This window comes from Ips typographus, linkage group LG5 (genome assembly GCF_016097725.1).
Source record: "Ips typographus isolate SLU linkage group LG5, UJ_Ityp_2.0, whole genome shotgun sequence".
NCBI classification, from domain to species: domain Eukaryota; kingdom Metazoa; phylum Arthropoda; class Insecta; order Coleoptera; family Curculionidae; genus Ips; species Ips typographus.
Window position 1 is genome coordinate 5,369,568 of NC_138426.1, and position 72,089 is coordinate 5,441,656.

The window sequence follows — 72,089 nt, forward strand, 5'->3', positions numbered from 1 at the left end:
ATTGATTTTCTTTTCTAATACAGAAGCTAAATTGTATGAATTAAAAAATTTTGTAAATTGATGATTTGTTTAATGTTTTTAATATATTTGCTAAGTTGTCTTGCAAAGAATAAAATTCATTAATGATTGGAGTGATATCGTTAATTTGGATGAATGACCATGTATCTATTATATTTTGTGCGTTTCCAAGTTTTTGTGGAAGGATTCCAGGGTTGGAGTTAAGGTTATGGTAAATTACTTCTGTCCTAGTCTGGACGATGATCCTACAACAATAGGAGTTTTTAATTCCTTAACATGTACTATTTCTTCACTACTCTTATTTTTATTTTTTAATCTAACCTTATTATTATCTAGAAGTTCAATTATTTCAAAGGGTCCTGTATATTTCTTATGCTTTTATTACGTTGGGAATTAGATTTATATACAGTTTGACCTGATTTGAAATTATGTTCAGGTCCTAGAGTATTGCGTTTTTCAATAACTCTTTGTTTCTGGCTTTCTAACTTGTCTTTAATTTCATCATAAAGATGTTTAACTTTATTATGATGAGTGTATACATAATCAGTATAAAAACCTGTGTTGATTAGTTCACAAGGGTCTCTTGAGCTTGTGTGTCCAAAGGTTAATTCATATGGAGCAAAATGGGTAGAGGAATGAATAGAACTATTATATGCTATTAAAGCATAACTCATTAAAGTGTTAACGTCCTCATCTTTAAAACGATCACTTAAAATTCTAAGGTGTTCAATCAGGGTAGAGTGAAATCGTTCCACTGGTGAATTCGATTCGTGATGGAAAGGGGTGGTAAAATGAACGTTAATTTTATGACTTTTAAGAAGTTCTTGTACAGTTGTATTTTTAAATTCCGTGCCACTGTCCATTATAACTTTTTCGGGTACTCCATAGAACGAGAAGTAATGTATTAAAGCGTTACATATTTCTATGGCGGTTTTACCTTGAACTGGCAATGATTGACCTAGTTTCGAAAATGTGTCAATTATAGTAAGAAAATTTTGATTATCAAACTTGAAAATATCAATATGAAGTATTTGGAATGGTTTACTCGTTGTTTCGGTAAGAACTAGAGGAGCATATGGCGGTTTTCTGCCATATTTGTTAGTTTGACAAATAGTACATTCAGAGATGTATTTTGTTACGTCTGTTTTCATGGATGGCCAATAATAATTTAGTTTTAATTTGGTTTTAGTTTGGTGATTGCATTTACCTTCATGTAAACCTTGTTGAAATCTAAATACATACTATCATCATGAAAATATAGGTAAAATGTTTTATTATTTGTTGTATAAGTTTTAAGAAATTCCAATATAAGGTTATAATTTGATTTAGGTATTTTTAAGTGCCAAATTTGAAGTTTTTCGAAACTGTCCCATGTTACGTCAATTTTGTCGTAGGGATTTTTTGATATTATTATTTGGTAAGGTTTATTATTTATGATATCATCGAGAATCGTAATACCGTCATTAGTTGAATTGCCATTACTACAAGAATGAGAAGTTTGTAAGGTCTGTTCTTGATTTTGATCTAATGAAGATTTAATTTTTATGTCCTGGAGAATATTAACTCTATTTGGAGTTGATTTAGGTTCTAGTAAATTTTCATCAAATAAAGAAATTGCGTCCTGCATTTCTCTAGTATTTAAATTACTGGGGTTATTGTTTTCGTTAATAAATCGATTAAGAAATTGATCAATATCAACGTCAATATCGCCAGGATTATTGAAAATACTTTCACTCTCTAGAGCTCGAGATCTGTATACGGGATAAAGCATCTGCATTTTGATTTTGTTTACCCTTTTTGTATACGATCTCATAGTCATATTCCTCGAGTTTATATATTTCGTTCTGTAATAATCTTAAGATGTTGTCCATTACTCTCTGAAATGTTGATGGTGCATTTTTTTAATCCAAAGGGCATTCTTTTGAACTCGTAGTGTCCATTTTCAGTAGAGAAGGCCGTTTTTTGTACATCTTCTGGTTCCATTTCAATTTGATGGAAGCCACTGGCAAGATCAAGTGTAGAGAAGTAATTACTTCTTCCAAGCTTATCTAATATGTCTGCTATATTGGGTAGCGGATATTTATCGTCAATTGTCTTTTCATTTAATTTTTTGTAATCCACGACCATTCGCCATTTACGTTTACCTGATGCATCGAGTTTTTTAGGGACAATCCAGATGGGACTGGACCATGGAGATGTTGAATTTTGAATAATTCCCTGTTTTAACATTTTTGAGATTTGTTCTTTCACTTCTGCTTTATGTATTTCAGGATATCTATAGCTTTTTGTAAAAATTGGATTTTCATTTGTTAAATTAATCTTATGACGAATTTGGTTAGTGAAAGTAAGTGGTATATTTTCGCAGTAGAAAATATCTCTGAATTCTAAACATAAATTTTGGATTGCATCACGTTCTTCTTGGTTACAATGATTTAGTCTAAGATTTTTTAAGTTGGCTTTTAAGATATTGTCGTAATTTGGTGAAATGTCGTCATCTATTTCCATTTTTTCGCAAAAATTTACTTCACAAATATCGATTGGTTCTACTTCAAAATTATTTTCAAAATTTATTTGAACTGGATTTTCTCGAGAATTTATTATAGTAGTAATTGCGTAATTATTAACAATGTTTACTAAGGCTTTAGGCATTTCGACATTTTCGTTAAATTTCTGATAATCAAGAATTCCTATACCGTTATTTATAGTGACGGGTATTTTAACTACTTGTTGTGTTCGTGCAGGAATAGTTACTGAATGGTAATTATATAGATTTTGAGAAGTAATCGTATTTTTTTCGGTTCCGTAAAATATAGGTATTGTTGCATGAGGGGTAGTTAGAATTTTTTGTTTCAGTTTAATTTCTGCGTCTAATTGTTGTATCATGTCGGCTCCGATTAGACCATCAAATTTATTTGAAAATTTAAATAAGTAAAATTTGTGAAAACCTAATATATTGAAAATTTTGAAAATAGGTATATTAATAATTTCGTTATGACAAGTCATCCCATGAGCAGTTTCAATATTGAAGTCTTCTGATTCTATGAAATTTCTGTAAAATTTATATGCAATATTAGGATTGATTAAACTCTTTGAACTACCTGTATCAATTAAGAAATAAGCTTTAATTTCTGGGATGTAAATATAAGGTAAATCGGAATTTATGTTACATAATACTATGTTAGTTCGTTGCCTTGCTGAGCTTGTATAAAATTTTCCTGTAATTCGCTCAGATCGTTTTCAGTGTTAAGGTCGTTTGTTGAGTCTTGATTCTGTGAAAAGGGGTCAGTATAATCTTGACCGGATAATGCACTCTGTTCAAAGTCAGGATTATAGTAATTTTGCAAATAATCATAATTTTCATATTCATTAGAATTATAGGAATAGCCATAACATTGTTCACTTGACGCCGTTTCAGGAATTTGAGTGTTGGGAATCGGATTTCCTAATGAACTGGTTGGACATATTTCTTGGGCATAAAGTTCTTGAAATGTGTATTTAGGTTTAGGCCTATTAGATATCACCGTATTTTTGGAATTTTGATTTTGGAAATGAGTGTTAGGTTGTGGCTGATTGTATGTTTGAGGTCTATTAAAAATAGGCGGCCTAAGAATATTACGTTGTTGGTTATTAGATTGGAAGTTTGGCTGTGAAGGCCTGAATTGAAAATTGTTTTGTTGTGGCGGTCTGAATGAAGGGTTATTGAACGACATTGGTTGGAAAGGCCTGTTAGGGAAAGAGGGTTTTGAAAAATTGTTAAATGGTAATCTTGCAGTATTAAATGGATTATATGAATGCATTGGGGAATTTGAAAGATGCATTTGAGGAGGTCTTTGAAAATTTGGAAAAGAATTACTTGTTACTGGTCTTTGTTGTTTGAAATTTGGAAGAGTACTTGAAACATTATTTCTTCCTAAACTAAACTGCAGAAAGTTTTCTTCTTCAGATGTATGTGCTAATGCTTCCTCTAAATTTTCAGGGTCTTTTAACCTTACAACTAATTGTAAATGATACGGTAATCCTGCTAGATAAGTCTTTAAAGCAAAATCATCGTAGTGTGCAATTTTAATAATTTTTTCATTTTCATCATGCACTTCTGTGCTTAATTTTGCAAAAAGGAGACTGCGAGCATCTTGTATACGCATACCAAACTGAAGAGGATGTTCGTTCTTTTGTGGTTTTAGTGAAATAAGATCTTGAATTAGACAGTCAATTCCACGTTGATCAGAAAAAGTTAAATTTAAACCTCTTTTTAAAGCATTCCATGAATTAATTTCGGACCTAGTACCAATTAAATCAGCGGCCCTGCCACGTAATTTACCTAAGATGGTATCAAACAAAATAACATTTATTGGATCTGCTGGGTTTTCAGCATTTTGAAAATTACGTAACAAATTTTCGCAAGAACTGATAAATCTTTGCAAAGTCCTAGTATTACCGTCAAAAGGTGGTATGTTGTCTGCTTGATATCTAAGTAAACTAATGTCTCTATTCATTTTGTTAGATTCACTTACTTCTTGAATGTTTGAAAGTGTTTTACTTAAAATAGTTAAATATTCAGATTGTTCTTGTTCAATACGAGTGGAAGATAAAACGTTTCTACTTGTTAAACTTAGTTGTGATAATTCAGAAGCAATATCTTCAACATCAGACATAAACTATAAAGATTAATTAAATTCGAGCTGTATCATAGGGAGAAAAAAGAAAATGGAAAAAAGGAAGTCACTTACAATAAGATTTCGGCGATGATGAGCTTTATCATTCTCGAATGGATGCTGGATACTTAGTCTTCTATATGTAGTTGCTTACTGCTATCCTAAAGGAACCTTATTGGAGGAATCCCAGGCACTTAACTTCTAATCCTAAAGGAACCTTGTTGGAGGAATCCCAGGCACTTAACTTCTAATCCTAAAGGAACCTTGTTGGAGGAATCCCAGGCACTTAACTTCTAATCCTAAAGGAACCTTGTTGGAGGAATCCCAGGCACTTAACATCTAATCCTAAAGGAACCTTGTTGGAGGAATCCCAGGCACTTAACTTCTAATCCTAAAGGAACCTTGTTGGAGGAATCCCAGGTACTTAATCCTACAGTTCCCGGAGTTGAGTCGAAGTTGGACTTTCTCCACTCACTCGTTCACTCTCCAAAACGTGTTTTTAAGGTTTTAGGTTCCGATTGACAAACCGTTAAAACCGACCGGATTTCGCGATTTTTGTCGAACCCGTTCAATCAGAATCCTACCGACTGCGCCAGTTAAATTTGAAAACCAAAAATAATGATTTTTAAAAAACACAAATTTATTTCGGACGAGTTACAAAGTGAACTTAATAATATGGAACTTAACCCGAGCACTACAATTCTAGTTATTTTATATAAAATTAGTTGCTGACTACACATTACATAGTTGCTGACTATACATTAACATAGTTTAAGTATTTCTAATAAAAGGGGGTATGTAACATATAACTCGTGCAAGCGGCTGTTTCTCGGAAACTAGACAGAGTAGCGCTTTGGGAAAAAAATCTGTCTAGTCAATGTAGCCACGAGAATATGCAGGAAATAATTTTCAGCTTTCTAAATTCACCGTGAGGGGCCGTTTCTATACCACTAAAATGAAAAATGTCCAAAATCTCTAAAAATTTAAATGGAATGGTATAGCAGAAATACGATGAACGTAATTGTCTGTTCTCAACGAACAATTTTTCCAAGAAAAATTATTATTTTTTCTTAAGTGGTATTGGTTGGATTAGGCCAGAAAAAAGCAGACGTTTATTGTCTACCACGAGTCGACGTTTCGACCACTGTTGGTGGTCATCCTCAGGACTCTAAAATTTATTATCCCTGTTTACATAGTGGTTACACTGAGGGTGTAGAATACATATCACAATTTAGCTCACAAAAAATTAGCTTATTACATGAACCGACTCCAGATATATGATTATTATAACACATATACATAAATAAAAACATAAATAAAAACACTTAATTATAATATAATTAAAAGACAGACCTAAATCATGTAGATTTAGTACAAAAACAAAGAAAGGAACAAACAAAGGACAGGCAACACCAAAAACTTACGTGTAGTTTAAAACGCCTTAGTAAAGGTCTTCAAAATGTAAGACACATGTAACTCCATCGTTGCACACATTTATAAATTGAATTATTTGTTCTAGATTCAATTTTGTACTATTTATTTTGTTTTACAGTAATCAGCGTGCTTGTAATGTGTAGTGGGATACACTTCTTGTACGCTTTGAACACAATTTAACTCGGTTATTTCGATTTTTCTTCGAGTCTAACTGCCTATTTATCATTTCAGCATGCCGGATTTTGGTATGAAAATGGAATGTGTTTATTTACTCCTTCATAGCTGTAAACTTAGATTAAGGTGGATGTCGATCTTGATTGGAAATCCTTGTTTTATGTTTAAGAAATATATTAAAATAGCAAGAATTTAAACCTTCAATATCTTCTTTTTAATTAACAGGATGTACCTCCTTTTTTATAGCTATCATTTCATGTATCAATCTCTTTTTTAAATTTTGTTGTTTTCCAATAATCTTTGTGTTTGTAAAATCAAATGTATGAGCAAGCGTTTCTGAGTGTTCTGCCAAAGCGGTCTTTTGTTTTGACTGTAAGAGGTTTTGAGGTCGCACACTTTGATGTTCCAATAACCGTGTTCGCAAATACCGGCCTGTTTGGCCAATATAGCAACAGTTACAATTTTGACACGGAATTTTATAAATAACATTACTTTGATAATCTATTGGTGTTTTAGTTTTAAGCTGTGTAAAATATTTTTTCAATGTATTTTCAGGTTTGTACGCGATTTTCACAGTGTCTGATCCGAGCAACCTAGAAACAGTTTCTGAGAGACCTTTAATGTATAGTATTTTATAATATTTACAATTAGAATTATCACTTGAGTCATTGTTAATTTGTTTCTCAAGTAATTTATTTATTAATTTTTGAGGATATGAATTTTTAGTTAAGTAGATTTTAATACTCTCTAAATTCTTTGTGTGAAAGTTTGGATGAGAAAGTTTTATTGCTCTATTTTGTAGGTTTTTTATGATATTAGCTTTATGTTGGAAAGGGTGTTGTCAATGGAAATTTAAAAACCTTTCTGAAAAGGTTGGTTTATGATACCAATCTGTAATAATAGTGTTATCTGTTCTAATTAGTAAAATGTCTCAAAATGGAATGGAGTTGTTTTTCTCTTTTTCTATTGTAAATTGGAGCTTTGGATGGAAGGCATTGAAGGTTTTTAGCAACGTTTGTAATTGGTCTGAAGGCGCACAAGTAATGATGTCATCAACATACCTTTTGAAAAAAGGCAACTGAAATGGTAACTTTTTTATGCAATTTTCTTGTAGTTTTGCCATAACTATGTCTGAACAGATAGGAGATAGGCAGTTGCCCATACCTAGACCATAGATCTGGTTGTAAAACTTGTTTTCAAAGTTGAAGTAGCTATTTTTAAATGTAAAGTCCAGTAGTTCCAAAAATTTTTCTTTAGATAATTTTGTGTTATCTTGTATCAGATGCCATTTTTCTTTGATTATATCAGTGGTAAGATCGGTTGGAATATTGGTAAATAGGGAGATGACGTCTAGTGAAAGTAGAACGTAGTTGTCGGGAACTTTGAAGTTTTGAATAATGTAGCCAGATATTTGCTTAAGTTATAGAGCGGCGAACCGACATAACTGACAATAGGTCTTAATGGAACATCGTCTTTGTGGATCTTTGGTTGAAAGTACATTTTTGGAAATACTCTATTAGAGCATTAAGTTTTAAGCCTTTTGTGTTTCTTTTGTGAAAATCGATAATTTAATGTAAGATTCAATAGTTTTATTAAGTTTGTTTTGTATGGTTTGTGTAGGATCTTTGGTAATTAATTTGTATGTCTCTGTGTCTGCTAAAAGTGTGTAGCTCTTCCTTAAATAATCGGACCTTGTCATCCCACTGTCGCATTGCCTTTATCAGCTCGGACAATAATGATCTCTGAGTTTTGCTTTAAAAACGTTTTGGTATCTTTAACTGATTTGTTGAGTAGAAAATTTTGAGTATTAAGATATCTTGAATTACTTAGCTTGTTAAGATGGTTCGTAAGTGTGTTGACAAATTTGTTTCTTTTTTGAACTTGAATTTCCTCAGTACAACTTTCTATAATGTATTCAACGTCTATTATCATTTGATCGATAGGTAGCGATTTTTTTTGGTAAGGTAAGTTGAATTTTTCTCCTAGTGAGAGTATGTCCTAGACATTCGACGGAATAATTTCATTTGTAATGTTAACAAACCACTTTTCTTTTTCAGTAGTTTTTACACTAGAATTAAATTTAATTTGAGTGTTAATTAAGGACTTTAATTTTTGGGTTTGAGAGCGTTTTATTTTATTAAATATCTTTTTGTAACTTGTGTCTTGTGATAACGAAAAGGTGGAAAATATGTCGCTCTAAAACATTTAGAGCAAGAACAGACTAGGTGCATCACAGAAACTAAAAATGTGCTGCCAAAATAATGTAACATATTATATTATCTCGCTCAGTTTACATGTAATAGAAAAGGAACGGTAATTATTACGTCACTGTCACTAACCCCGGGATAGACTTTAGGAGAACTTTGAACATGGGTTTCAGGAAAATTTTGAATACTATATTTGAACCTAAAACTAAAACCCCTGTTTGATCTTACCAAACAATATGAGAACAGGACCGTAACACACTTAAAAGGTAAAATAAAGTAAACATTTATTTGATACTAGATTAGACAGATTATATTAAGTTTCTTAAAAAGTGTGTAATTTTTCACTACTGACTAAACAAAATAATAATATTACATATAATTCTTGGTAGCATAAACAAACAAATAATAAAATATTAAAAAACTGTGTAACAATAATGTCTCACAGGGAATCAGGCGTTTTTTTTTTCCTTCACTTTGGCGGCAAATCGAAGTGCGCTAAGAGATTCGCCGAAACATTCTTCGAACGGCGCTATGTTTACGATCATAAGGGTTTTTGAGTTTCCGGATAAGCTCGATTGTAATAACAATGTCAATTTTGAGTTTCTGAAATTAAAAAAAGCGACGACTCAGTTAGTTAAGACACACCAACACAGAAAATTCAGTTATGGTACTATAGCGGCTTAACTTTGAAACGTCACTTTGACAACAAAGATTTTTATATAAATTTAACCGGAAACCACGATTTATCTAAACTGACCCTTGCGCTGCGATTGTACCATCCGACCTTAGAAATTCGTTAGCTATTCATAGACGTAGAAAAATGTATACAGAATGTATCAAATCAGCAACCTACTTAAATTTGATTGATCGAAACGTTCAACTTTGACGCCCTCTAGCGGCCAAACGGATCAACCTTTCATGCAAAGTTGTCATGTTGTTGAAAAGCCTACTCCATTAGCTATCCATAGAAGTATAAAAGTCTAAACAGAGTGCATCAAGTTGTTGCAAAATTCCAAAGCTTTAAAAAGCTTTTTTTACCACCATTAAACCATTCTTAAGGGGATCGGTAAAGACTTTACGTTTTTCGACCGCGATGCTTGGCCTACGTGTAGAAAAATATATAAAAAACAGTGTTCGTTCTTTGTTTCTGTCGATAAAACTACGGCAGTGTTAACGCAGACATTACTGTTTAAGCGACGAGGCTCCTAGAGTGATATGGAACAAAGATGCAAGATTTCCGCTCCGTAATTCGAACAATTTTTTAGTCCTATCTTTTAACCCAAACTACGACTTTAATTTTTAACTTATTTGCGTGATTTTTTTTTTATTAAATAGCTAAAGGTTTGGAGAATGTGCGAAAGTTATTTTTGTCGCCAAAAAAGTTTTGCAGGTAGGAAAAATAGTGACTAAAAAATTATGGTAATTTTAGCATTTTGTTAAAATGCTTCTAAATATTTTAATTGGCGTATTATTAAAATTATATTGACTTTTGCACATTCTAGCAAGTGTCTTCTTTCATATTCTGTTTAAAAAACAGCAATATCTAGCCTAGTTTTTTTTTAATTTGGGTTAAAAGATTGTAATAAAATGCATTGAATCTCCCATAAGACGTTTTGCTTTACCGATGCCCTTAAGGTTTGGAATGGAGTTTACACGGTGGTCCAGCACAAAATGAAAAAACCGTAAAAACCATAATTCTGAAAAATTGATAGTATTGTACTGAAGTCGATGGGGGTAATTAATCTAGAATATTTTCAAAATGGTGACACTTCCAGTTATACCCTAGGTGTAGATACCAAATCGCTTATTTCAAATGAAACATCGAGTTTCTGAGATATTTACTGTTTTATTCAAAATTTGCCATAGGAAAACCATATTAATTTTTGGCATATCTGCAAACGGTTTTATCTTGATTTTTGTGTTTTGTCGTGTTAAACAAAGTTGGTTCTAAGATTGAATGCAGAAAAAAATTCACCTCAAAAAACGAAATTTAAAAAGTGAGACAAGATGAGTTTTTTTAATAAAACACCTTTATTTTTATAATTTCATCTTGTTTCCCGTCTAAACTTAGAGCAAGTTCATATGTTATGTTACTTATTTAAAAAACTGATACTTTAGAAGAAGATAGTTTGGCTTGAACATCACTAGAGTAGGTGGTGCATGTGTTTTACATTTTAAAGACTGCACATTTCACGTCGCGATGACGTAATTTGAGAAAGAAAAACATTGACCAACTGTCAAATTACGTTATCGTGATGTCAAAAACACCCTGAACGATGGGGAGGGTTAAAGTCAAGGACGGTAAACAGTACAGGAGTGCTTAATCCCATAAGCGCAATCTTGCCGGTATCGGCTCGGGCCGGTGACGATTTTTACGTCACCATGGGTCTCTCGCGTTTGCGCGATTGTTTTGCGCGATGCGCGATTGCAGTCGATCATTCACGAACATGATCTCGTACATAGCATCTCGGGCGAATATTTAGCGTATTGTGCACCCGAAGGCCCACTGTGACGTCAGAATTCATTCGCCGCCGGGAAACAAAATCGGCCGATCGAGCAATCCTGTACTGTTTAATATCCTTGGGTTAAAGTAACTTAGAGATACTGCACCGATAGGCATGCACAGCCTACTTTACCATTAATACTCATGACATGTTAGTGGGATAAAAAATCGTTTATTTGTGATTATTTCAGAAAGTATCAATTTTTTACAAAACATAATACAAACTTAATCTTCTTCCTTTTAAAGGAATAAGGGTTTTAAATTGCCAGAGGCCTTTAGGACCATTTTGAATCTGCCAGAGAATTATAAATGTTCTTGACAAGCTTCTAACAAGTGCCAGAAGCCTCTACAACTGTCTTGAACTCTTCCAGAACTGTTTAAAATTGCTAGAGGCCTCTAGCAGAATTTTTAAAGTCCTATAATAGACAGACATCTCTAAATGCAATTGAGAACCTTTTAAATAGTGACACAGGTCTCTACAACTGTCTTAAACTTTTCCAGAATTGTTTCAAATTGCTAGAGGTCTTTAGGAGTATTTTTAAAATTTCATAAACCGCTAAATGCTAATGAGACCCGTTTAAAAAGTAAAAGAGGGCTCTACAAGTGTTTTAAATCTTTCCAGAACTGTTTTAAATTACCAGAGGCCTATAGAACTATTTTCAATTTGCCAGAAACCCCTAAATGTTATTGACAAATTATATTTGAACGTTTACAAATATGCCATAAATTAAAATTCTTGTTTCAGCTATTGCAAAAATTTCAAATTTCGCATAACTATGTAAACATCTCAGAAACGAATAAAGATAGATATATAACGTTATAAAGAGACAATATATAGGATGTTTCTTTTAAAATCAGCGAGTTGGTATCTACTTCCGGTATAACCGGCCATTTTTAAGATATTTTAAATCAAGTTTTATTAAATGAACTGCTCCCATGGACTTCGGTATACGGTTGGGTGGTGGACCGCCCTGTAGTTATTTGCATACCCCGTTTTGAACACTGAAATCCTAATTTTAAAACGTGATGGGTATCATCAAATCTGTATTCTGATTCTGAAGTGATACTGATTTCAAACCTATTTTTTTTATATTAAACGATAACAAAACGTATGGACAGATTTCTGAGTCACAACTTTTAATAAAATTGAGTTTACCTTCAAGAAAAATATTAAATAAACTTACCTGTAAGGAATATTCCGTGACTTATTAAACAGTGCGCATATAACATCCCCCAATAAGGCCAAACTTTTCTTGATATTTTTAGTTTCGTAAAGTTTTTTCTCTGAAATAGCATTTTTCGGATTCGGACTTTCAGACCCGGCCAAATCCACTAAATTAATACTGCCCTCGTACGTCAAATTTTGTTCCTGATTCACTCCTAAAAATAAATTAAAAAATCTCCACACCACTGTTAACTTAGCGACCAAACAATTAAACCTTTTAAACATATTTTGGTTATCGCATGCGACTGACTACTATGCTCACTGAATATTCTAGCCACGGTAGCACGGCACAGATGCGCTTTTTTCATGTAAGACTCCAGCTCCGAAGCGGTTTCAACCGTTTGTTGGGTTAAATTATTCACTGTGGTCCCTCTGCCCTCATTAAAGCATATGTCTAACGTTTGACTACTGCTTAAATTCAGTAAATCTCGCGCGTTTTCATTATAAATGTGTACAAAGCTGACCTAACAAAAAAAAATCAGCTAGATTTTGTCCCTTGCTGGAAAATTGAATACGTACTTGTACAAAGTAGTCCCAGCCGGTTCTTTTTAGTTTTTCGATCCTTTCGAAGATTCGTAAAATTGTTCGGGGTATGACGCCTTGATGTGGCCCTTCACCTCCTTGCATGGTATATGTTTTGCCAGAGCCGGTCTGACCGTAGGCGAACACGCAAACATTGTAACCATCTAAGGCTGACTGGACTAGTTGTTCCAGATCATCGAAGATCTGTGCGTTAACAAAAAAAATATTAAAATAAGTTTTATTGCATAATAGTATGTATACTATTCAACAAGCTTTTTGCTAGCCATTAATCACTGAAAGTAAATTAAAACTTTAACACCCTGTATTTCATTAACAAAGAATTTTTGGAATATAGTTTATACAGGGTGTTACACATTCGATGCATTAGCATTGCTATCTCAGAAACTATAGTTGATAGAGATGTGTTAAATGGAGGCAAAGTTGCACATTTTATTGCTAAATAATTTGGTAAAACGCAACTAAAAACCAACTTTTATTACTAATAGCCCATTAGCTCCTAGCGTTACATTTATGTAACAAAAAAGTGGCGCCCTCGTGGTGCACATAGTTTAGGTGGTGAGGTAATTTTTCAGCGTTTTTAGGGTCAGTTTATGTCGGGAAGCGTTACCAATCAGATGTATTTTGTTTGTGCGACATTATTGCAAATTTCATCAAAATTGTGGTTCGTCAAAGTTTGAAACGGAGAAAACCGCTGCAAAATATGGACTTTGTTGACAAAGAGTAAGTATACATACAGTATTTTGAAAAATAATGGGAGTAGGAATTAGAAGGAATTAGTAGTATAGACAAATACATATATTCGGCTTACAAAAATGCCATTTTTTTTATGAAACGGGTGTAATGTTATAAACTTTAGTGTTACATATATGTAACACTAGGATGTAATGAATGCAATTGTTCACTTTTTGTTTCTTTATATTTTTTTTTGTTTCTGTTGCAATGGAATGTATAGTTTTTTCTTACAGAGGTCTTGCTAAAATTCTTGAAAGGGGGCTAACCGTTCAGGAGGCCATTAATATCGCTTTTGGAGAAGATGAGGCGATTAATAGCTCTGTAGAAGCAGTTTATATAGCGCCACCGGATCCAGCTGTACAAACAGATGAAGACTCCGGGGACGAGGACGAGGGCGGAGACTTTGACCATTTGAGCAGACGTCAGCTACTTGCTGATGCAGAAGTTAGAACAACTGGAGGAGATGTATTGGGAGAAGTTGAACCTACAGAACAGACTGAAGTGGACAATGGTGGTGTCTCAACGACAGATGGTATTCGTCCAATTGAACCTGCTCATATGTTATATCCCAAAGTGTCTGACCATCGAGATTGGATTTCCGGGGATTTCACGTATATCGAGAAAGAGTTTCCTAGTGCGGACTACTCGGTTTTTGAAAAGAAGTCGGTCGTTGACATATTTGAATTGTTCATAGATGATGAAATAATACTTTTCTTGGTAGAAGAGACAAACCAATATGCTCTTTTCAAAAACCTACCTGACCCTAAAGTGTCACTAGAAGAAATGAATTGTTTCCTTGCAATATTGATTCTTAGTGGTTACAATGAACTTCCAAGCAAGCGCATGTATTGGGAACAAAATCTAGATACCAGGAAGGAACTTGTATATAATGCAATTAGGCGAAACAGATTTGAACAAATTTTGAGGTTTCTGCACTTAGCTTCTAATGAAAAAATTGTCAGACTGATAAGCTTTGGAAAATAAGACCATTTGTAAACAAAGTAAAAGAAAGGTTCAGAAAATATTTTGTTCCTGAACAAGATTTAGCATTTGATGAAAGCATGATCAAGTATTATGGAAAACACAGATGTAAACAATTTCTAAGAGCGAAACCCATACGATTTGGATATAAGGTCTGGTGTCTAAATACCGTAATGGGGTATCTGATCGATTTTGAGATATACCAAGGAAGATCTGTTACCCCTGATATTGAATTTTGAAAAGGCTGCAGCACCTTTGGTAAAAATGGTTGAAGAACTACCTGATGATGTAAAACATTTTCCGTTTTCATTTTATTTCGACTTATTAACTTATTTACATCGTTCAGTTTGTTATCATATTTACGTCTGAAAGGATACGGAGGCACCGGCTCGATACGGGAAAACCGCTTACCCAGAGGCTGTCCTTTACTGGGCAAAAAGGTTTTACAGAAAAAAGAAAGAGGCTATTTTGAAAACATTATCAGTAGAACTGATGGTGTATTAGTAGCTAAATGGGTTGACAACTCAGTTGTCAGTCCATCATCTTCATCTTCACCTACGAACGTGGCCAATCAAGTTAGGTTTGACAGGCTAGATCATCTTATAGAAAAGATACCTGACAATAAACGAAGATGTTGTGCTGGAGAGACTTGCCTCAGCTCGACTCGCACTCAGTGCAGAAAATGTAATATAGGTCTCTGTATTGATTGTTTTTTTAAGTACCACACAACTAACTTTATAAATCATTATAAGATTCCAATTTGTTGCAGACTGAAATAAAATTATTTAAAGAGTATCTTTTATTTTTATTTGTATCCTTTTAGATCCTAGCGTTACATATAAGTAACATCTGATTCTAAGTAACCTAAAACTTGAAACTGACTGCATTTTGGCGAGCTCTGCCATTCTGACTATTTTTAACCATAAAATATTAAATAGAACTAAATAAAATAAAATAAAATAATCTGGGCACTAAAGGGTTCCACCAAATCAAACACACTACTCAACTATATTAAATCCTGAAACATCCTGTATATCTAAAATTACACATATTTTGGAACCATCTACAAAAACTTGTAAGTTTTGAGCACCAAATCTGGAATTTTGCGTAAACTTTTAAACTGTTTTTTTTTTTGCGATATTGTTTAGAGAATGAAGAAAAAATGTGGGATATGGATATAGTATACCTATTTGGGTTTTCAGGCTTACTTTTTAAACTAAAGGTAAGAATTCCTAATAAGGTCAGGATGCGTTCAGTCTATTTTATTTACAATAAACAGATAAGGTCTATCCCAGGGCTAGCGGCAGTGGCGTCATAATTGTCGTTCCTTGTCTATTAGTTGTGAACTGATCGAGACGGAATTTTGACGTCATTAACGTATGTTCTTTAACCAATCGTTAAAATTCGGCGTTGGCGCTGTCCCCAACGCCATTTAAAGCTAAATTCTCATAACCGCGCTTTGCGTCTTGCGTCTTGACAGGTGGCGCTTTTGCGGGACGAACTACAACGAACGGTTCCCACAAGAAACACCAGAGTGGAGGCGCTGATGGCAACGCTGGCAGCTGGGAAAAGTCAAAAGGATTCCAATTTCGAAATGTCAAGTGTTTCCGATGTAAACAAATGGGACATTTTCAAAACAAATGTCCACAATTGGCACAGTCGTTCAAAGGGAAATCGCAGGAAAATAAAAAGCAACCAAATGCTTTTAGTGTCTGTTTTCTAAATGGAAAATTTAACAACAGTGATTGGTACATTGACTCAGGGGCGAGTGTTCACTTAACTGCTCGAGGAGACTGGCTGGAGGAAGTTCTAATGGAACCAGAGCTTAGTAAGGTGGTAGTAGCCAACAAATCCAGAGCTCCTGTTGTATCAGTGGGTAATGTACATTTAACAACCCTTGTTAATGATATTGAACATGATGTAGTAGTCAAAAATGTTTTGCATGTGCCTGAATTGACAACAAATCTGTTATCTGTTAGTCAATTAATTAAGCAGGGTAACAAGGTTGTGTTTAATGAAAGTTGTTGTAAAATTTATAATAGAGTAGGTACTCTAGTTGCGAAAGCGGTTTTAACAGATAATGTTTACAAACTAGTGTTTAAAAAACTGTTTGCGCTTTAAATGTATCTGTAACACCAGATGTATGGCATAGACGCTTTGGACATTTAAATTATAAGGACTTGAAGGTTATGTCAGAAGGGATTGTAATAAATGGTTTTGAGTGTAAAAACAAATTTAACCCCAATGAAGTGTGTATCGTATGCTGTGAAGGAAAACAAGCTAGGCTTCAGTTTAAGCATCAGGGTAGCAGGGCAAACAAAGTGCTTGAACTTATTCATGCCGACTTATGTGGGCCTATGGAAGTGACATCTTTGGGTGGATCTAGATTTTTTCTACTTTTGGAGGATGATTATACAAAAATGGTGTTTATTTACTTCCTAAAAGAGAAAAGTGAAGCTCTAAAACATTAAAGAGGTGAAAAGATTAAAACTTTTAGGAGCGATAATGGTGGTGAATTTTGTAGTAATGCTTTTGAAACTTTTTTGAAGGATAACGGGATTGTACATCAGAAGTCCAACCTCTACACACCACAGCAAAATGGAGTATCAGAGCGAATGAATCGAACCATCGTCGAGAAGGCTCGATGTTTACTATTTGATGCTCATTTGGAGAAACATTTCTGGGCAGAGGCTGCAAATACAGCTGTGTACTTACGCAATAGATCAGTTGTTGCGGGGCTCAACAAGATGACACCATTTGAGATGTGGCACAACAGAAAACCAGATGTAAGTAATATTCGAATTTTTCCAACATTCCAAAAGAAAAGAGGTTGAAGTGGGACAAAAAATCATCACAGATGATATTGGTAGGATTTAGTGAGACAGTCAAAGGTTATAGAGTCTATGATCCTGTAACTAATAACATATCAACTAGTCGAGATGTTGTCATAGTTGAAAAAACATCACCATCATTAAATTTATTGCTTGATGATCAATCAGATGACGATCCAGTGGGGGATATGTCCCAGAATACTGAAAATAATGTGGAGTTTTCAGATAGTGAGACAGATTTTAGATCCATTGAAAATGATGATGATGATGAATACATCCCACCGAATTTGAACCAAGTGAATGAACCTTTTGAAGAACCTAGAAGATCAGAACGTCAAAGAAGGGCAACAAAGCTTGATGATTATGTGACATATATGTGCTCTGATTTTTCTTCAGGAGACGAACCAGAGGGTGTTCAAGAGGCTCTTTCAAGACCAGATGCTGATCAGTGGCGAAGAGCAATGCAGGAAGAGATGGAAAGTTTTTCAGAAAACGATGCTTGGGACTTAGTTGTTTTACCAGCAAATAAAAGTGCAGTGAGTAACAACTGGGTGTTTAAAGTAAAGAAAGACAGTGGGGGAGAGTTACTTATAGAGCTAGATTAGTGGCTAAGGGTTTTTCACAAAAACAGGGTATAGATTATAAGGAAACTTTCTCACCTGTTGTTAGGTATTCTACTTTAAGATTATTAATAGCACTGGCTGTTAAACTTGACTTAAAAATTTTGCATCTAGACGTAAAGACTGCATTCCTTAATGGTTTTTTGGAAGAGGAAGTGTATATGGTACAACCTGAAGGTTTTTGTGTGGCAGGCTCTGAAAACCAAGTTTGTAAATTAAAAAGGGCGATTTATGGCTTAAAGCAGTCCTCAAGAGCCTGGTACATGAGAGTTGATGAGGTTTTAACTGGACTAGGATATAAAAAATCGAGCTATGAACATTGTTTGTACACTTTTCAGGTAGATGGTTTACTTACTATTGTGGCACTGTATGTTGATGATTTTTTCATTTTCTCAAACAACAGTGAGTGCGTTAAACTTTTAAAAAAGCATTTAAATCATGAATTTAAAATTAAAGATATGGGAGAGGCCAAGCAATGTTTAGGTGTTCGAAAATAATATTACCGTCTAATGTAGGTTCTAATATTTGTGATAAGAACATACCATATCAAAAACTTATTGGAAGTCTAATGTATTTAGCGGTATTGACGCGACCGGACATAGCTTATAGTATCAGTTTGTTAAGCCAGTTTAACAATTGCTATAATGAGTTACATTGGAAATGTGTTAAACGGGTTCTTAGATACTTGAAAGGTACTAAGTCTTTGTCATTAAGATATTGTCAAGAAGGTTCGTTGCTGCACGGTTTTGCTGATGCTGATTGGGCCTCAGATAAGTGTGACAGAAGGTCGTATACGGGATTTGTGTTTATGCTAAGTGGGGGAGCTGTCACATGGGCAAGTTCTAAACAAGTTACTGTGGCTCTATCAAGTACTGAGGCAGAGTACATGGCTCTTGCTGAGGCAGCCAATGAGGGAATTTATTTAAAAAATCTCCTGAATGAGTTAATCGGTTTTAATGAAGTCATAACTATTTTTAATGATAACCAAGGTACTTAAAAGCTATCAGCAAACCCGGTGCATCATAAAAGGTCGAAGCACATAGACGTTCGACACCATTTTATTAGAGATACAGTTGGACAAGGTTTAATTTCTGTAAAACATGTCTCAACTGATGAGATGCTTGCAGATGTGCTCACCAAAGGGCTACCTAACTCTCTAAGCATAAGTTCTTAGTATCTAAGCTAGGATTATCATAAATTACGTGAAATAGTGGGGGTGTTAGAGTATTTGATTTCACTGTAATTTGATATTCTGTCTTCTGTCGTCTTAGTTAAGTTTTTTGACGTATGACCACTTTTGTCACTGTCAACTCTTTCATCATTTTGCCGTTAGTTAATAAAACAGTCTGTTCCTGAAACTCAACGGAGGTGGTTGTTTTCTTTTACCGCGTTTATCTCTAACATGGTTAAGCTACTAACTTAGCTACAATTTGGGTAGTTTGTAGTTGTATTCTAATTACTTTTTGAAATAAGTAGCTGTACCTTTTTGGCATTTGTATAAAACGCCAAATCAATTAGACATACAGCTACATCTGAAGTAACTTAAGTTAAGGTGGATTTATGTACGACGTTAAATTAAAGCCAGTTAATATACGCCTTATTATACTAAATCAAAGTAAGGTTTCTAGCTAGATTCAATTTATGCACGAACAAAAGTAACAGCTAAGAAAAAATACGCATGCGCCTCATGTATTTATTTTCTTCATCGGCGTTGTCAAATTGTGTTCTTCGTACTTAAATTGTAAAAAATAAAATGCTTCTGCGAACGTAATGTTTTAATAAAAATTTCAATTAAGAAATATTTAGGTTTATTTTAATCTCAGTAAAGTAAGTCCCCCTGTGATTTAGAAGTAGACATGCATTATTGACTTCATCCTTGTCTATTGTTCACTTTCAGAAAGGGTAAATATTTAAGTGAATGTGGCACATTGGCTGAAAAACGGTGGAACGTTCTGCGGAACCGTTTTTGCACCGAACTGAGAACAATAAGATGTGTGCCCTCAGGGTCCGGCTCTACTCCATCTCCCTGGCCCTACTTTCAGTCCATGAAGTTTTTACAACCATTTAGAAGGAGTAGAAAGTAAGGCATATTATTATACAATATGTCTAACAATTAGGTACTAATTCTTAAAATTGTAGAACAAAAGGGACATATGAAACTGTGAGTCCCCCTTTAAGTTCCCCTGATGACTGTCCTTGGAACACAATGTCTATTCTTACAGAAAAATCAAGTGTTGAATATCCATCAGATAGCGAGAGTCGACAAGATAGTGAGGAAAAAACTGAAGAAAGTAATTTCTGAATACCTATGGAGTATTTGTTTACCTCTGATCAAAAAACACACCGGCTTGTTCTTTTACTCAACAAATGTTTTAGATGGGAAAGAAACAAGAAAGAAAGAGGTTCCAGTTGTAACTAATACTGTCTTAACTGCAGCAGGACCAAGCAATACCCAATTAAAAAACCTGTCAGAACTAAGGACAAATAATGTTTTTAAGTCAAAAAAAAAGGAAAAGTACAGACAGCATATATTTGGCTGAGTTATCCAGAACTTTAAGCAGTGCAAAAAGTTATTTTGATGAAAAGAAAAATGTCCAAGGCAATCAAGATCTCAATTTTGGACTGTTAGTGGCCGATGCCTTAGCAAAAATTACTACCCCCAGAAAAAAGCATGCCCTGATGGCCAAAATTTTAGATTTGATAAGCGAATTTGACAGCAATGAAAATTGAAAAGGTTTCATTTGTGTTTAATTATTTCTATATATTTCTAAAATACTTCTATGTTTTAAAAGGAAATAAAATTTAATAAATGAAATGAGTTAAAAAATTATTTTAATCATAATAGCTATTTATGTAACCAGTTACGAAAAGATCGATTTTGTGTAACGAATGAATGTTTGTAGGGCGAGCGCAGCGAGGTCCTACAATTTGAATGAGACAAGAAGACATTTTCGAAACGTGTTGCATACATAATTTTTTCTAATTTTGACCAAAAAGCGGTAAAAACCATCTTTTTAAAGTGATTTAACACAAATATTCACTTTCATAGCACCTTGTATAAACAGTGACAACGACATGTTATGATGGATGTCGCCCATATGTTTCTACGGAAATGCATAAAAACAGGGAGTGATGAAATGAACTTTTCATAACTAGTGATACTAAAGTGATACTTTATGTAACTAGTTACATAAAGTAAAACGTTTTGTCACTCTAATCAGTTTTGAAAAGTGTCACTTTATATGCCAAAATTAGAAAAACATATTTTAATACCTTGAGACAAATTAAATCACACTTGAAACTTTTTACTAGACAATTTAAAATGTACAGGTTTGACGGAAGTATTCAGGAATAGTGCCTCTGGTGATGTAATCCAATTGCCATGGAACAGCTCCTTCAGGAGTCACAAAATAGTGTTTTAACACTTCTCTATTGTCTTGAGCTGCTCCTGCTGAATTATTGGATCCTACACGACCAACTGCTCTTACAGAATTATTATTTCTCCAGTTGCCAGGAATAACTTCACCATACTTATTTTCAGTATCTACATATCCCGTTGGGCAATACTTTCTCTCATTTATGGGTATATCTTCTTCACATTTTTGGATATAATTATGAAGCACAACCGTGCAAAGCACAATATTTTCAGATGTTTCTATAAGAGCATCAATTGGTCTATAGAATATTCTCCATCTCTGAGTAAGTATCCCAAAGGTATTTTCGATTACCCGTCTGGCTCGGGATAATCGGTAATTAAAAATTAACTTTTCAATACTTAAAAAGTTCCCAGGGATTACTCAGGCATTATATGAGTATGTAGGGGAAAGGCAGCATCAGCCACAAAGAAATGTGGAAGTACTTCATTTAAATTTGGCATGGGCTTTGGATTAGGTAGATTTAAATTATTATTAATAAGACGATGCCCAAAACCTGAATTTTTGAAAATTGCACCATCCGAGTTACTTCCTTCACCACCAACATCAACTACAGTAAACTTGTAAAAGCTATCACATGCATACCAAAAAACATTTATTTCTGCAAGTACAAGGAAGTCGCAGTCTTATTATATTATTGATTATATTCATGGAATTGTCTTATCAAATACCATTCGAGCTCAGATTTTGAACAGGATAATTTTTCCGCTTGTCTTCTCATACTTTCTTTATGGTACAAAACTCGACCTGTTTGGCAAAATGGCATTAAAACTAAACTGAAATGTTTCTTATAATTATAATATTTTGACGATGTTCCTGCTGGGCATTTTATTGCAACATGTTTACCATCAATGGCACCCACACAGTTAGGAATATTCCACCTGTTCCAAAGTCCTTTTTCTATGGCCTCCCAATCACTTTTAGAAGGCATAGGCAATACAATAGGCTGAAGTACCTCATAAATTACTACAACAGTTTCCTTGACTATCTGTGACATGGTTGCCCGACCAATTCGATATTTAAAGGCTACTTCTTGTTGCGAGGAGCCTTCAGCTAGATAGCTACAAACACAACATTAATTTGTAATTAAATTAGTTGTAGAAGTTTAGCATACTAGTATTCAACTTACTGCAAAGTTATTATTAGTCTCTGACCTGCAGATATTGGTGTTTTTGTAGTTTTTAATTTTGTAAGCCTAGGCTTCACCAACTTTAGTAAATATGCAAACATTTCAGGAGACATGCGGGAATAGTTATAGAAGTATTCACGATCTTGATTAATCATGGCTTTTACAAACTTGTTGTACCATCCCAACTCTTTCCTACATCTGTTTATAGGCCGCACTCCGTATCTACGTTGCCTTCTTCGTTTTTTAGTAATAGATATGCCTACTACTGCAGCAAGGAGAATCAATCCAAAATACACCTCTTCATCAATTTTTTAAATTTTTGCAAGAATTTAATGAATCAAAAAAATATACACACCAGGAACCAACATTTGTTAGGATTATGATGCTTCACAGACTGACAGAAGACAGCAATTTACATCATGAGTGATGACAAGTATGACAGTGATAGTTCCGAAAATCAACGAATTAAGCCGAACTTTAATAAAGTTGGTTTAACTTTAATTTAAAATTAATTTTAGTTTAGTGTAAATTGAAAGTATAAATGGGCTCGCTTGTAAGTTCACTTTCAGCTTTGATAAATTAATTTTAGTTTAAATGAAAGTTTAGTTTAATTGTTAATTGAGAGGTATAAAGCAGGCATAAATTCGGAATTACTTACTATTACAGTATTTTTTTAGAAAAGGCCTGGAAAAATTCTCCACAGACCAGCCCAGCAGTTAATTCTTAACCTGTGTGAATATTTTGAATTGGAAAAAACCAATGGAGGACCTTTAGAAGCTTTATCATCTATTCAGGAAGAAAATAAGAAATTTTAAGACCTTACATATTCTTACTGATGTATTTTTTTGATACTAGAAGGTTGCAGCTGCTTTGAAAATTTCCCGCAAAACTGTTTATTCGATTCGGAAAAAGCAAGCAAGTAATCTTATGATTTCCTCACCTAGAAAACGTAAATCGAGACGTTATCGACGGGCCAAGACCACTGATTTATCTGAAAGCATTAAAATGGATGTTCGAAATACATTATATGATATGTACAACAATAGTATGTTAATAATAGTAAAATATATCTAATTTTGTAAGAAACATCTATTAACATTTCATTGTTTCCAGAGACTGAGATTTTTGGGTTGCATTATAGATTTTTCATAAAAATTTCTTCATACATATTAATAATAAAGTCATAGAAAAAATAAAATAAGCGTGTAAAATGTTTTCCAGCGGGTTTAAAATAAAATAAGTGGATTGCAACCTGAAAATGAGTTATGAGATACTACAGCATCACTCAGAATGTCTTATTGAATTTTTAATTTGTTGTATTTATTTTAGAGAAACATGTAACCATCCAGAACCTAAATCAAGAGCTTAAAGTTAAAGAAATACTACATATTGGTGATACATCTCTGCGAATTTTGGTAAATAAATTAGGTTTCAAATTTAGATGAATTTCTATGATCCAAACGGAGACTTGTCGGGGGCAATACCATAAGAGCTCAGATTTAGCCGGATAATTTTTGTGCTTGTCTTAGAACACTTTTTTTTAGTGTAACTGCACGAGACCTGTTGTAACTAAATTACGAGAGCGTAGCTCGAGTGATTTTGCCAAACAGGTCGAGTTTTGTACCATAAAGAAAGTATGAGAAGACTAGCGGAAAAATTATCCTGTTCAAAATCTGAGCTCGAATGGTATTTGATAAGACAATTCCATGAATATAATCAATAATATAATAAGACTGTGACTTCCTTGTAATGGCAGAAATATATTTTTCTGGTTCTTTTGATTTTCTGCAGTAGAACTCTATCCGAAGCGAGCCATAACCAAAACGATACGAACAAAAATCAAAATTGGCAGAGCCAGCAAAAATCTCAACGTGAGACATTGCAACAATAGAAGTGTAGTGAAAATCCGTGGAAACGATGAAATCAACAGCAAAATTTATCCGATTTTTTTATCCGCTAGCAAACTCTCTTCCTTCCTTATTAGCCGATAGCAAACCGTGTTTTGATGACGTATACAGGGTGTCCCGCGAGGAAAGGGACAAAACTTCACTACGTGTTCTTTAGGTGAATTCGAGTCAAAAATGTTCTATGAACATGGGTCCGCAAATGCTTCCTTACCGAGATATGATTTTTTAAATTTAATAGTGATTTTGTGCCGAAAACTACAATGGCTCTCATCCACATCATTAAAAGGGCTAGACTATGCTTACAATGGGAAAATGGACACTTTGAACAATTATTATAAACAGTTATTTTCCAAGAGGTATTAATTTTTTTTGTAAAAAAATATTTTTGTGAGGTTATTGTACTTTTCAACACAATAAAACTATTAAACTTAAAAAAATCGTATCTTGGGAAGGAAGCATTTGCGGACCCATGTTCATAGAACATTTTCGACTCGAATTTACCGAAAGAACACGTAGTGAAATTTTGTCCCTTACCTCGCGGGACACCCTGTATATGGCATTTTTTGTACATGAGTGGAATTGTCGGGGGCAATACCACAAGAGCTCAGATTTAGCCGGATAATTTTTGTGCTTGTCTTAGAACACTTTCTTTTTGGTGTAACTGCACGAGACCTGTTGTAACTAAATCACGAGAGCGTAGCTCGAGTGATTTTGCCAAACAGGTCGAGTTTTGTACCATAAAGAAAGTATGAGAAGACAAGCGGAAAAATTATCCTGTTCAAAATCTGAGCTCGAATGGTATTTGATAAGACAATTCCATGAATATAATCAATAATATAACAAGACTGCGACTTCCTTGTACTGGCAGAAATACATTTTTCTGGTTCTTTTGATTTTCTGCAGTAGAACTCTATCCGAAGCGAGCCATAACCAAAACAAAACAAACATCAAAATTGACAGTGCCAGCAAAAACCTCAAGGTGAGACATTTTAACACAAAATTTTAAACGTGACGAAGCTTTAGACACAGCCTTTTCTATAATATGAAACCAACAGGTTTGTTGACGAAAACTTGATTTAATTCATATTATAATATATAAAGTTTTTTTAGCTCTAAAACTAGAGACAGAGACAAACGATTTTCACTTTGATTGTGAACGAACGGTGACTGAACGTACGTACATTCAAAGTTTTTGATCTACTTCAAGATATGCGTGTTTTTTAACCTGCTTGACGTCATTTCAGATTTTTTTCCGAAATTTTGACTATATCATGGAATTATACTTAATGATTTGGCAAACTCCGGTACGGTGTTACTGCGGCAGATTTGTGAAGATAATAGGTATATCAGTAATTAAGAAGACGTAACTGGATGTACACATTCAAGAAATACCGCATATCGCATGTTTGATATCGCTTAATGCATCTTTGGTGTGCGACCGCCTTTAGGTCGACAGTGAATAATAATTAATGGCCGCATTCATAAGAACACATCAATTAGCAATCGCTATTACTACAATTATCTTATGAATGCACTGAAATAAATCTTGTGACCATCGAATTTAAAATTCCAATTTTTTTATTGCTAATCGATTTGTTCTTATGAATGTGGCCATTATTCCCCCTCATTCTGATGTTATATAACCCTCATTTAGCTTCTGTCAACACGTTATTGAATATTAGTACATTATAAAACCTTCATCATCATCATCATCATTTTTAAAACCTTACCATTTCGAAACAAGTCAACCGATTTTAATGCGGTTTGGCAAACAACGTGAATAAAATAATAAAGATATAAAAAAGCAAAACTTACATTTTCTTGTGAACTGGACGGGCCAAAAACCTTATCAAAACGGAACTTGCTTTGCCCGTCCTGACTTTTATTCTTTCTCCGAAGCACCAAACTGTTTTCTTCGGGAAAGCTTATGGAACATTCCAATTTATTTTCTTCGTTTGTCAGCCTGGGCCGCACCCTACAGAATACTCTAATATTCCCTGTAATATAGAACTCAATGTAGCATTAAAAACTTGAAATATCAAACAAAAAGAACCTTTCAAATCCTGGATCACATTATGCCAGATTCGTCTTTCAGACTCGAACCAGATGAGTTCTTGCTTCAAACCAGTATTCTGATCTTCTAAGGCTTTGTTTTTCTTTAAAGGCTCACTCAGTTGGTCTGTATGTAAAAAAACAGTTATTGCCCACAGAGCTGAAATAAGTAATCGCCGAAACTACTTTAAGTAATAAGTAGTAAGTAGCCATAATTTCAAATCTACTTGAAGTATTAAGTAAAAGTATTAAACAAATATACTTTTAAGTAATAAGTAAAGTACTTAAATTGAAACATTTGTAGTACAAGTAATAAATAAACTATACTTGAAGTACTTTGAGACATAAGTTTAATTTATCACTACTTAAGTAGTCTCAGTAGTACTTAACTACTTATAAATTAAAAAGAAGTTTATAAGTTCTTTGAAAACATACTACACACACATACAGCACTGTCTGTTTGTTAAAATTTAGTTAAAATCTTTAACAAAAAATTAAAAAAGGGGTTAAAACAGTTTTGAGAACAAATTAAAAATTAAAATGATATATTTTTAATTTTTAATTTTCAATTTTCAATTTTCAATTTTCAATAGTCAAAAGTCAAGTACAAATTGTAAAAGCAGGCATGTTACTTAATCCAACCTAAAAACTGTCATGTGACCAGAAAAAAATTAATTTCAATGGTGTATTTCATCAAGATTTATCATTATCTCAATACCAGGGGACTTATAACTAAATTTTTTACCTAAACAAGTTTATACAATTTTAAGCAATCAAACAAAATGACAATGTGAAAACAACAACTTTGTGGCTAAACAAGAAAATGTCAAAAATACAATTTTAGTTGGTTTTTGCAAAATAGGTATATGTATGATGGTTTTACACTAACAGCCAATATTATTGTAAAACAGTGTGACCTGGCCAAAGTACTGACTACTATATTAATCCTGAACTTGAAAAAAGTGTAAGAAGTGTAAGAGCTGGAGTTAATAGTTAGTTTATGTATTTATATCTACCCAATTATGAAGACTTGTTGTCACTCTACTGAAAAAAACATGTAGGACATGGTTTTATAGCCAGGTCAACTATGGTTTATGTTCCATGATTTTTCACTTATCAACACTTCAAATGTGTTCAAAGTTTTACCTACGTGCTGAAGATGATTTATTGATGGTTTTTATCAAACTTTTTCAAGTTAGAATCTACGTTGAAACCAGTGTTTTCTTAAAGGACTTAGCTACAAAGTAAACAAGTTGGGTAAAGACATTGAATGAGGTTATGTATTTATACTTACCAGATTTTTGGGCTGTGGCTACTGATAAAGTATTTTTATCACGATTTCATTTTATTTTCTTTGCATTATGTGGGTAGTAACTCAAAATTATTACTAAATAAACTTGTTTTGAAAGTTTTGATTACAGAATGACTGACAGCGATTTGTTATGATTTTGAAAGGTTGGTAACACGACCGGATATAAACTTTCCTTGACGACCGCTTGGCGCGAAATTTAAAATTTATGACTTTTAAAGGCTTTTTGCGTCTTAATGGTCATACCTACGGTATTGAAAAAATTACCAGTGGATAGCCGAAAATGTGCTCTACAACTTTTATTTAAAGCGTTTTTCCATTAAATCAACCGTACAGGCGCAAAAAAATCAAAACCGTTGTCCCATGTTAATCTCCTATGTCCAGGGTGCTCTTGGACACCTGGTATACAGGGTGTCCCACGACGAAAGACATCGATTGATATTGGAAAAAGTATAAATAGGAGAGTTTTGAAAATTTGGCAGGATACTGATGTGGGCATGCCCAATCTAAAAATATTTTCAAGATGGTTGCACTTCCGTTTATACCGGAAGTCGATCACAACTTTCTTATTTTAAATAGAACACCCTATATATTAATACATATTTGGATTCCTCACAAAATTCTGACCAACTTTTGTGTACAATGCCCTATGCCTATCTTTAGCCGTTTTCGAAATATTTGATGTTTTTCCAAAAAAGTGACAGTTGCAACGCTCAACATATTTTTGTACTCTGTCAAAACCGTATTTCATTTGGCAATGAAACTTTGGGTTATTGTAAGTAAAGCATCGTTTTATTAAACTGAGGGTGCGTAATCCCTCATTTGTATACAGGGTCGTCAAAAAAAATCATAAACTTGCCACTAAAAAAAATTAAAAATCTCAAGTTTTTTAAATAGAAACCCACATTTTTTATGACGGAATCATTTAGAGCATTAAAAATTACCATACGTTTCAATTTACTTGCCTATATCTAAATCCAACCCATTTTGTTTTATTTGAGAAAAAACATTTTTATATTATGCTGCACGGTTGGGATTATCTGGTACTCTAGTTGACCATGCTTTTGACACACGGTGATATTGGAGACTGCAGGGCATGTCGTCGTGGGACACCCTGTATGTATGATGGTTTTACACTAACAGCCAATATTATTGTAAAACAGTGTGACCTGGCCAAAGTACTGACTACTATATTAATCCTGAACTTGAAAAAATGTTTAGTGCTCTGGTATAACAAAAAAAGTAGACAGAAAATCAATACTTAAATCATACAAATTATGATAAAATATTTAGTAGAAAAGTGTAATCTTACCATTCAAACTGTGTATTTTTCCGCAGAACTCTTTGGAGTCTTTTAATAGTTTTTCATTTTCAGTTTGCAATTGTTGTTTCCAATGCAAAACATCAGTTAAGTCTGCCTCCAAACCCTGGTTTGTACTTATTAAATGCCTGTTTTTCTCTTCTATGCTTTGGATTGTGCTGGTTTGAGTCTCTAATTTTTGGTAAAGGTTTTGGTGGTCTCGAGTCAAACGTTTCACTTCAGCTGTCAATTCAGTATTGCCTGCTCTCAATTCTTGAATTTCTGGAAAACAAAGCCTAAAACTTGAGTTGCAATGATTACCTAAACATACCTAAAACATCTTCTTTCATAGTTTTCAGTGCATTTTGGCTAATTTGGTACTTTTCATTCAACTGATTAAATCTCGCCTTATAGTCCGAATCAGGGATTTTTTTAAACACCTTGGGTTTAGTGGCTCCATCTTCAGATTGACTATCCAAAGGGCGTTTTGTACCCACTGGTGGCTTGGTGGTTTTAAGGGTGGCTGTTGGGATGGCTGGGGCTGTTTTGATGGGTGCAGCCCTAGCTCTCAAATTAAGTTTGTTGACCTTAGGTAAATTATTTAATGGCTGCTTTTCTGTGACAGTCGTTAAATCCGTGACAGAGCGCGAACGTCTTAAAGGGGCTCTCATAATTGCATTTTGATTTGTGTTGGAAGCTGGAGCTGCCTGAGCTTCGGATAATAAAACTCTATTCTCAGGCTTTAAGTTTGCTAACTTGGGCAATTTAGACTTTTGCATGTTAATTAATTCTGAAAGTTTTTTAAGGAAAAAAACTACTTAACAAACTATAATGGGGTTTGGTTAACAAACAATACTTAGGGTCTTGTGAACAATAACTAACCACGAATTTACTACGACGAGATGCTTTGTCCGCTGTTGCCATCTAAGTGATCAGTCACTTGGTTAGCATAGGTTCACGTTCACCTAGCATTTTTTTTTAATAATATTTAAAAAATAACCATTACAGCATAACCATGTTTTTGATTACTCTATGTGATCGGCCACTAGGTTAGCATAGGTTCACATATTCTCATATTCATTCTTTTTTCAAAACACTTCTACAATTTTTAAGAAGGATGTAATATTTGATTTCAGACTACGCGTGCGATTTGGCAACAGCGCAGACGAACTTTCCCAATCAGCTGATCAAATTCCACAAAATGCTTGTAAAATCATCGATTTTTTGAACGATTTTGTGACAAAAATTGTGGATCGTTCGCATTTTTTCTTTTTTATCTGTACTATATAAGACGTAACCTAACCCCCAAAAAAAAAATTGACTCAAAATTCGTGGTTAGCTATTCTTCACAAAACCCCAATACTTACAATATGAGGATAAAAAAACCCAAAATAACAATTATTACAATAAATAAAACTTGCACCACACACAACAGTTATCAACAAACCACAACGAAACAAGGAAACAACTTAACAAGCCGGATTCCAGCAAGCCGGAGCCGAAGTAGTGGCGTCGGACTTATTTTTTTCTTCACTTAAAATGTGTTAAATAAACATTGTGAGCAGTTACTTCGTTTTTTCACTATCCACAGGACATTTTAGAACAACATATTTGCAAACCTTTAAAATTTCAAGCATTCTCCTTTTATATCTATAATTCCACATACAGGGTGGCGCAATAGTGTGACAAAGTCCCATATTGTTGTTGGGTTTGATTTTTCTAAAAAAACCTTTATGTAAAAGTTGATCAGAATCATTTGGTCTACAACATAAAAATACTTTCGACTATACAGGGTGTTGCGTAAGTTAGGATCAAATGTTTTTTGTTTTTTTTAATCAAACACCCTGTATATTTTTGCATATTTGGATTCTTCGTAAAATTCTACATCCGAATCAGTTTTCATCATTGCATAAAATGGCGGCGTTGCCAACTTGTTTAACAAAACAATCAAATTAGGGGCAAAACATTAATCTTTGTTATCGGCAATAATTGTCTAATGATTCGTAATAAAGTAATGAAAATTGGCCTAAAGGAAGTCAAAACTGTAAGCAAAAGCTCAAATAGGCATAGGAAACATTGCGCCATACAAGGTGTTTTGTACAGAGCGTCCAAATTAGGAAATTTTAAAATCGGTTAATTCGATTTTTTTAAATGGAACACCCTGTATTTAAGGGTTGCATATTATTCTCCTGTCAATTCTCTTTAATTTTCATTAATATGTCTCTATACCTATCGTCACTTGTTTGAGAGCTTTTTTAATTTTACTAAATTATTGCCCAAAAAACGCGTAAAAATAAATTAATAAATTTAAATATTACTTTCGAAGTTGGCCATGATCACGTTACATGATTTATCACGTTACAAAATGTGGCATAAAGACGAGCTAACATACTTACGTATTTATTCATTATGACAAATTATTTGCAAATAATTAATTTAAATTATTGATCTTTGAAAAATATGGTAAATTAAATTGTATTTAAAATTTTTGAATATGACACTATGCATTTAGCTATCCTAAAGTGTTGAGAATTTAATTTTGGTCAATTTAACAAGTAAAGGGTCATTACTCCTTTCCTTTACATTTGGCTTGTGTGCAACATTGCAAAATAAAATATGCTAGGTCTATTGAAAATTTTTAATTTCACGAATGCAAAGTTCAAGACGTTTCTCAAAAGAACGATTTAAATTACGACACATTTCAACAGTTATACTGCGAAAACAGTTTTGTATTCGTATCTTCATATCTTCTCTTGTTGTCGGTGATATTCTGTATACTTGATCTTTAACAAATCCCCATACAGAAAAGTCCATTTTTGTCAAATCCAGATACACTTCTCCGGTTACTCTTTGCTCAAAAAAGTAAGGACCGATTACATTATCGCCGATAACTCCACCCCAAACATTTAAAGACCATCGGTTTTGAGTACTATATCTAACAAAATATGGATTTTCTGTGGGATAATAGTGAAAGTTATGCCTATTAACACTGCCATTTCGGTGAAAAGTAGCTTCATCTCCAAACAATATTAAATGAACAAAATTTCTTAATACTCGAATTGTGTTTTGAGCCCACACACAAAACTCCAGCCTACTCTGGTAGTCGTCAACATGTAACTCTTGTTGTAGTTGTATGTGATAAGGATGCATTTTATTATCTTTCAAAATGCGCTGTACGCTTCTTCGTTAGACATAATAAGTTTGACATTCATTATGTCTAGAAAATTCATTCAAACTAGAAAATTGAAGCAATATCGCTACGACGACCATGGCCTACTTCGAAAATAATTGCATTAATTTATTTATTCTTATGCGTTAATTCAGAAAAATTAAAATAGCGCCAAAACAAGCAAAGATAGGTATAGAGACATCTTAATGAAACTTAAAGAGAATTGACAGGAGAATAATATGCAACCCTTAAATATAGGGTGTTCCATTTAAAAAAATCGAATTAACCGATTTTCAAATTTCCTAACTTGGACGCTCTGTACAAAACACCTTGAATGGCGCAATGTTTTCTACGCCTATTTGAGTTTTTACTTACAGTTTTAACTTCCTTTAGGCCAATTTTCATTACTTTATTACGAGTCATTAGACAATTATTGTCGATAACAAAGATTCATGTTTTGCCCCTAATTTGATTGTTTTGTTAAACAAGTGACAAAATTCCCTTTGGTACATGAAGTATCTTTAGAGGGTAGTGAGAACTCCTTACACCCCGTCAGAGGGCGGCAATTTTGAATTCACTAGTCTAGCAAGCCAGCGAGCGCATACGACATTCAAATTCAAATTAATCCAAAACTAATCATAGTATCACAACGCCCTTTGGTACCTTTATAGGGCTCATAATGTATCTCTGGTACCTGGCGTTTTAATTTTCTAAATGGTGGTGTAAAAACCGATGCCGCGATATAAAAGAAACCATTGAAACTCACTCGTAGCAAAGTAGATTAACTTCTGTAAACTGTGCGTAGATGGAATTATAGTATTTCTGCATTGGTTTTTGTTTTATTTTGGATGCTTTTCGCACGTTTGCTTTCTTAATTGTAATTATTGGCTTAGTGCATAGGCTTTTTGTTGAGTTGTTGTCCTAATGGATGACCAAGGTGGGGGAGGGGCCCGGAAGGCACCCCCCTGGACGAGTTTAGTGGAACAGGATGAAAACGATTTGAATAAATCCTTGGACTCTCAAAGAGTTAATACGGAGTCAAACCAACTTGTATTGCAAGATAAAGTTAAAGTTAATAAACCTACAGTTTTTTACGATGATACGGATTTTGGTCCCTTTTTTGTTTATATAGAATCGCAAAATAGTACGGACAATATCGGCAGGTTCTCGCATCTAAAAATAGCAAGAGATATATTTAATCTACACTTGAAAAATGTTAAAACCATAAAAAATAAAGGTTTGAACCGTGTTTGCATCGAATTCATTTCTGCCCAAGCAGCTAACTCATTTATAGAGAACAAAAATCTTAAAGACAAAGGATATAACATTTTTATTCCTTTAAATTTTACCACATCTAAAGGATTAGTAAGGGAAATAGGCTTGGATCTTTCAGAAGCAGAGCTTCTGGAAGCTTGTAGCTGTAGAAATGATATAATTACTATTAAAAGGTTAAATCGCAAAGTATTTAAAAATGATACAATTGAATATGTTCCAACTGGGACTTGTCTATTTACTTTCAAGGGAACAATAATGCCTAAGGAAATTAAATTTTTTGGTCTTTCTCTGCCAGTTGCAGTTTACATTTCACCAGTGACACAATGTTATTCTTGTTTATTATACGGACATACTAAGAAGAATTGTAAAGGGCAAGAGAAATGCTTTAATTGCGGCGAGAAAAATGCTCAAAATCATAAAACCATGGATAATGGGAATGATAAAATTGAATACACTTGTGAAACTAAATGCCATTTCTGCAAGGAGGCTCATAAAAGCTCTTACAAAAAATGCCCCGAATATCTAAGACAAATGGACATTAAAAAATTGATGGCATGAAAATATGACTTTTCACGATGCATCTTCGGCTTGCAAAAAAACTTATCAGACTAGAGATGATTTCTTTTTTAAACCTTCGGAATTTCCCCAAATTAATACTTCGCATAAGCCTAACAATGAAAACGTTATTACCCCAAACCAAAGGAGAACTGTACACTTTAATAACAATTCAAAAAAAAGAACTTTTAGCCAAACAGTTATAAATGAGCCCACTCGAAAAAGAGTAATCCACCACCAATCAGGTTATGACAAAAAAGCACATAACGATAACTTAAATTTCCCTAATGGTAGAACCCAAAACGCTAACAGCTCTACTTCAATCTCTAATTCCATGCCTTATACATCACGCAACTCTTACAATACAGATTCAGAATATTCACTATCATACCATAACATATCACAATCGCCTTCTAGTGCCGCTAAGAATAATTATGACACCACAAATTTACCGAAGTATACAGCCCCAAAATCACATTTTCCTTTTTTCAAACGGGTTTTAGGAAGGGCATGGGTATACAGAATAATATATCTTATTTATGTTCTTCTGTTGACTTGGCTTTCAAGAGTAACCAAATGGCCATTGCAGTTTTCTTGGATTTAAAGTCAGCATATGACTGCGTTGATCCTTACGCACTGTATGAGGACTTGAACAGTTTGGATATTCCAATTGAAATGAATAACGCAATCCTTAAATTGTTGCAGAATAGACGTTTATTTACCAGAAAGAATGATGGTTCCTTTTTTGGCCCAATAATAACATCGGCTGGTTTACCACAAGGTTCGCCCCTTAGTACGATTTTATTCAATATATATATCAGGAAACTTTTCAACATTAAATTTAAAAACGTCATTCTGATGGGTTACGCAGATGATCTGGTATTGATTACTAAGGGTTCGAATATAGAACTATTGGTAAAAGATATTAACTCGGCGTTGGAAATGACACTGGAATGGTTGGAAAATAAAAACTTCCAACTATCTTTACAAAAATGTGAAGCAATTCACTTTACAAAAGGGAGACGCAGACAGATGCCACCTAACGTGATTATCAAGAATACAATTATACCATATAAAAACGAAGTTAAATATTTAGGGGTGATTTTGGACAAGCATTTAAAATGGAAAATGCATGTAGAAAACATCTCAAATAAGGCCACAAAAGGTTTGAATGTTCTGAGGGCAGTAAGCAGAGTGTGGTGGGGGGCGGACCCTCGTACCATGCTTACGATTTTCCATGCTTTGGTTAAATCTCATTTGGACTTTGCTTCTTTTTGTTTTGGCAATGCTGCTAAAACACTTCTTAAAAAATTAGATACAGTGCATCATGAAGGGTTACGTATTTGTTTGGGTTCCATGAAATCGACCCCTATTAAGGTACTGCTCTGTGAAGCAGCTGATTTGCCTCTTTCGGTGAGAAGAAATGTTTTGGCAGTAAGATTCTTGTCCAGAATCTTTTCCTTGTCTGACCACCCCCTGCTTGTCTTATTGAAATCACTCAGAATAAAATACTTGATTAACACCACTACCAGAACCCTTAATGTCCCGTTGCTGGTTCAGATGCTATTCAGATTTTTTCCTTATCATAGGAGAATTTTCAGAAGTCCGTCTCTTCCATGCTTTGTTTTTGGTTTTGAAAATCAAATAACCCCCATTAAAGTTCTTACGTTAAATATTGATAAAAGGGATTCGGACGCTAGACATCAATTTCTATTAAAAACTGAACACCTTAAAGATACTCACGTTTTTGTTTTTACTGATGCCTCTAAAAGGGAAAACGTCGGTATGGGAATCGCAATACCTAGAATAAAGTTTAATTTTGCATCAAAACTACCCAAAGAACTATCAATATGTAATGCTGAGTTAGCTGCCATACACGAAGCAATTATCGTCACTGTCAAGAAACATATGGATAAGGCAATTATTTTTACAGACTCGCAGAGCGCCATCAAAAGACTTCAACGTGCACTCCTTACAACGGATGATGATTTTCTAACTTGTCAAACTCGGAATTTAATTCAAGAGATTAATAAACTTAATAACTGTGAAATTCTATTAGGATGGATTCCTAGTCATGTGGGAATTTTAGGGAATGAAGAAGCAGATAAGTTGGCAATCGTTGGCAGAATTCTGAATGTGCCTAAAGAAGTTTTTGTTCCTATTGGAGACATAGTTAACATCATTAAAAATGAGTTGTCTTTGCAGTTTAGAGAGACATGGAGAGAGTTAAATGACAGTTCTCGTTATAGTAGAGTTCAGGAAGACTTCTTGTCATGTCCGTGGTTTTCTAAAATTCCATTTCAAAGCAGAAAACATTTTACGACAATAATCAGAATGCGATCTGGGCACTGTCTGACGAGAGAGCATTTATTTAGATTAAATCTTAGAGACGACCCCTTATGCGATTGCGGCTCCGTTGATCACTTGGATCATATATTTTTTGAGTGTCCAATTCATTGTGTTCCTACTTTTAATATCTATGAAGAGCTTAGGAAAGTTGGCGTCAAAACGCCTATGAACATGCATGTTGTACTTGGTCATCCTACGGAAAAATCAATTAACATAATTATAAAGTTTTTAGCTTATTAATTATAAATTTAATTAAAAATTAAATTTTGAGTTACTACCCACATAATGCGAAGAAAATACAATCAAATCGTGATAAAAACACTTTATCAGTAGCCACAGCCCAAAAATCTGGTAAGTTGCATTCATAACCTCATTCAATGTCTCTACTAAACTTATTTACTTTGTAGCAAAATTCTTAAAGAAAACACTGGTTTTGCTTGCAAATATTTAATGAGGATGACCGAATCACCTATCTCAAGCCTCTTCATAACACTACCAAACGATTTAAAGTGATGAAAACAGTGGACAATGAAGATCTTTGAAGATAAGTTTCCTACTGTACAGGGACAACAACAAAGGGGCCAAATACTTCCTTCAAAAGTGATGTGATTTAGTTTCAATGTGCTTAACTTCATGGACTATCATCAGCGAGGGTCTTCACCAGTGTTGCAACTAAAACTTAAAATGATTCAGTGTTGATATCTGACTTAAATCTCAAAATTTGATGTGCATGTGAAATGTGAATAATCTTAAACTGGCTATAAAACCTCTGAGAAACCCCTTCTAAGAAGAGAATATGGACTTACACAGTCAAATTATCAGTCAGGTGACAAAACTTTTTGTATATGGGTAGGTATTGTTGAAAAACCAACTTTTCAATTGAGCTATCTACATGAGCTATTTTATTCTAGGTTTAGGTATTAACATTATAATTGTGTTCTTTTTTCCACACACTCAATTGTTCCAAATAAAACTTTGTACACTGAACGTTTGTATTAATTATTTATTCACAGTTCAAGGTACAGTATTCATTTTCTTCAAGTGAAAAGCTTAGGTACAAGGCATAGGCAAAGAAAACTGGTCTTACCACATAAACAGTGATTGTTCCACAGATTGAGTGTGAGTGGGTGAACCTGTCACCATACAAGCTATGCTAAAAACAACTTTGTCTTACTAACCTAATAGTGGAGTTCCAAATTAGCAAAGGTACGTGAAATGTAGTGATTGAAAGTCTCTAAAGAGAAACAATTTGCTTCTAATTCAATACACCATTTCACAGGACATATTTTTACTAATCAAATGTTAACTCGAGTTACACATTACTTGCAAATAAACTATTTTTGGTTAGTAGACATTTTACAAGTATCCTTGTAGGTGAATGATGTTCAAGTTAACTAATGGAGCTAATTAAATATCAGTACTTACCTTACCCTGTAGAGATGGGAAAAAACATTGACAATCAGTTATAAAAAATGCCTTTCTATTAACATCATACAATGTAAAACCACTTAAACACTATGGTGTGTTGATAACACTACAAAACAGAAGGATACAATAAAACTATCAGTCACATAGGTCACTAAATTGCACCACTTTTGAGGGAAGTATTTACCCTCTTTTGTGGTCCCTGTTTAGTAAAGCAACTTATCTTCAAACATCTGCAGGCCTTCCTAGTCCATTGTTTTTATCACTTTAAATCGTTTGGTAGTGTTATGAAGAGGCTTGAGATAGGTGATTCGGTTATCCTCATTAAATATTTGCAAGCAAAACCAGTGTTTTCTTAAAGAATTTTGCTACAAAGTAAATAAGTTGAGTAGAGACATTGAATGAGGTTATGAACGCAACTTACCAGATTTTGGGACTGTGGCTCCTGATAAAGTCTTTTTATCATGATTTATTTGTATTTTCTTCGCAGTATGTGGCTAGTAACTCAAAATTATTACTAAATAAACTTGTTTTGAATGTTTTGATTACAGAATGACTGACAACGATTTGTTATGATTTTGAAAGGTTGGTAGCACGACCGGATATAAACTTTCCTTAACGACCGCTTGGCGGGAGATTTAAAATTTCCGAATTTTAGATCCGTTTTTCGTCTTAATGGTCAAATCTACGGTATTGAAAAAATTACAAGTTGATAGCCGAAAATGTGCTCTACAACTTTTATCTAAAGCGTTTTTCCATTAAATGAACCGTACAGGCGCAAAAAAATCAAAACCATTTTCCCATGTTAATCTCCTATGTCCAGGGTGCTCTTGGACACCTGGTATGTTGCAGTATAGCATGTTTGACTGAAGATAACCAAAAGCTATACTGCAACATACATAGCTTTTGGTTATCTTCAGTCAAACATGTCACTTGGGCAGTCAATTCAGCATTGCTTGCTCTCAAGTCGCTTATGAGGTTTTTCTCTTCCGTGGTTTGACTTGTGCTGGTTTCAGCACCTAATCCTTTCACTTGAGCTCTCAATTCTTCAATTTCTGGAAAACAAAGCCTAAAACTTGAGTTGCAATGATTACCTAAACATACCTAAAACATCTTGTTTCATAGTTTTCAGTGCATTTTGGCTAATTTGGTACTTTTCATTCAACTGATTAAATCTCGCCTTATAGTCCCAATCAGGGATTTTTTTAAACACCTTGGGTTTAGTGGCTCCATCTTCAGATTGACTATCCAAAGGTCGTTTTGTACCCACTGGTGGCTTGGTGGTTTTAAGGGAGGCTGTTGGGATGGCTGGGGCTGTTTTGATGGGTGCAGCCCTAGCTCTCAAATTAAGTTTGTTGACCTTAGGTAAATTGTTTAATGGCTGCTGATCTGTGACAGTCGTTAAATCCGTGACAGAGCGCGAACGTCTTAAAGGGGCTCTCATAATTGCATTTTGATTTGTGTTGGAAGCTGGAGCTGCCTGAGCTTCGGATAATAAAACTCTATTCTCAGGCTTAAAGTTTGCTAACTTGGGCAATTTAGAGTTTTGCATGTTAATTAATTCTGAAAGTTTTTTAAAGGAAAAAACTACTTAACAAACTATAACGGGGTTTGGTTAACAAACAATACTTAGGGTCTTGTGAACAATAACTAACCACGAATTTACTATGACGAGATGCTTTGTCCGCTGTTGCCATCTAAGTGATCGGCCACTAGGTTAGCATAGGTTCACATATTCTCATATTCATTATTTCATTCAAAACACTTCTACAATTTTTAAGAATGATGTAATATTTGATTTCAGACTACGCGTGCGATTTGGCAACAGCGCAGACGAACTTTCCAAATCAGCTGATCAAATTCCACAAAATTCTTGTAAAATCATCGATTTTTTGAACAATTTTGTGACAAAAATTGTGGATCGTTCGCATTTTTTCTTTTTTATCTGTACTATATAGGATGTAACCTAACCCAAAAAAAAAAATTGACTCAAAATTCGTGGTTAGCTATTCTTCACAAAACCCCAATACTTACAATATGAGGATAAAAAAACCCAAAATAACAATTATTACAATAAATAAAACTTGCACCACACACAACAGTTATCAACAAACCACAACGAAACAAGGAAACAACTTAACAAGCCGGAGCCGAAGATACCAAAATAGTCGAGTTATCTATCCCCCACCGCTCATAAGCTATATTTTACTATATTTGGGTATACTCGTTGGTTGGCGTTGCGCTTGCGTTCAATGTTCAATATTTTGTTGCCGTTTCAACTTCCAGCAGTGCGTTTTCTAAGGTTAAAAGGAGACAGAAACCTATTTAGAGTGGTCGGATTTTGTATTGTGTGTTTCAAGTCTATAGTTTCAACCAATCATAACAAAACCTTGCCGTCGTGAAATCACGGCATGCTATTATTGGTTAGTTTACTAGTATTAGAGTAGAAGTTAGAGAATGGTTGACTGGTTGAACTGGTTCACATAAATGTGGAAAGTGGAAAATTCGTTCGTTAAGGTAGGAATTTTCTGTTATATTTTATTTTGGAAAATTGCTCATATTTGTTATTATATCACGTACCAATTAGTAGTGACCAATAATTCAGTTCATATTTACATAAATCGAGTTAGTAGATAGATAGGTGTAGTGAATAATCTCGTAATGTTTAATAATAATTGTAATATTGACGACATTTTGAGCACTGCAGTAGCAATTTGCCCAAATATTCAAGGTTTGGATTTATTAAGATTGAGTCCAAAATCGGATTTAATACAAGAAATAGCACGAAGTATTAAAACTCCGAAACTTAAGTATCCTAGCGTGGTTGCCTTATATCTTAGTAGAAATAAGGAGTACATTGTGAAATATTTTAACAGGAATGATAAACAAGGAGAGATGGATATTGCAGCCAAATCAAAACGTATAGTCAAATTTGATTTAGCTGTCGAAGTACTAAAGAATAAAAATATTTCTAGGGAAAGTCTTTTAGTACAATTGAAATCACCACTTTTTATTAAAAGTATTTGTTTAAATTTAGGCTGGAAGGTTAATAGAAAAAACTTAATGAATGTTCGAAAAGCATGTTAGAGTTATTTGAAAATCTTAAATGACGTTGAAATGCAAGAAAATATTGAACGTAAACCTGCAAAAGTTGAGGATGACGACGAAATCATTCCTGATATATCACTAAAGAAAAATGTGGTAAGTAAGCTAGAATCAACACCTGAAAAGTATCCTGACATATTGATTCCTGGTTCGCAAAAAAGCTGCGTTAATTCTAATAATAGTTGCGTCGAACTTCGTAGCACCCGTAGTTCATCTTCAGTGCAGCCCTACTATACAAATGTTTTGAAGGTGAAAAGAGACATTTTTTGTGCCGTTACACCGGAAAAAATCGATTTTCCCAGTTGTCTGGTGGACACCTCTCCAGGCACTAGTTCTGAGATTTTACCAGTAGGTGCCAAAAATGTAGATTTACTTGAAAAGCCTACATATAAAAAATGCAAATATTTTGAAGGAACGAATGGAATTTAATATGTAAAAACAACAAACTAGATTCCAAAAATTACCCATTTTATTTAAGAAAGAAAATGTCTCAATCTGTGAATAATACTTGCCTTATTGCATTTAAAAGCAAAAAACAATGTTAGACGGTAGTTTAACATTATTTGGGGTATGTCGGCATAATAAATTTAATAATTGCAAAGCATTTGTAATTCATATTGATAAATTGCGGAAAGTTACCGTTTATAGTACCTCAAAAGATTTTTGCCATAAAAGAGTCCTTACCGGCTACGTCAAGGGAATCGAGAGATCTGCTATGCAACAAAAGTTACTGAGTAGGAAACCTTCTGATGTTAAAAAAAGTATACTTCTGAAAGCTGATGCCAACTTTGTAAACACAAGTAAAAATCTCGAAAATATTAAATCTGACGCAACATTTCGAAAAATTAGATCAGAAGCTCTTGCTTCTTTTGACAGAAATAATGATGACCTAATTGATATGTTTCTTATGCAGCGTGATCATCCTGAATACGTTCAAGAAGTTTCTTCTCCTTTTTCAATTAAATTATTTAGCAAAGAACAAATTAGTCTTTGCGAAAAACAAATATTTGGGGATGAATTACCAATTCTGTACTTTGATGCTACAGGCGAACGCCAAAAGTATTGAAAAATTGCAAGCGTATATATTTATACACCGGGGTTGTTCACATAGCAGAAACAAATAGAATAATTTCTGTCTTGGATATGATTTCTTCAAGGCATTTCACAATAGCTATTTATGTAACCAGTTACGAAAAGATCGATTTTGTGTAACGAATGAATGTTTGTAGGGCGAGCGCAGCGAGGTCCTACAATTTGAATGAGTTACACAATAAGACATTTTCGAAACGTGTTGCATACATAATTTTTTCTAATTTTGATAATCTTAATTTTTAATTTTCTAACTAGTTACATAAAGTAAAACGTTTTGTCACTCTAATCAGTTTTGAAAAGTGTCACTTTATATGCCAAAATTAGAAAAATGCAATTTTTAAATTTTTGTATGATTTTAAATGTTTTTGCTTAACTTTGCGGAAATGGCCGTTATTTGGTGCCGTAGTCACAGATTTTAGTTTCGCTAGTATGCATGCTGTGACCCGAGCATTTAATGATATGAGTTTGCAACATTATCTGAGCGAATGTTACAATATATTGACTCAACACGATGACGAGAAAGGTGTGGGTTCATCTTTCGTTTTGTTACATTTATGTTGTGCCCATTTTATGAAAATGGTTTCTAAAGATTTGAAAAAAATTGTAAATAATGATCATATAGAAAAAATTTAAAAAAATTTATTTGCAAAATGTATTATGTTAACAACACTTAATGATGTTACTGTGTGGTTCGAATGTATTTGCATTCTAGTTTTATCCCAATACGAAAATCAACATGTACAAACTGCTTACGAAAAGCTATGCAAACTCGAAAGCTGTGCTACGGAAAATGACGAAATAAGTAATGAGGAATCGGTAAGTAATGTAATTAAAGTGGAAGAAGAATTGTCGTCTTCTGATAACGCATTACACAAAGGTAGCCCATTTTATGTACTGTTTCATTCTAAATTAGAAGAAGCTGTCATACTGTCAGAGAGTGAAGGTAAAAAAAATGAGTTTTATTTTCCAGAGTGGGCTAATGTAATTACTTTAAAATATATGCCTTTTCTTCCTTTATGGTCAGGAATAATGATTTCCAAAAAATACTCATTAAATAGATTGAGTAATTGTTATGTTGAAACACATTTTGGCAATTTAAAAACGAACGTTCTCGCAGGTAACCGTAATCTAAAATGTAGTAGGTTTGTAAGTTAAGTCTAGAGAACTAACTTTGGCCGCTTATAAAGAAATGATATGCGGAATATCTAAATCGAACCTCGCTCGGCCACCTCTTATCAAAGACCCTTTAATCAACGAGTTAAATAGTCAAGAAAGTTGGAAGCGAAAAAAGGCTACCGTTTCAACGCATTTTTCTGGTAATTATTTAAAACACTTTCAAAACCACTCACTATCCAATGACAAAATAAAACGTCAATCAAATGGTCCAATTAATACCGAAAATTGCCTATATTGTGGTCTTGGTGGATTGGATGTCACTGTGTCATGGCATCAATGCGATATGTGTAACGGATGGGTGCACGACCTATGTATAACAGAATACAAAAATATTTCAAATACCGAAAACTATTTTTGCAAACAGTGTTTTTCATATGATGTGTGCATTATTTGTAATTGTGGAGCATTGACCACCACCGCTTATTGGGTTCAGTGCGATCTATGTGACAGGTGGGTACACCAAATTTGTGATCCATCGTTGGACCCAAATCAGTCGTACAGTTGCTTTCTTTGCACAAGAACAGTAAAGCAGGTTTTACACCGCGCTTTGATGTCAAAGAAATTCATGAATTTATTCATGAAGCTGCTTCAAGGACAAATTTTACCAGTGTAAAACAAAATTTTATGTCAAATTTACCTTCAAATAATTTTACTTCAAATTTTTCACCAAATAGGACAGGTTCTATTTTCATCCAACTTATTTGATCAAACTTGCCGTTTTGCGTAATGCCAACTGCCAACAGATAAAAACGAAAAGTAAAGTGAGGTTAAAATCAGAGACTGACTATTAGTATTCAGTTCCAGTGTGTTTTGTTGTGTGGTGTGGACTAGTGGAGACGAACTGTATTTCAAAATATTCAAAAAACCAGAAAAATAAGAAAACAAAGTAGGAATAATCTTCTTGGTTGGCCAAACTGTTTTCACTGACAGCTTTGACATAAAAGTTTGATAGGTGTAAAACGAAATCACATTATGCTTCAAGAAATTCATGAATTTATTTGATGCATAAAATTTGATCAAATAAATTTATTTTTTGTATTTTAAATATATTATACCGTATTTTTTTGTTTTCAAAAATATTAAGTCTAAATAGAAAAAAAATGATGATAAAAACTACGTTAATCACATGTTTAAAACGCCCGCCGCCGGTGACGTACTACACTATCAACCAATCAGCGACAAGAAGTGAAACAGATGGCGTGCAACAGCCAATAAAATCGCCCAGAATTACGTACGTCACATGCGCGCCAAAACAGATCTTTTAAATTTAATGGACAAATTCAAACTAATGTAGGGACATTTACGACCATAATTTTTTCTTCAAGAATATGAAAAATTAGTTTTTTGATCCTATTCTTTCGATTCCAGTCATTAAAACAAAAATTTATGATATGTGGGATAGGCCCATTTGAAAGCCTTTTTGGAGAGGGTTGGTTATATGATAACATAATTAATATTGGGTGCAACAAGAATGAAAAAATTCAAACAATGGATATAACCTTAGTGGAAGTCGTTTTAGGTGGATTCTTCGATCATGACTTTTTGAACGATTTTCGAATAACTGCCCCTATATTGGTGTTCCCAGTGAATGTAAATCAAAATCATTGGTGTCTCGCTATCGCAGATTTTGAAAAAGCTACGTTCGGTTTTAAGATCCACAAACACAAAGGCGTAATATGGCTTTAAATCAAAGTGAACGTTATTTCAAAAAGTTTAAACAATTTTTTAACTTTTACAATAACAAATTTAACACTTCGTTTGATTTAAATTTGAAAATAGTTACTTATGACCACGCCGTTCAGACAGATTCTTATAATTGCGGTGTATACGTAATCTATTTCTTTAAACAATTTTCGCAAAGAAAAACGTTAGCACTCGAAACAAATATTAATGATTTTCGAGATGACATCAAATACATGTTTCTGTCTGAATCAGAAAATATGCAACATAATTGTCCATTGTGTTGTCGTTGCGTCAAAGAAAACCACGAATACAATAAATGTAATTATTGCAAAAGAGCATTTTGTATTTCTTGTTTAGAAAGAAACAAAATGTCGTTTCAGAATTGTTGTTATTTTTGCAAAATTTACCTTAAAGAAATAAAATAAATGCAAAAATGATACTGATCGAAATACAAATGTTGGATATAGTCTATTGCACTCATTGTAAAATGAAAAGGTGCAATATACAATTCAGTAAGACATTATAAGAACATTATGCTATTTCCATAGCTATATATACAAAAGGATACTTCCTTAACAGAAAAAAAGCGCAAATGTTATAATGGCATTTTAGACATTCAGAGCCTTATACATTAAAATCATTGATTTCAATTTAATCATCATTGAAAGTAATTATCTTAAATCCGTAATGAAAATATATTTATTTCCTTTTTAATTATAAATTTATACAAATAAAAAATTAAATATAGTCAATGATTTTATAGTATCTTAGTTGTGTCCGTCAATCATCCATACGGTGGCGTAGCATTCAAATGTACCTAATAAATGTGTTCAGTAAAGAAATTTTGGCCCCCACATTCTCTCTTTTCTCATTGTTTTAACTGTTATATAAAAGGAAAAGACAATTTATGATAATTGCTTCATTCAAATTAATTTACCTTTATTATTATTTACTATAAACAACGAACAAAGAGAAATATTTTTACTAATTTTAAAAAATTCTCAATTATTTCCTTGAAATGCATGGCGGGCCAATGTTCTTCATTGACATAGCTACACCACCGTGCTTCCATAACAATTAGGTACAAAAAACCACCATTTTAACAGAGGGGTCCTATAAGATGTGCGCAATCAATAATCGTGTCAAAAATAAAAGTTACAATGGCGTTATAAAGGCTTAATGACCATTTTAACAGGGACCCCCTAATAACAATAATTTGTCCAATAAACAAAATTGTTCAAATAGTTACAATGGTGTTTTAAGGGCTTTATGCTCTTCTATATCTAACATTCACAAAATCAAAAATGCCCATTATTGAAACAATAAAGATAATATAAAAATACATAAAAATTGCGCAATCAATTTTTTCTAGGTTTTTTTTTTATTAGCGACCTTGTTTCCTATTTGCACACAGAGTGTGTTGAAGAATACTGCATCACAAGTGAGTTTATATTACTATTGTGTGTAGGTAACTATTATTATGTTGTATAGCTTTTTGCATCATATGTAAATTTAGTGCAATTGTGAAAAAATTTACATATAATAATAAAAGCGTTGCGATTTTAATTCATTCATTAATATGTTACAGCTTCCATTACAACGGAATGAAGCAAAGAAACAAATGGAACAACTTGATACTTTCAGCACAGTCTTTCAATCGAGTTGATAGCCACATAAGAACTCCTTTCTTTGAGTTGACTAATTTGCTGCAGTTAGGGAAATGCTTTCCAGTCATGTTTTGTCTGCTATTGAATACGAATTTAAAAGTACGTTTTCCTATAATTTTATATTTTCTATTTATGTGATGCAGCCAGCATAAGCAGGAAAGGCACCCAGTAATATATCTTTCTCAGAGTCATCTTCTTTAACAGTTTGTGGTACATCTACACGTGTTTCATATGTAAGTATACCAGGGTCCAGCATAAGGATACATTTATTAATTGATAAATGTCTAATGAAGCAACGTGATACCTACTGAGGATCTCATGGTACCTTAAATACAAAATATAAACAAGGAAAATCCGAAGTAAGTATATACTTTTTTGTTTTTGATCAGTATCTACAATATCCAACCAACTAAGAATATAATGTGTGCTGTCTTCGGCTTTTCCGTAAATCGTTAATAGGTCATGTGATCTGTTATTTATGTTACGTTTGATGTTTACGTAGGACAACCCGTTTTTATACTGCATTTTAGGATTACAACAATCAACTGATACATAGAAATAGCTTTGAAGATCTCACTTAAATTAGAACTGATAACTTTAGACGTATTTTGGCGTCAGTGTTTACTGGAGTGATTACAATGCCTGTCTCATTTTAACCCATTCTGATGAAAAAAGATGTTAAGTTACTTATCTCAGGTTAGATTCTAACCTAATTTGGTACGTCGCCTATAAAACAAAACAGCTGACGATGACAGTTTTCTGAAGTTTTCAACATTTTTATCTTGGGGGTTTGGCGCCTGATTTTGATTTGATTATTACTTTAATGTATGTATGTTAGTAATCAATTCCTATTATTGTTGCAGTTTGATGTAATTCTCTAATGTGAGCAGCCGACATCAATTCTGCTATCAGTTCCTTAGTAGAAACACTAGCTTTCTGGTTTTGTCTGGTTATGCTGCCCAAATTTAAACAAACCTGAATTCAAGGTTTTCCTAGGAATAGGAATAAATAAGATTACAAACACAGCAAATTAAAGAATTTCTTTTTCTTTGCACAATAGATATGGATTTATTTATTCTCAGTAGTGTAGGAATACACATCTGAGTGTGTTGTACGCTTGTACTAGTTGTAGTATAGGGAGCGCTTTGCTTTAGCATAACCTATTCCTTTATTCAGTCAGTGCGTGACTTGACATAAGTTCTGTCTTGTCAACAAAAACTTGTCACTAAAAACTGTACTGTACATGTGGTTTTATTAATTTAAATATTGTTGAATAAAGTTCAGTTAGTTAGTTCATTGACTCAATAAGTTGTATTATTTGAGTGCTCATGCCAAGCTAAAACTACAGGTTATGGGCCCAGACAATGCTTTGTGAAATTTGACTGAAAATTTGGACAAATTTGAAACAGTTAGACATAACCTAAATACCCTGGAAGTAGTGAAGAAATTCTGCTGGAAATTTGCATATCTAACACTAACTGGAGGAACGCGGAAAATGGCAGACAAACAAAATTTGTTTTATGTAAAACCGTTTGATGGTACATCTTTTTCAAATTGGGAATTTCGCGTAACACTATTGTTAGAACAACAAGGTGTTAAGAATGTTATTACTGAAGATCCGCCTTCAAGCACTGAAGTCGATGAACTGGAAAAGTACAGGAAAAATGAAATTAAAGCTCGCACAGTAATTATACAATGTGTTGCTGATAATATACTGGAAACCTTAAAAACTAAAACTTCTGCAAAAGAAATCATGGAATCTCTGAAGAACACTTATGCTAATAAGGGAATTGCCAATCAAGTAATATTACAAAGAAAGTTGAGAGGAATGAAGTATAATGAAAACAAATCTTTAACAGAATATTTGACTGAGTTTGAACAAACTGTGTGTGAACTAAAATCAGCTGGAAGTAAGATTGAGGATAATGAACTTGTGCTGCAGTTGTTGTCATCAATGCCAGAATCCTATCAAACTGTAACCACTGCAATTGATATAATGTTTAGCCAAAATCAAAATGCAATTGACATGGACTTTGTTAAAAACAAGTTATTATTGGAAGAGGCTCGACAATCAAAATCCAAACCAGAAGTGGAAAGAAATGTAGCTTTTATGGGGTCACAAATGCAACGGGGTTTTTGGAGAGGTTCTAGAAGAGGTATTTCTGGAAACTTTAGAGGAAATTATAACTCAAATGCACAATTTCCAAGACAGTTTCCATTTAACTGTCATTTCTGTAACCAAGCTGGACATAAAAGATCACAATGCCCAAAAAATCAACATTCTAGAGGAAATTTACATCAAGGTAGACGAAGAGGCAACTGGAGAGGTTATGACAGGTCCGAATTCTCTCAAGAGGGTGCTCACTCAGTGCAACAAAGCAATGTTGAAGAAGATATCTCCCAGAATATATCATTTATAACATTGGAAGAAAATAATGCTTTAATTACCAACGATGATAGTGGGGCTACCAATCATTTACTAGGAAGACATTTTGAGGAATTTTTATTCAATGGAAAAGTTATAGACAATAAAATACATGTTGCTAAAGCTGGTCAAACAATGAATGCAATAAAGGAAGGAAATCTGAACCTGAACACATCAACAGGAAAAGTGGTCACTCTCAATAATGTATGGGTGTGTGAAAACCTAAACTATAACTTGTTGTCAGTCAAGAAAATGCTAGAATTTGGACCACAGATTTGGAGACAGATAACTTTTAGTAATGGAAAAGTTTTGGTGCTCAAAAATGGAAATATTATTTTGTCTGGAACTCTAAAAGGAAATTTGTATGTGATTACTTTCTTAGTACCAGAAAGACATTATGTAACAGTTAGTGAGACTGACTCTTTAATGCATAGAAGAATGGGTCATTCTTCCAAATACCCAGCTGTTGGTTTATGTGAAATTTGCCAAATGGGAAAACAGACTCATTCACCCTACAGAGAGCTGCCTGCAGACCGGAAGGCCAAGAATTTTTTGGAAATAATATCAAGTGACGTATGTGGCCCAATTACGCCAATGACTTTTGATGGTAAGTCATATTTTGTTACCTTCATAGATCAGTTTTCACATTTTTCTGTTGTATACTTACTCTCACACAAAAGTGAAGTTGAACAATGTTTTAAAAATTACTTGGCAATGGCTGAAGCCAAATTTAACCGAAAAATTCAGGCATTACGCTGTGACAATGGTGGAGAATATTCATCACAGAGTTTTAAGAAATTTTGGTGGAGGTATCAGAATCCAATATACTGTACCTTACAACCCCCAGCAAAATGGTGTCGCTGAACGATACAATCGTACCATCATGGAAAAGGCACGTTGTCTTATTTATGATGCTAAACTAGATAATGAAATGTGGGGAGAGGCAGTTAGAACTTCAGTATATTTAATTAACAGACTTCAAACAAGAGCTCTTGACGTTACAACCACACCACCTGAACTTTGGTAAGCCAAACTTTGAGAAAATCAAGTTGTTTGGATGCCCTGCATATAATTTTGTTCCCAAAGAAATCAGAAAATCAAAACTGGACCAGCACACTCAAAAATTAATTATGATAGGCTATGCTGATAATGGCTATCGTCTTTATGACAAAGAAAATAAAAAAATAATAACAGGAAGAAATGTAGTGTTTGAGGAAAACTATGGGATTGAGAAGGTAATAAAAGTGGAAGATGAAAATAATACAGAATTGGACAATAACAATGACATAGAAGAGAAAGAAAACATAAATCAAGAAAAAGAGAAAGAAGTTACTAATGAAGTTCAACAGATACCAACTACACGAAAAAGCAATAGAAAAACAAAACTGCCAGGATATTTGGAAAATTACATACTGGATGATGACATACCAGATGACAATCAAGAAGAATACAACCTGTTTACCGCATTGTCAGTAGGACATTTAATATCTGAAGTGCCTCAAAGTTACAAGGAAGCAATCGAGCAAGACAAGGAGTGGAAAATCGCTATACAAAACGAGATACGATCACTTGAAGAAAATGAGACGTGGGAGCTAGTAGTGCCACCAAAGGATGCAGAAATCATCGATTCCACGTGGGTGTTTCGTGAAAAAGAAGTGGATGGGAGTATTGTGAAAAAGGCAAGGTTAGTGGCTCGTGGGTTTAAACAAAGTTCAATTTTTAAAGACGTCTATTCACCTGTGGTAAGAATGCCTACAATAAGATTGTTACTCTCATTGCTTGTAGAATATGATTTGATGATTTGTCAGATGGATATTACAACAGCTTTCCTGAATGGAACGTTGAATAATCCAGTTTATATGTTGCAGCCTAAAGGTTTAAAAAATGAAAACAAAAACTTGGTTTGTAAGTTGAAAAAGGCTCTGTATGGACTAAAACAGTCACCCAAGTGTTGGAACACAGTTTTTAATAATGTTTTAATGAGCTACGGATTTCAACGTTCAATGAAGGATCCTTGTTTGTATTTTACTGACTTAAGCTTCATTTTAATTCATGTTGATGATTTGTTAATTTTATCAAAAAGGGAAAAAGAGTTAAATTCAATTAAATTCTACCTCTGTAAACATTTTAAAATGAATGAATTATCAAATAAAAATATGGTCTTTCTTGGATTGGAAATTGTAAGGTTAAAGAATGAATTATATATTTCACAAAGAAGCTTAGTTAAAAAGGTTTTACAGAAATTTAATATGCTAGATTGTAAAACATCAAATGTGCCTATGCAACCGAAATTAAGATTACGTGGTGTTGACACAGAAATGTATGAAAAATATCCCTATCGCGAGTTGTTAGGTTGTTTAATGTACATAATGTTAGGCTCTAGGCCAGATCTTTGTTTCTCAATTACGTATTTCAGTCAATTTCAAACCAATTACTCTTCAGAACATTGGAATTACTTGAAGTTTGTATTGAGATATTTGAAACTAACTAAGGATTTTTCTTTAAAATATACCAAGAGTCAGGCTTCTAATGCACAAATTTCTTTAAACAGTATGATTTTGATCGTAAAAGCATTAGTGGTTTTGTAATAAAATAAAATGATAATGCAATTTGGTGGAGATCTAAAAAGCAAAATATTGTTGCATTATCAAGCTCAGAATCTGAATATGTTGCATTGTCACTGTGTGTAAGTGAGTCTCTGTTTTTCTCACAGTTATTATCAGAAATACTGAAATGTAATAATTTACTAATTAAAGTGTATGAGGACAACCAATCATGTATGAAAATGGCTTCAACGATGGAAACCAAAAGATCTAAACATATTGATACAAAGTATCACTTTGTGCGTGATTGCGTAGAACAAAATAAGGTTAAATTGTTTTATGTACCAACAGAATATCAACAAGCTGATATCTTGACTAAAGCATTAGCACCGGACACATGTTAGCAACGATTCTCGGCAACGAAATCGGCAGTTCGTTTTTCCACCAGTGGTCGCGCGTATTCACTTTACGCTTTCTACCGTTTGTTCTCCCGTCTAGCCTGCTCTTGCTATAACTACTGTAGAAATATAAAATACAGTTAAATAATTAAAAATGTATTATAGTAATTACTAAGTAATTATTGTGCATCATTCTAGGATTAAGTGTTAATGAAATGGGAAATGGTAAGAAAAATAAACCAAGTATTTTGTTTAAACATTTTTTAAGGGTTGAACATCGACCGTTGCTGGGGGTTTTTTTCACTAAATCGACTAAGGGTAGATATAGGAATATTATACTGTCAAAAACTCAGAAAGGCCGGGTACTTTAAGGAAGTGAGGGTTAATTAAATGCGAGGTGGTGGGAAAAGTAGAAACATTTTACAATTTAAATTGTTTTTAAGGGTTGAAAATGGACCGTTGCTGGGGGTTTTTTTCACTAAATCGACTAAGGGTAGATATAGGAATATTATTCTGTCAAAAACTCAGAAAGGCCGGGTACTTTAAGGGAGTGAGGGTTAATCAAATGGGAAATATTAAGAAAAATAAACCAAGTATTTTGTTTAAACATTTTTTAAGGGTTGAAAATGGACCGTTGCTGGGGGTTTTTTTCACTAAATCGACTAAGGGTAGATATAGGAATATTATCCTGTCAAAAACTCAGAAAGGCCGGGTACTTTAAGGGAGTGAGGGTTAATCAAATGGGAAATATTAAGAAAAATAAACCAAGAATTTTGTTTAAACATTTTTTAAGGGTTGAAAATGGACCGTTGCTGGGGGTTTTTTTCACTAAATCGACTAAGGGTAGATATAGGAATATTATCCTGTCAGAAACTCAGAAAGGCCGGGTACTTTAAGGAAGTGAGGGTTAATTAAATGCAAGGTGGTGGAAAAAGTAGAAACATTTTACAATTTAAATTGTTTTTAAGGGTTGAAAATGGACCGTTGCTGGGGTTTTTTTTCACTAAATCGACTAAGGGTAGATACAGGAATAATATCCTGTCAAAAACTCAGAAAGGCCGGGTACTTTAAGGGAGTGAGGGTTAATCAAATGGGAAATGGTAAGAAAAATAAACCAAGTATTTTGTTTAAACATTTTTTAAGGGTTGAAAATGGACCGTTGCTGGGGGTTTTTTTCACTAAATCGACTAAGGGTAGATATAGGAATAATATCCTGTCAAAAACTCAGAAAGGCCGTGTACTTTAAGGGAGTGAGGGTTAATCAAATGGGAAATGGTAAGAAAAATAAACCAAGTATTTTGTTTAAACATTTTTTAAGGGTTGAACATCGACCGTTGCTGGGGGTTTTTTTCACTAAATCGAGTAAGGGTAGATATAGGAATATTATCCTATCAAAAACTCAGAAAGGCCGGGTACTTTAAGGAAGTGAGGGTTAATTAAATGCAAGGTGGTGGAAAAAGTAGAAACATTTTACAATTTAAATTGTTTTTAAGGGTTGAAAATGGACCGTTGCTGGGGGTTTTTTTCACTAAATCGACTAAGAGTAGATATAGGAATATTATTCTGTCAAAAACTCAGAAAGGCCGGGTACTTTAAGGGAGTGAGGGTTAATCAAATGGGAAATATTAAGAAAAATAAACCAAGTATTTTGTTTAAACATTTTTTAAGGGTTGAAAATGGACCGTTGCTGGGGGTTTTTTTCACTAAATCGACTAAGGGTAGATATAGGAATATTATCCTGTCAAAAACTCAGAAAGGCCGGGTACTTTAAGGAAGTGAGGGTTAATTAAATGCAAGGTGGTGGAAAAAGTAGAAACATTTTACAATTTAAATTGTTTTTAAGGGTTGAAAATGGACCGTTGCTGGGGGTTTTTTTCACTAAATCGACTAAGGGTAGATACAGGAATAATATCCTGTCAAAAACTCAGAAAGGCCGGGTACTTTAAGGGAGTGAGGGTTAATCAAATGGGAAATGGTAAGAAAAATAAACCAAGTATTTTGTTTAAACATTTTTTAAGGGTTGAAAATGGACCGTTGCTGGGTTTTTTTTTCACTAAATCGACTAAGGGTAGATATAGGAATATTATCCTGTCAAAAACTCAGAAAGGCCGAGTACTTTAAGGAAGTGAGGGTTAATTAAATGCGAGGTGGTGGGAAAAGTAGAAACATTTTACAATTTAAATTGTTTTTAAGGGTTGAAAATGGACCGTTGCTGGGGGTTTTTTTCACTAAATCGACTAAGGGTAGATACAGGAATAATATCCTGTCAAAACTCAGAAAGGCCGGGTACTTTAAGGGAGTGAGGGTTAATCAAATGGGAAATATTAAGAAAAATAAACCAAGTATTTTGTTTAAACATTTTTTAAGGGTTGAAAATGGACCGTTGCTGGGGGTTTTTTTCGCTAAATCGACTAAGGGTAGATATAGGAATATTGTCCTGTCAAAAACTCAGAAAGGCCGGGTACTTTAAGGGAGTGAGGGTTAATCAAATGGGAAATGGTAAGAAAAATAAACCAAGTATTTTGTTTAAACATTTTTTAAGGGTTGAAAATGGACCGTTGCTGGGGGTTTTTTTCACTAAATCGACTAAGGGTAGATACAGGAATAATATCCTGTCAAAAACTCAGAAAGGCCGGGTACTTTAAGGGAGTGAGGGTTAATCAAATGGGAAATGGTAAGAAAAATAAACCAAGTATTTTGTTTAAACATTTTTTAAGGGTTGAAAATGGACCGTTGCTGGGTTTTTTTTTCACTAAATCGACTAAGGGTAGATATAGGAATATTATCCTGTCAAAAACTCAGAAAGGCCGAGTACTTTAAGGAAGTGAGGGTTAATTAAATGCGAGGTGGTGGGAAAAGTAGAAACATTTTACAATTTAAATTGTTTTTAAGGGTTGAAAATGGACCGTTGCTGGGGGTTTTTTTCACTAAATCGACTAAGGGTAGATACAGGAATAATATCCTGTCAAAAACTCAGAAAGGCCGGGTACTTTAAGGGAGTGAGGGTTAATCAAATGGGAAATGGTAAGAAAAATAAACCAAGTATTTTGTTTAAACATTTTTTAAGGGTTGAAAATGGACCGTTGCTGGGTTTTTTTTTCACTAAATCAACTAAGGGTAGATATAGGAATATTATCCTGTCAAAAACTCAGAAAGGCCGAGTACTTTAAGGAAGTGAGGGTTAATTAAATGCGAGGTGGTGGGAAAAGTAGAAACATTTTACAATTTAAATTGTTTTTAAGGGTTGAAAATGGACCGTTGCTGGGGGTTTTTTTCACTAAATCGACTAAGGGTAGATACAGGAATAATATCCTGTCAAAAACTCAGAAAGGCCGGGTACTTTAAGGGAGTGAGGGTTAATCAAATGGGAAATGGTAAGAAAAATAAACCAAGTATTTTGTTTAAACATTTTTTAAGGGTTGAAAATGGACCGTTGCTGGGTTTTTTTTTTCACTAAATCGACTAAGGGTAGATATAGGAATATTATCCTGTCAAAAACTCAGAAAGGCCGGGTACTTTAAGGAAGTGAGGGTTAATTAAATGCGAGGTGGTGGGAAAAGTAGAAACATTTTACAATTTAAATTGTTTTTAAGGGTTGAAAATGGACCGTTGCTGGGGGTTTTTTTCACTAAATCGACTAAGGGTAAATATAGGAATATTATTCTGTCAAAAACTCAGAAAGACCGGGTACTTTAAGGGAGTGAGGGTTAATCAAATGGGAAATATTAAGAAAAATAAACCAAGTATTTTGTTTAAACATTTTTTAAGGGTTGAAAATGGACCGTTGCTGGGGGTTTTTTTCACTAAATCGAGTAAGGGTAGATATAGGAATATTATCCTATCAAAAACTCAGAAAGGCCGGGTACTTTAAGGAAGTGAGGGTTAATTAAATGCAAGGTGGTGGAAAAAGTAGAAACATTTTACAATTTAAATTGTTTTTAAGGGGTGAAAATGGACCGTTGCTGGGGGTTTTTTTCACTAAATCGACTAAGAGTAGATATAGGAATATTATTCTGTCAAAAACTCAGAAAGGCCGGGTACTTTAAGGGAGTGAGGGTTAATCAAATGGGAAATATTAAGAAAAATAAACCAAGTATTTTGTTTAAACATTTTTTAAGGGTTTGAAAATGGACCGTTGCTGGGGGTTTTTTTCACTAAATCGAGTAAGGGTAGATATAGGAATATTATCCTATCAAAAACTCAGAAAGGCCGGGTACTTTAAGGAAGTGAGGGTTAATTAAATGCAAGGTGGTGGAAAAAGTAGAAACATTTTACAATTTAAATTGTTTTTAAGGGTTGAAAATGGACCGTTGCTGGGGGTTTTTTTTCACTAAATCGACTAAGGGTAGATATAGGAATATTATCCTGTCAAAAACTCAGAAAGGCCGGGTACTTTAAGGAAGTGAGGGTTAATTAAATGCAAGGTGGTGGAAAAAGTAGAAACATTTTACAATTTAAATTGTTTTTAAGGGTTGAAAATGGACCGTTGCTGGGGGTTTTTTTCACTAAATCGACTAAGGGTAGATACAGGAATATATCCTGTCAAAAACTCAGAAAGGCCGGGTACTTTAAGGGAGTGAGGGTTAATCAAATGGGAAATGGTAAGAAAAATAAACCAAGTATTTTGTTTAAACATTTTTTAAGGGTTGAAAATGGACCGTTGCTGGGTTTTTTTTTCACTAAATCGACTAAGGGTAGATATAGGAATATTATCCTGTCAAAAACTCAGAAAGGCCGAGTACTTTAAGGAAGTGAGGGTTAATTAAATGCGAGGTGGTGGGAAAAGTAGAAACATTTTACAATTTAAATTGTTTTTAAGGGTTGAAAATGGACCGTTGCTGGGGGTTTTTTTCACTAAATCGACTAAGGGTAGATACAGGAATAATATCCTGTCAAAAACTCAGAAAGGCCGGGTACTTTAAGGGAGTGAGGGTTAATCAAATGGGAAATGGTAAGAAAAATAAACCAAGTATTTTGTTTAAACATTTTTAAGGGTTGAAAATGGACCGTTGCTGGGTTTTTTTTCACTAAATCGACTAAGGGTAGATATAGGAATATTATCCTGTCAAAAACTCAGAAAGGCCGGGTACTTTAAGGAAGTGAGGGTTAATTAAATGCGAGGTGGTGGGAAAAGTAGAAACATTTTACAATTTAAATTGTTTTTAAGGGTTGAAAATGGACCGTTGCTGGGGGTTTTTTTCACTAAATCGACTAAGGGTAAATATAGGAATATTATTCTGTCAAAAACTCAGAAAGGCCGGGTACTTTAAGGGAGTGAGGGTTAATCAAATGGGAAATATTAAGAAAAATAACCAAGTATTTTGTTTAAAACATTTTTTAAGGGTTGAAAATGGACCGTTGCTGGGGGTTTTTTTCGCTAAATCGACTAAGGGTAGATATAGGAATATTGTCCTGTCAAAAACTCAGAAAGGCCGGGTACTTTAAGGAAGTGAGGGTTAATTAAATGCAAGGTGGTGGAAAAAGTAGAAACATTTTACAATTTAAATTGTTTTTAAGGGTTGAAAATGGACCGTTGCTGGGTTTTTTTTTCACTAAATCGACTAAGGGTAGATATAGGAATATTATCCTGGCAAAAACTCAGAAAGGCCGGGTACTTTAAGGAAGTGAGGGTTAATTAAATGCAAGGTGGTGGAAAAAGTAGAAACATTTTACAATTTAAATTGTTTTTAAGGGTTGAAAATGGACCGTTGCTGGGGGTTTTTTTCACTAAATCGACTAAGGGTAGATACAGGAATAATATCCTGTCAAAAACTCAGAAAGGCCGGGTACTTTAAGGGAGTGAGGGTTAATCAAATGGGAAATGGTAAGAAAATAAACCAAGTATTTTGTTTAAACATTTTTTAAGGGTTGAAAATGGACCGTTGCTGGGGGTTTTTTTCACTAAATCGACTAAGAGTAGATATAGGAATATTATTCTGTCAAAAACTCAGAAAGGCCGGGTACTTTAAGGGAGTGAGGGTTAATCAAATGGGAAATATTAAGAAAAATAAACCAAGTATTTGTTTAAACATTTTTTAAGGGTTGAAAATGGACCGTTGCTGGGGGTTTTTTTCACTAAATCGAGTAAGGGTAGATATAGGAATATTATCCTATCAAAAACTCAGAAAGGCCGGGTACTTTAAGGAAGTGAGGGTTAATTAAATGCAAGGTGGTGGAAAAAGTAGAAACATTTTACAATTTAAATTGTTTTTAAGGGTTGAAAATGGACCGTTGCTGGGGGTTTTTTTCACTAAATCGACTAAGGGTAGATATAGGAATATTATCCTGTCAAAAACTCAGAAAGGCCGGGTACTTTAAGGAAGTGAGGGTTAATTAAATGCAAGGTGGTGGAAAAAGTAGAAACATTTTACAATTTAAATTGTTTTTAAGGGTTGAAAATGGACCGTTGCTGGGGGTTTTTTTCACTAAATCGACTAAGGGTAGATACAGGAATAATATCCTGTCAAAAACTCAGAAAGGCCGGGTACTTTAAGGGAGTGAGGGTTAATCAAATGGGAAATGGTAAGAAAAATAAACCAAGTATTTTGTTTAAACATTTTTTAAGGGTTGAAAATGGACCGTTGCTGGGTTTTTTTTTTCACTAAATCGACTAAGGGTAGATATAGGAATATTATCCTATCAAAAACTCAGAAAGGCCGGGTACTTTAAGGAAGTGAGGGTTAATTAAATGCAAGGTGGTGGAAAAAGTAGAAACATTTTACAATTTAAATTGTTTTTAAGGGTTGAAAATGGACCGTTGCTGGGGGTTTTTTTCACTAAATCGACTAAGGGTAGATATAGGAATATTATCCTGTCAAAAACTCAGAAAGGCCGGGTACTTTAAGGAAGTGAGGGTTAATTAAATGCAAGGTGGTGGAAAAAGTAGAAACATTTTACAATTTAAATTGTTTTTAAGGGTTGAAAATGGACCGTTGCTGGGGGTTTTTTTCACTAAATCGACTAAGGGTAGATACAGGAATAATATCCTGTCAAAAACTCAGAAAGGCCGGGTACTTTAAGGGAGTGAGGGTTAATCAAATGGGAAATGGTAAGAAAATAAACCAAGTATTTTGTTTAAACATTTTTTAAGGGTTGAAAATGGACCGTTGCTGGGTTTTTTTTTCACTAAATCGACTAAGGGTAGATATAGGAATATTATCCTGTCAAAAACTCAGAAAGGCCGGGTACTTTAAGGAAGTGAGGGTTAATTAAATGCGAGGGTGGTGGGAAATGTAGAAACATTTTACAATTTAAATTGTTTTTAAGGGTTGAAAATGGACCGTTGCTGGGAGTTTTTTTCACTAAATCGACTAAGGGTAAATATAGGAATTATTCTGTCAAAAACTCAGAAAGGCCGGGTACTTTAAGGGAGTGAGGGTTAATCAAATGGGAAATATTAAGAAAAATAAACCAAGTATTTTGTTTAAACATTTTTTAAGGGTTGAAAATGGACCGTTGCTGGGGGTTTTTTTCGCTAAATCGACTAAGGGTAGATATAGGAATATTATCCTGTCAAAAACTCGAAGGCCGGGTACTTTAAGGAAGTGAGGGTTAATTAAATGCAAGGTGGTGGAAAAAGTAGAAACATTTTACAATTTAAATTGTTTTTAAGGGTTGAAAATGGACCGTTGCTGGGGGTTTTTTTTCACTAAATCGACTAAGGGTAGATATAGGAATATTATTCTGTCAAAAACTCAGAAAGGCCGGGTACTTTAAGGAAGTGAGGGTTAATTAAATGCGAGGTGGTGGGAAAAGTAGAAACATTTTACAATTTAAATTGTTTTTAAGGGTTGAAAATGGACCGTTGCTGGGGGTTTTTTTCACTAAATCGACTAAGAGTAGATATAGGAATATTATTCTGTCAAAAACTCAGAAAGGCCGGGTACTTTAAGGGAGTGAGGGTTAATCAAATGGGAAATATTAAGAAAAATAAACCAAGTATTTTGTTTAAACTTTTTTAAGGGTTGAAAATGGACCGTTGCTGGGGTTTTTTCACTAAATCGACTAAGGGTAGATATAGGAATATTATCCTGTCAAAAACTCAGAAAGGCCGGGTACTTTAAGGAAGTGAGGGTTAATTAAATGCAAGGTGGTGGAAAAAGTAGAAACATTTTACAATTTAAATTGTTTTAAGGGTTGAAAATGGACCGTTGCTGGGGGGTTTTTTCACTAAATCGACTAAGGGTAAGATACAGGAATAATATCCTGTCAAAAACTCAGAAAGGCCGGGTACTTTAAGGGATTGAGGGTTAATCAAATGGGAAATGGTAGAAAAATAAACCAAGTATTTTGTTTAAACATTTTTAAGGGTTGAAAATGGACCGTTGCTGGGTTTTTTTTCACTAAATCGACTAAGGGTAGATATAGGAATATTATCCTGTCAAAACCTCAGAAAGGCCGAGTACTTTAAAGGAAGTGAGGGTTACTTAATGCGAGGTGGTGGGAAAAGTAGAAAAAAACCCATTTTACAATTTATTGTTTTTAAGGGGTTAAATGAACCGTTGCTGGGACGTTTTTTTCACTAATCGACTAAGGGTAATATAGGGAATTTGATTCTGTCAACAACTCAGAAAGGGCCGGTACATTTAAGGGAGTGAGGGTTATCAAATGTGGAAATAGTTAGATAAAAATAAACCAAGTATTTTGTTTAACATTTTTTTAAGGGTTAAATGACAGTTGCTGGGGGGTTTTTTTCGCTAAAATCGACTAAGGGTCGAGTATGGAATATTATACTGTCAAAAACCAAGAAAGAGGCCCCGGTACTTTAGTAAGTGAGGGTTAATTATGCAAAGGTGGTGAAGAAAGTAGAACCATTTACAATTTAAGTTGTTTTTAAGGTTTGAAAATGGACCGTTGCTGGGGGTTTTTTTCACTAAATCGACTAAGGGTAGATATAGGAATATTATCCTGTCAAAAACTCAGAAAGGCCGGGTACTTTAAGGAAGTGAGGGTTAATTAAATGCGAGGTGGTGGAAAAGTAGAAACATTTTACAATTTAAATTGTTTTTAAGGGTTGAAAATGGACCGTTGCTGGGGGTTTTTTTCACTAAATTGACTTAAGGGTAGATATAGGAATATTATCCTGTCAAAAACTCAGAAAGGCCGGGTACTTTAAGAAAGTGAGGGTTAATTAAATGCGAGTTGGTGGGAAAAGTAGAAACATTTTACAATTTAAATTGTTTTTAAGGGTTGAAAATGGACCGTTGCTGGGGGTTTTTTTCACTAAATCGACTAAAAGTAGATATAGGAATAATATCCTGTCAAAAACTCAGAAAGGCCGGGTACTTTAAGGGAGTGAGGGTTAATCAAATGGAAAATATTAAGAAAAATAAACAAAGTATTTGTTTAAACAGTTTTTAAGGGTTGAACATCGACTGTTGCTGGGGGTTTTTTTCACTAAAAGGACTTAGTGTACATATATCTATTACATTCTGGAGAGACCTTTGAAAGGCCGACTTTTAAGACCGACCCTTTTAAGGGACGTAAGGTGAATTAAATGAGCCCTGATGAAAATAGTAAGGATTTTTCTCTAAGTAGGATACATGTAGCTATCACATTTTTGGAAGACCTTGGAAAGCCCGATTCTTATTTTTTATGGATGTATCGTAAGAAAAAAACATTTTTGAAAGATAATTCAGTTGGGGTTAAGTACGTTCGTATTGGCAACATTGCCTTCTTTGACAGGAGCTTGTTGCAAGGCTCAGCGTTTTCTATTTTCACGCGTGATGTCTGTTTACATTAGATCCAGACACGGCCAGGACGGTGTTCTTTGATGTAAGCCGACGTATAAGAAGCCGAAGTAGTTGGAAACCGCCGAAAAATTGGCAAAGCCTATATAAAAATTGTCTAGAAAGAATAAGAGTCATATCGTATTATTTATTTCTTTTCCTCACGTCTTGTAGGTATGCTTTTGTTTTAACGTTTTTAGGCTTAGTTTAGTTGCTCTGAATATATCTGACAAAGTGGTTGAATTGGTTTTGTTAGCGAATATAAGAGCGACTTTCTAGCATTTCAATTTTTGATATTTGCAAATAAAGTAACATAATTAAAACGAAAACAGGTTTATACTTTTACACAAATCTTTATAACATTAATTATTATTTTCAAACATCAGTTTTAGTGAAAGTATAATTGTCATTGTTGGCGTCTTTTTTGTGGGGCGTATATGGCAAGAGTCAAACTTTTCTATTACATTGTCATCTTATGTCACGACGCCTACTTTACAATTATTTTTGTTATGAGTGCTATACTCCGTGGTTGAAACACCCAATACGAGTTACAATAATACCTAACTTAACCTAATAAAAACTAGTAGACCTAATAGTACTAGTAAAATAAAGTAATGGGGCCTATCCCACATATCATAAATTTTCGTTTTAATGACTGAAATCGAAAGAATAGGATCAAAAAACTAATTTTTCATATTCTTGAAGAAAAAATTATGGTCGTAAATGTTCCTACATTAGTTTGAATTTGTCCATTAAATTTAAAAGATCTGTTTTGGCGCGCATGTGACGTACGTAATTCTGGGCGATTTTATTGGCTGTTGCACGCCAACTGTTTCACTTCTTGTCGCTGATTGGTTGAAAGTGTAGTACGTCACCGGCGGCGGGCGTTTAAAACATGAGATTAATGTAGTTTTTATCATGATTTTTTTTCTATTTAGACTTAATATTTTTGAAAACAAAAAAATACGGGTATAATATTTTCAATCCGTCTTTGTAGTTATGAAATAAAAAAAAATTGTGGGACAGGCCATTCTCAACGTCATTGACAAATTGAAAACATCGTAGGTTTTTGTTTATTTTTAAATGTATATAATCCAGTTACAATTGTACATAAAATCAGGCACATAAACGGGCTCTATTGACTCATCATTTTATAAAACTAATTGTTCAATAAAAGTTTGTATGAAATGACACAACACACTATTTTCCTAATAAATATAAAATACAGGGTATCTCAGAAATACATGTAATTATAAATAAAGAATAAATAGAATAAAACAAATAAATGTATTTAAAAATATATAAAATTATTGAAAATAAACAACCTTCACTACCCACAAAGTTTGAGTTAAATTGATGAGACGGTTTTGCAGAAGTTTTATAGTTTTGTATTTTTTAGAGTGTTTGACTCTCTATATCTCGAAAACGAAGAGTTTTCGGATCCACGTATATTTTAACTTTTTTCATATTTGGGCCAGCTCAGCTTTATCCCTAAATTTACGGTACTTATTTCTAAGACACCTGTATATTATTGAAATATAAACATAATAAATTGTTGGAGCTATGTTCTATAAGTTGGTTGAGGAGAGTTATCATTTATTTTCGATTTTTGGGCTTTGCGTCTCACCGCATCAAAAAGGTTGTTGGGAAAATGGAATTTTGCACTATTTTTAACTAAGTAGAAAATAACATTAACCTAGTCGTCCCAACACAAGACCACTGACTTAGGTTCGGTCTTGAACCTGAAAAACTTCAAGAAATCTGAAAAATAAAAAACAGCAGAACACAGCAAACAATAACTTATAATAAATAAACAACCTGATACTTAGTAATTTGAATTCTGAGAAAGATTTTTTGTCAATTAAATTGACATAAATGTTTCGACTATTGTTGCAGTGAATGGTTGTAAAAATAAACAATAGATAACCTTTGACGCGAAGCCCAAAAAACAAAAATAAATAATACATTATAGTGTGAAACAAGTTCATGTGTAAAGCATGGGAATCTTGAAAACAGTAAAAATAAAACTAAAATTTACAAATTATAATTTCCATAGGGCACTGGTAGAAAATGAAAGCAATCATGCATCTCACGATTTTATAATTTTTTTTATCTAATCCACACGCTATTTTTGGGCATAAACAATTTTTTTTAAATTTCGTGAGATGCACAACTGCCGTTAATCTACCAATGCCCTCCATAAGTACAAATATTTAGGTTTGTGGAAATATTTGGGCTTTGTGATCAAATGAATTATTTTGAAACCCTTGGAAAACTGCAGAAGTGCATAGCCCACTTTGCCCTGCTGAGGCTAATGGGTTAAAACCACCAACCCCAAATTTTGACCTAAAAATATAAAATAAAACATAAAACATTCAGGTATTATTCAGCCGAAAACAACTCGGCTTCAGGTGGGTTATAAAACCAATAAAATAAAAATAATTAATAATATAAATGATCTGCTGTGGTTGAAAAGGGTTTACAGAACAAAATAAAATTACTATAGAGAAACTACCAGATATTTATTATTACCTCAGCTGATGCCATCCCTAAAAGAAGTACAGGTAGTTGTATGTCTTCTAGCGTGATTTCCAAAATAATAATTTAAGTCCAGCAAATAAATTGCTTTAATCCTAATTTGTTTTTAAATAATTGCTTTTAAAGGACTTCCCGATTTAAAATTTTAATTTATTCAAAACAGAACCAATCAAAATTAGTGTTTAAGGTTAACAAAAAAGGAAGTTAAAATAAGTTCGCAAGCTTATCTTATTTTATCTTATCTCTATTTATATATTATTTATTTTTTTTATAAACGCAACGCAACGACATAGCAAACAGCAACTTTCAACAATTATTTATTTTATTGATTTTATAAACCCACCTTTCATATTGTCTCTGATACATTTTGTCCTTTTACTCAAAACCAAAAAAAGCGCTCATACTACCACAAAAAAGCTGTTACTGTTAGTGAGCATAAACAGAAAACGTATAGTGTGTAGGTGCGCACCTTTTTTATTATAAAAAAATACTTCAAGTTTTATTAAAGTAAATGTCTATAAATAAGTACAGTTTTTCAATTTCACCCTGTAGTAAAAACCAAAATAAAAATTGCTGGTCACATCCGCAATTACACGAAAATGTACTAAACTGTTGTTAAAACTGCAATAATGTATCTATAAAAAATAAGAGATAGCAAACACAAAAATTACCTAATTTTTCGTGCAATGCCCTTGGACATTTTTAAGGTCGGCAGACACGCAGTGTACCAGAGCATACTCGGGGTGAAAAGAAAATAAATCCCTGTCGACCTCTGAAAGTACAGCCGCTGGACTTATTTCTCCTCTATTGAACGCAACCCAAAAATGTCGAAATTCGACTTCCTTGATCCTATTCCTAAAAATTCAAATGCTTACATTCGTTATTTTATAAAAAAAAATAACATCGCACTATAAGAACGATCTATCTTGAGTTTTGTGTAAAACCACATACCGGGTGTCCAGAAAAAGCAAGAGAGGTTAATATGGTTATTTTTATTCTCTGTAAGGATGATTTAGTTGGAAAACTAAAAACTTTTAGTTTAAATTTCAATCTTGCAATTTTAACCGTCGACAAGAAACAGACATCTTGATTGTTTTCAGTCTATTTAGCTTTTTAAAAAATTTTCAATGAATGATAAAACTACAATTAGTTTGTAGAAAGTACATACAAATCCAAAATTAATAAAAAATCAAAATTATGATCACAACCCTCAACATGACCAGTTCAGTTTATAGTTTTATAGACGCTCTACGACTTCAATTGTAAAAAGTTTTACAATAATTACCCAACTGAACAGACACAAGAAAAAAAAAAACGATTTTTAATGTTAATCTGTTATGTCCCCGTGTTCTCCTGGACACCCGATATAAGTTACAAATTTGTGATATTTTCAACTTTCTTTATGCTGAACTGTAATTTATTTCTACTCAAACATACTTACATTGCGAATAAGAAACAGTTTCTTAGATGAACAATTTGGAAATAACTCCCTTGGGACACTTGGGAAACGAGTAGGCAATTCCCAGTTAGCACAACAACGTACAAGAAGCGAATGAACTGTGAAGTATTTAACCGTGCCAAAGTAACTGGCAAATTTTATAAAGTTGGTTGCAATAATAACGATTTTCCAAGCAAAGTAAAAGCTTTGTAAAATATCCAAGAAATTAGAATTACAACACCAAGGCAAAAGAGAATTACATGACTGTAATTTCTCTGTTTGAAAGAGACTATATTTACTTGTTAAAATGACCGTTAAAAAATATAAAAATAGGCGAAGACAAAAGCTGACTGGCCTAATTTATTATCTTAATCCTACTCTCCATAAAAAGAAGTGCGTCCCCACCGGCACGCGGCGTTCCATAATCATTGTCGGCGCTCCTTTGATATAAAGAAGTCAAATTTTCTTGAAATACGAAATGTCTGCAGTGTTGTCATAGTTAACAAAATTAAATAAAGGATCTAGATACCCTTATAAGTGGTATTACAAATACAATAATGATTGATATGGCAAATGAGTCAACAACCATAACCTACAATTACTGAAATGTCTGAATGAACTGCTAAGTCGATTTAGCGAAAAAAACATCCAGTAACGGTCGATTTTCGACCGTTAAAAACAATTTAAATTGTAAAATGTTTCTACTTTTTCCACCACCTCGCATTTAATTAACCCTCACTCCCTTAAAGTACCCGGCCTTTCTGAGTTTTTGACAGGATATTATTCCTATATCTACCCTTAGTCGATTTACTGAAAAAAACCCCCAGCAACGGTCCATTTTCAACCCTTAAAAAATGTTTAAACAAAATACTTGGTTTATTTTTCTTAATATTTCCCATTGATTAACCCTCACCTCCCTTAAAGTACCCGGCCTTTCTGAGTTTTTGACAGAATAATATTCCTATATCTACCCTTAGTCGATTAGTGAAAAAAACCCCAGCAACGGGTCCATTTTCAACCCTTAAAAACAATTTAAATTGTAAAATGTTTCTACTTTTCCACCACCTTGCATTTAATTAACCCTCACTTCCTTAAATTACCCGGCCTTTCTGAGTTTTTGATAGGATAATATTCCTATATCTACCCTTACTCGATTTAGTGAAAAAAACCCCCAGCAACGGTCGATGTTCAACCCTTAAAAAATGTTTAACCAAAATACTTGGTTTATTTTTCTTACCATTTCCCATTTGATTAACCCTCACTCCCTTAAAGTACACGGCCTTTCTGAGTTTTTGACAGGATATTATTCCTATATCTACCCTTAGTCGATTTAGTGAAAAAAAACCGCCAGCAACGGTCCATTTTCAACCCTTAAAAACAATTTAAATTGTAAAATGTTTCTACTTTTTCCACCACCTCGCATTTAATTAACCCTCAATCCCTTAAAGTACCCGGCCTTTCTGAGTTTTTGACAGGATATTATTCCTATATCTACCCTTAGTCGATTTATTGAAAAAAACCCCCAGCAACGGCCGATGTTCAACCCTTAAAAAATGTTTAAACAAAATACTTGGTTTATTTTTCTTACCACCTCGCATTTAATTAACCCTCACTCCCTTAAAGTACCCGGCCTTTCTGAGTTTTTGACAGGATATTATTCCTATATCTACCCTTAGTCGATTTAGTGAAAAAAAACCCCCAGCAACGGTCCATTTCAACCCTTAAAAAATGTTTTAAACAAAATACTTGGTTTATTTTCTTAATATTTCCCATTGTAGCCTGGGGTTTATCACCCTCGACTGGTTTAAGGGGTTCGGTAAGAAGCAATTAGTAGTTCTGGACGAGGAAAAGCACACACAGGTCTTAACTCGAAAATTATTATATTATTGTTACGGTTTGGGCCTACTATGCTCGATACTCGATGAAACCGATGCGCCGTAATATCTGGCCGGGCGCGTATTAAAGTAGGCCACAGTTAGGAAGCGCCACACCTGGAAGATTCGAAGCAAATCGCGAAGCGTTTCGCGGTCATTCTAGAACGTGGTTTGTGAATATAAAAGAAGCGGCGTCGACGAGAGAGAGTAGTTAGTAAAGTAGTAGAGTAGTAGTGAATTTGAGAACGCGGTAAAGTTTAAATAGTGAAATAGTTGTGGAATTGTAGTAGTGTTTTTTTTAATAGCTGAGTTAATTATTGTACGGAGTGTTTTGAAGTGTAAATAAAGTTATTAATTGTTGAGTTAAATTGACTTTGTGTGAACCCACGGGAAAATTTCTGGTGCACTGATCTCCGCAATATCAGTTCTGTCCAAGTTGCTTGCTCTAGGGGTGGTTAGGACAATTTCCTGTTCCAGTATTATGTCCTCTTCTTGCCAGGGTTTATCCTTGAAGAACCATTTATTTCCTGGCGTATCCAAAACTATTCCAGCTTGTTGGATAAACTCAACGCCTAAAAGTGTTCTACTTTTGTGATGGTCTTCAACAGATATGAAAGTAGTGGCTATATCCCTTTGACCAATCCTGACAATCACGTCAGGAAATATACAAGCTTCTATAAGACGCTCAATACCATCTGCTAGTGTCATAGACAAAGTTTGGCGGTTGTAACGCAGACCATGTTTTATAAATAAGGCTCTCAGTGATGCACTTGCTATATTCGACTTAGCTCCAGTATCAACTAATGCATAACCTTTGGCTTTTAGTATCTGAATTTCCAACATTGGGCATCTGCATGGCTCACGATTAAACGTTTGGCAGAAAAACTCAGCTTCAAGTGAACTTGCAGAAGTTCGAGGGCCTTTATGAGTTGGACACATAGTTCGAACATGTCCAACTTTCCCACATCCATAGCAGACAAGCGAAGATGACCTTGTTTCAGGTGGCTTTGATGTGGAATCGGTTTGATTTGGGCTTCTTGGAGCTTCATTAACACTTAAGTTTGCCAGTTTTCGACAATCAGCTTTGGAGTGTCCGTAGTTTCTGCAATATGCGCACTGCAGCTTCTGTTTCCTCATTTCTGACTCTGACTTAGTGGTACTAAACCCTTTTCGTTCATTGATGGCCAGTTCCACTTTTCGAGCAGCTTCTATTAAATCCTTGAAGGTTCGACAACTGTCACGGTTAAGCCTTTCTCTTACTTGAGGACTTAACAAGCCAAAAACCATGTCCAATTGGGCAGCTTCTGGTAGAGGATGGCTTTTTGGAAGTTTAGCTAACAATGCTCTTGCTTTACTAATGAATAAGTCTGTGGTTTCATCAGCTTTTTGCTCACAGGAGAACAGTTCTCTGTAAATTTGATAAGCTGGCTTGACATTACCATATGCGTGTCTTAATGCCTCTAAAGCTTCATCAAAAGATGTCACATTACTTTTAATTCCTTGCCACCATGTAGCAGCATCACCTTGTAAAAGCATAGATAATCCCTTAAGTGCATTCTCATCTGATACATTTAAACATTCTTTGTACACAGAGACACCATCAATAAATGCACTAACATCATCCCTGCCTCCTGAAAATCTAGATGTGCATTGGGAAAAATTGCCATGGTTTGAGACTGCGGTAGGTGTATGATCAACTCGTAGTTCTTGTAGAAGGGTATGCAACATGTCTGGGGTCATTATGACCTGGGTGACCATAGGTGGAACCTCCTCATCGGACATGATGAACGAAACGAAACGTTTAGCCAATAGAACCTACTCAGTTCAGCCCTGATTGACTAAAATAAACGCGAACGCGAAAGGTCCACAACTTAGCAAGTACTTTATATAATGTCTTCAGCAACCATAAACATGCAAAGTAACACAACTTGCCCTGTTTGTCACTTAATAGGTTATATTACACACTAGTCTAGTTAAATACAACCTGTAATTGTTGCACTGCTTCAAGGAAGTCCAAAAACTTGCAAATTCTATATTGGTACATCAACAAATGTACAGATCTAAGATGAACTAAAAGACAGTGTCAATCTCAGACAGGTTAATCCAGGAATGTTGTAGGAACTGCTCACAGTGTCCTTTCACAATATTGGTACATAAACGAATGTACAGATCTAAGATGAACTGAAAGACAGTGTCAATCTCAGACAGGTTAATCCAGGAATGTTGTAGGAACCGCGCACAGTGTCCTTTCACATTCAAAGTATTTCCAAGTCACAAAACCTCAGGGAATGCTTCTTGCCACAAGTTAGGGCGCCATTTGTAGCCTGGGGTTTATCACCCTCGACTGGTTTAAGGGGTTCGGTACGAAGCAATTAGTAGTTCTGGACGAGGAAAAGCACACACAGGTCTTAACTCGAAAATTATTATATTATTTTCCACAGAATCCAAAAAAAGCTTAGTCATCTAATCTAACCACATTCTAGTCACTCACTTCTCGTTCCCTCTCTCTCTCTCACTGTCACTGTCACTGTCACTCTTCTCCTCTTCCCAACGGGGCGGTCGGTCTGTTACACCATTTGATTAACCCTCACTCCCTTAAAGTACCCGGCCTTTCTGAGTTTTTGACAGAATAATATTCCTATATCTACCCTTAGTCGATTTAGTGAAAAAAACCCCCAGCAACGGTCCATTTTCAACCCTTAAAAACAATTTAAATTGTAAAATGTTTCTACTTTTCCCACCACCTCGCATTTAATTAACCCTCACTTCCTTAAGGTACCCGGCCTTTCTGAGTTTTTGACAGGATATTATTCCTATATCTACCCTTAGTCGATTTAGTGAAAAAAACCCCCAGCAACGGTCCATTTTCAACCCTTAAAACAATTTAAATTGTAAAATGTTTCTACTTTTTCCACCACCTCGCATTTAATTAACCCTCAATCCCTTAAAGTACCCGGCCTTTCTGAGTTTTTGACAGGATATTATTCCTATATCTACCCTTAGTCGATTTAATGAAAAAAACCCCCAGCAACGGTCGATGTTCAACCCTTAAAAAATGTTTAAACAAAATACTTGGTTTATTTTTCTTACCACCTCGCATTTAATTAACCCTCACTTCCTTAAAGTACCCGGCCTTTCTGAGTTTTTGATAGGATAATATTCCTATATCTACCCTTAGTCGATTTAGTGAAAAAAAACCCCAGCAACGGTCGATGTTCAACCCTTAAAAAATGTTTAAACAAAATACTTGGTTTATTTTTCTTACCATTTCCCATTTGATTAACCCTCACTCCCTTAAAGTACACGGCCTTTCTGAGTTTTTGACAGGATATTATTCCTATATCTACCCTTAGTCGATTTAGTGAAAAAAACCGACAGCAACGGTCCATTTTCAACCCTTAAAAACAATTTAAATTGTAAAATGTTTCTACTTTTTCCACCACCTCGCATTTAATTAACCCTCACTCCCTTAAAGTACCCGGCCTTTCTGAGTTTTTGACAGGATATTATTCCTATATCTACCCTTAGTCGATTTAGTGAAAAAAACCCCCAGCAACGGTCCATTTTTAACCCTTAAAACAATTTAAATTGTAAAATGTTTCTACTTTTTCCACCACCTCGCATTTAATTAACCCTCAATCCCTTAAAGTACCCGGCCTTTCTGAGTTTTTGACAGGATATTATTCCTATATCTACCCTTAGTCGATTTAGTGAAAAAAACCCCCAGCAACGGTCCATTTTCAACCCTTAAAAAATGTTTAAACAAAATACTTGGTTTATTTTTCTTACCATTTCCCATTTGATTAACCCTCACTCCCTTAAAGTACCCGGCCTTTCTGAGTTTTTGACAGGATATTATTCCTGTATCTACCCTTAGTCGATTTAGTGAAAAAAACCCCCAGCAACGGTCCATTTTCAACCCTTAAAAACAATTTAAATTGTAAAATGTTTTACAAAGGACATGAAGATTAATAAAGCACCTGGTATCGATGATTTGAGGACTGAACAGATCAAAAATTTTGGCGACATAACGTTGCAGTGGCTGCTCAAATTATTTAATACCTGCGTCACTGACCTTAAGTTACCAAATATGTGGAGGAAGGCAAGAGTAATTGCGCTGCTCAAACCAGGTAAGGACTCCAAGGACCCAAGAAGCTACAGGCCTGTTTCGTTGTTGTGCCACCTATATAAGTTATTCGAGAGGCTTATCCTTAACAGGATAAATGCTATACTACAGGAGAGGCTTATCCCACAACAAGCCGGTTTCCGACCAGGCAAGTCCTGTTGCGGACAGATACTTAACCTGACTCAATTTATCGAGGATGGCTTCGAGGAGAGGCGGATCACTGGTACTGTGTTTATTGACCTTACAGCGGCGTATGACACTGTAAATCACAGAAAGCTCCTAACAAAAACCTATGAAATAACACGCGACTTTCACCTCACCCGCATGATTGGTACTCTACTCCAAAACAGACGGTTTCAGGTCAGTTTGATGGGAAAGAGCAGCAGGTGGAGAAACCAGAAGAACGGACTGCCTCAGGGAAGTGTACTGGCACCAACATTATATAATATATACCAATGATCAGCCCCTGCCG

At 34.1% G+C, this 72,089-nt stretch overlaps 2 protein-coding genes and 3 long non-coding RNA genes across 8 annotated transcripts; 1 reads left to right on the forward strand and 4 right to left on the reverse strand.

Annotated features, from left to right (window-relative positions):
- Positions 1-8,757: 8,757 nt before the first annotated feature.
- On the reverse strand, positions 8,758-30,644 carry LOC145729721 (protein claret segregational-like). The gene is made up of 9 exons (XM_081980596.1): positions 30,419-30,644; positions 29,383-29,841; positions 29,064-29,333; positions 26,444-26,569; positions 26,206-26,387; positions 12,733-12,939; positions 12,428-12,677; positions 12,173-12,368; positions 8,758-9,088 (listed from the first exon to the last, which is right to left on the reverse strand). The coding sequence occupies exons 2-9, from the start codon at positions 29,828-29,830 to the stop codon at positions 8,935-8,937; spliced, it is 1,833 nt and encodes a 610-aa protein (XP_081836722.1). The 5' UTR covers positions 29,831-29,841; positions 30,419-30,644; the 3' UTR covers positions 8,758-8,934.
- Positions 21,935-24,166, reverse strand: LOC145729731 (uncharacterized). The gene is made up of 2 exons (XR_014178457.1): positions 22,484-24,166; positions 21,935-22,415 (listed from the first exon to the last, which is right to left on the reverse strand). It is a non-coding gene; the product is annotated as an uncharacterized LOC145729731 (long non-coding RNA).
- LOC145729729 (uncharacterized) lies at positions 24,541-26,096 on the forward strand. Its single transcript, XR_014178456.1, has 3 exons — positions 24,541-25,445; positions 25,501-25,563; positions 25,635-26,096. It is a non-coding gene; the product is annotated as an uncharacterized LOC145729729 (long non-coding RNA).
- LOC145729732 (uncharacterized) lies at positions 26,987-29,009 on the reverse strand. The gene is made up of 2 exons (XR_014178458.1): positions 27,737-29,009; positions 26,987-27,679 (listed from the first exon to the last, which is right to left on the reverse strand). It is a non-coding gene; the product is annotated as an uncharacterized LOC145729732 (long non-coding RNA).
- Positions 30,645-37,861: 7,217 nt separating the features above from the next.
- Positions 37,862-40,829, reverse strand: LOC145729724 (uncharacterized). Of its 4 annotated transcripts, none has more exons than XR_014178454.1 (4): positions 39,859-40,829; positions 38,929-39,411; positions 38,249-38,879; positions 37,862-38,192 (listed from the first exon to the last, which is right to left on the reverse strand). XR_014178454.1 is itself a non-coding variant. In XM_081980601.1 (3 exons), exons 2-3 carry the CDS (start codon positions 39,374-39,376, stop codon positions 38,638-38,640), a joined length of 690 nt encoding a protein of 229 aa, XP_081836727.1. In that variant the 5' UTR covers positions 39,377-39,387; positions 39,859-39,999; the 3' UTR covers positions 37,862-38,637. The 4 variants fall into 4 exon arrangements, 1 of the variants encoding a protein (XP_081836727.1); XR_014178455.1 differs by having other exon boundaries at positions 38,929-39,423; XR_014178453.1 differs by having other exon boundaries at positions 38,929-39,387; positions 39,859-39,999.
- Between the last annotated feature and the right edge of the window lie 31,260 nt (positions 40,830-72,089).

Bases quoted from the DNA above. Each gene is read 5' to 3' on its own strand.
- LOC145729721 (XM_081980596.1), bottom strand. From the start codon at position 29,830: ATGCAAAAGTCTAAATTGCCCAAGTTAGCAAACTTAAAGCCTGAGAAT. The intron at 26,570-29,063 runs GTAAGATTACAC...TTTTACATACAG, and splicing joins AAAAATACACAGTTTGAATG to ACCAACTGAGTGAGCCTTTA. The intron at 12,940-26,205 runs GTAAGTTTTGCT...GTTAACGCACAG, and splicing joins CGTCCAGTTCACAAGAAAAT to ATCTTCGATGATCTGGAACA.
- LOC145729724 (XM_081980601.1), bottom strand. From the start codon at position 39,376: ATGCAAAACTCTAAATTGCCCAAGTTAGCAAACTTTAAGCCTGAGAAT. The intron at 38,880-38,928 runs GTATGTTTAGGT...TTTGTTTTCCAG, and splicing joins TATGAAACAAGATGTTTTAG to AAATTGAAGAATTGAGAGCT.